The 72,089-nt window shown below is 43.7% G+C and overlaps 1 pseudogene across 1 annotated transcript; it reads left to right on the top strand.

Annotated features, from left to right (window-relative positions):
• The first annotated feature begins 40,921 nt into the window (after nucleotides 1–40,921).
• Nucleotides 40,922–58,869, top strand: LOC308431216 (CXXC motif containing zinc binding protein-like; annotated as a pseudogene). The gene is made up of 2 exons: nucleotides 40,922–41,248; nucleotides 58,385–58,869. The product of its transcript is annotated as a CXXC motif containing zinc binding protein-like (transcript).
• The last annotated feature ends 13,220 nt before the right edge of the window (nucleotides 58,870–72,089 follow it).

Below are 72,089 nucleotides of genomic sequence, written 5' to 3'. Positions count from 1 at the left end.
GGATCTTTCTAGAAGCAGGCAGAATTTTGAGGGATGCCAGCACAAGGTGGTGTGTGTTAATCTAAGTAGTTTTTTTTACTTTTTTTCTTTCTTTTCCTTCTTTCCTTCCTTTCTTCCTTTCTTCCTTCCCTCCTTCCTTCTTTGTTTGTTTCTTAATCAAAAGAAGCCTGACAAAATGCAGAGGCTGGCCTTATCCAGGGTCACCTTAACCCAAGAAGAAAGTTTCAGCAGCCCACATTTCAAGCCAAGGTTCAGACAATTAGAACTCTCATTGACCAGGCCCAAGTCACATTCCCACAGGATCAGCCTTATCCAAACTACACAGAGAGAAAGGAAATGATTTCTGGGAAGAAATCTCTGTATTCAGAAGAAAAAAAAATGTGTTCTGGGAAGCCCAGAAGAGCCGACATCCTCAAGACCCAGTTCCACTCACTGTGGCTGCTCCGTCCTTGGGAAGTTACTTTACTTCACACCTTCTCTGCTTCTGCTTCTTCTCCTAATTAAAAAAATCCAAAGGAAGGCAAGTGAACACATGGGGACTTTTATGTATCCAAGAGACATGAAACACTGAGCAGTACTGCCTTCAATGGGTGCTAAGGTGTGCTAACTGTTCTGTTATAAAGGAGCTTGCCCTTTATAGGGAAGTAGAAAATAGAGACCCATAATTGAGGCACATCAGTTGTAAGTGTGGTTTCCCAATGTCTTCAGTCAAATCAGGAGTGGGGAACTCCCGTGCCTGGCTTACTGAGGAGGCTCGCACAGGTGAAGAAGAAGAGTCAGTCATATCCAAGGACTGGAGCTCACAGCCTCACTCAGCAAGGCAGCTACACACTCTACAGTAAATTGTTCACCTTCAAGGAAGACGGTCCAGATGTTTTCAACAGAGACTGGTAATCTGAAGTTTCATATCAATCTCTCCACACTTCTTAAAAAATACGTTGGGAATTAATTACTAATCAGTTAATTTACTTATTGTGTATATGTGTGTACCCACATGGAGGTGAAAGTACAACTTGCATGGATCAGTTTCCTTCTTCCATCATGTGGGTCTTGGGGATTGAACTCAAGTTGTCAAGCTTGGTGGCAGGTTTCTCTACCTACTAGCTAACTTACCAGCCCATGAATTCTTTCAAACCAAACACAAAACTACCCAGTGAACCAAGAATAGCACATATACTGTCCATTTTCTCCCTGTGAGCACATTCATCAGTTGGAGGCCTTGGATTCTGGACTCCTTCTAAGAATCTGAGTCCACAGGTCTTGTCGGCCCCATTTCTTAGATTTTATTTACTTCTCTATCACCCTTCTTCATACTGAAACAAGAACGCTGTGGTTACTACAGTATGAGGGAGCTTGGATCCCACCCAGCTGTGTGGACTTGGCCAACTTACTTCAATCATTAGGACATTTTTTTCACATTTCTACCAGCACTATTATTTTATGACCTAGAATTTTAAGACCATAGGCACTGGGCATAGACATATTTGCTTGTAATCCTAGTTTTAGGGAGACTGAGGATAGCAAGTTCAGAGTTAGCCTGGTCTATGCAGTTAGACTCTGGCTCAAAACCAAACTTCAAGAGACAAAAGTAAGTCCTTTTCCAGCTGGGTGATCACAGACTGTTTCAAATTATAAATGGCATTGAGGGAAGTATGATGCTTGTATTGGTAGAGATTTTTGTAGAGAGTAGGAAAAATAGAAATGGAAAAATTTTAATATAATTATCATATTTTTAAAAAATTACCATAGTCTTGGCACCATGCTAATTTTCTTATACATATTATTCCCTCCGGTTCTCACAATTCTGAAATATAAAACCTTACCCTGTTTTCTCAGTACAGAAATATTTATAGAAAAGACGAAATTTTTTCTTGAACTCCACCCAATATGTTTGTGACAGAGCCGCAATGCCAACCTAGACATCCTCTCACCACACTGTGGAGGAAACAGTGTGGGGACAAGAGCAAGTAGGGGCAGCCGCCAGCTCCTTTTAGGTGCTAGATTTGCCACTGCATTTTCTATTCCTTGGGTGTTGGGCAATATGAGAGACAAACAAACAAACAAAAATGAACACAAACAAAGGGGCTTGACCTTGGAGAGATAGCCTACTGGAAAAACAAGACATATTTAAAAATCACCATAGCCGATTGTTTCCCAAGAGATATACAAGAGCCATGTGATTGTAACATCTCAGCAAGAGGTAGAGCTATCCCCTTTCCCTGGACTCTAGGTTTGTATCATGACTTGTATTGGTCAACAGATTGTAGTAGAAGTGACATTATGTGACTTTTGGGTCTGACCCTTTAAGAGGTTTGCCATCACTTTGTTTTCTTTTGTGGCAGGGGCTTATGTAGCCAGGCTGCCCTTCCCAATGTTGTATGTATTTTAGTTACATGAGTAACAGTTATACTCACTGTTGCTATCTTCAGACACCAGAAGAGAGCATTAGATCTAATTACAGATGGTTGTGAGCCAATATGTGGTTGCTGGGAATTGAACTCAGGACCTCTGGAGGAGCAGTCAGTGTTCTGAACCAGGACTTTTAGAAGAGTAGTCAGTGTTCTTAATCACAGAGCCATCTCTCCAGCCCACAAGCTGCCCTTGAATAGCCTTGAAATCCTGTTTCTTTCCTGCCTCCACCTCCCAAGTAGGGTATCGTCTCTAGTAATTATTTTTCCTTTCTCTTAGAAGTCAGCGACATCAGCACAGACAAAACAGCCTGTTTGGGAGATTTAGCCAGACTCCAGCTTGTCTCACCATTTCAGATGGGGCATAGACATAAACGGATCATTTTGGGTCCTCTTGCCCTAGACAGTTTGCCCTTATCAACACCATAAGCACAGGAAAGAAACTGTCCCTGCAGATGCCTGCCTGAATTGCAGACTCTTAAGCCTCTGGAAATATAGGCTTTTGCTTTAAATCTTGTGTCAGGTATTATTGCTAAGTCTTGTAAGTAAGCATATAGTCTTTTAAAAGACAAGAGTCAGGAACCTCGGAGGAGAGGATGGTGGCAGACGAGAGAGAGAGAGAGAGAGAGAGAGAGAGAGAGAGAGAGAGAGAGAGAGAGAGAGATGTGGAAACTAGCTCCAACTCTCAAGAGGTCCACCCGGAACCGGAGCGAGGATTGAAAGAAAAAGACAAGTTAGTTAAAGATGCAATATGACTTTGGCCGGACTTGAGGCCTAAGCCTTGTGGCTGAAGCGAAGCCTTTTTTTTTTTTTATTGTCCTCTTTTTAAACCATTTTAATTACATGCAAAAATGGTAACCACTGTTCAGAGGCAGAGATCCAATGAGTTAACAATCTTGGAGGTCAGGTGAAAAGGTCAGAGACAAAAATGGATACTGATGTGCCTACATTCCAAAATCCACCTTGCCCTAAGCTGAATTTCTAAGGATACTGCCTGGAGCATCCAATAAGAATGTATTTCCCTATGCTGCTTGCAGTATGGACCCTACCCCATACTACAGATGTAAATATACTTTCTTAAAGCCTTATTCTTTGAACCTGCCTAGGGCTACAGATGCAGATGTGCTCGATAATAGCCCTTACAGGGCATAGCGCAGAGGCCAGATTCCTGCCTTGGCTAGCCCCAAAATGTCCTGGGATAAAATTAATAATACTTCGCCATCAACTATTCAGGGATGCCAAAATGGCTCTCCACAGGAAACCCAGGGTCAGGCCAAGCTTCAAAGACTTCCCTTCATTACCTATCCTGGAAGGAATCCTGTTTGTTGGAAGCAGGGCCCCACCCTCACAGGGCGTGAAGAAGTCTCACTTGCTCTTATCTTGGTTTCTTTGCTGGTTCCTGCCCCTGTACCTACTTGTTACTCTGGTCCTCATTATATCCTTCACCTCTCTGTGGGCCTGAGTAAACAGGGATAAGGAACACTGAGCTTTGAGCCATTCGGGCATTGAGTGGGTATTCTAGTGATGTCTGACTCATTTATTGACACAGAACCTCTGGGACTGCTAAGCATGAGTATCTTCAGCTAGTAAAATAATGGCAGCATCCTACAGGGTTGCTGGTGCTCATTCACTCAACATAGAAATTACACCTTGTTGGCTTCAATGAATGCTAGGTCCCATGTTAGATCTTCCAACAAGGGGTGATGAGAATCCTTAGATCTATGAGTTAAATAGTGACCATGAGTGCACAATAACTGAGCACAGTTGTATTCTCCAACTCCGCCTTTGCCTGTCGAGTTATTTGAATGAGTAATTTCTGATGCCCCTACTTTTTCCTGTTCATTAAAACAAAATGTTTCCAGGGAAGGTGAGTTCTTAGTTTTTGAAAGACAAAATAGATCAGAAAGCCTATGTTGTAGGAAGTTCAGAATTGGGCAGAATTACTATGCTATGTTGACTGGCAGGAAAATGTAAGCAGTGGTTTTGTACAAAAGGTTATGAATGCTTTACTAAGTATCTTAGGCTCTTGATCCTACTGCCTGCTCTAGGAAGCTGCTGATATTTCACATGGAAGAATGATGTCATAAACTCTGAACTTTCGTGAATTTACCAGAGACAGTGGAAGTGTCTAAATGGGAACCATTTGAGGCAGAAGAAAGACTAGGAGGCGTTTGTCATAATTTGAGTGAAAGAGGGGAAAAACTGGATGAGGATAAGGTAACTCAGACCACAAAAAAAAAAAAAAAAAAAAAAAAAAAAATCTGGAAGACATAGTAGAAGAGTCAAGACTCAATGGCTGGATGCTGGGAATGACAGGAGGAGAGACCCAAGCATCTTGGGCTGAGAAGATATGCCATGGATTGGAGCACAGGGGTAAGATGGGGTCTTTAGGATAAGGGGCTTTTGTGCTAGTCATTGGGTCCATCTCTAAAATGCCACTTTCCGTGCAGTCAGCGGTTCCCAGAGTGCAGAAGAAAGATGATTACAGCAGTAACCTGTTGTGCAGAATGTGCTCCAGCAAGATCTGAATCCAGAGAAACCACAGCACCGAGGGTGCTGAACAGTCAGCCAAATGGGCTCCCTCTTCTCATGGCAGGAAGAGAGAACCCAAAACTGCCTCAAAGCTTAATTGGGGGTGGCTGCTTTCAGGGGGGTGATGAAGGATTGCTGTTGACTTCCCAAAATGACTCAGAGCTCTCTGCATAATCAACTTCCCCTGAGGACTTGGACACATTCTCTGCTGACAACCCACTTCTTCCTCCACCTCCTCTCTCTCCTTCCACAAATCTAGATCAGACCCAGGGATCTAGGGCACTGTTTGATTTTTAAGAATAACATCTTCACTTTCTTTTTTAAAATTTCTGCTCGGCTTTGTCACCTGTCTAATCCCACCCCAGGCCACTCGATCAGCCAACTAAATTTTCATAAGTATTTCCATTATTCATTCAACAACTATTTTAAAGTGTCTACTATGTTCCAGATACACTGGCAGTGTACAACAAGCAAATCAAGTGATTTTTCAATTATGACATGTGTTTTCCTAGGAGCTGACTATCCAGGTCCAAATGATTAATATGTTTGGGGTAGGGCTTAGGAAATAAAATGATGCTCTATCAGCTTCTGAGGACTAAAACTGTTCAGGAAAATAGATAATGTCAGGCTACAATAACATAGGAGGCCAAGAAGCCAAAGCCATACAGTGGTGGGAAGGAAAGCATCTTCAACAAATGGTGCTGGTGGTCTGCATGTAGAAGAATGTAAGTTGATCCATATTTATCACCTTGCACAAAGCTTAAGTCCATGTGGATTAAGAACCTCAACATAAAACCAGATACATGGAATCTAATAGAAGAGAAAGTGGGAAAGAGCCTCAAACGAATTAGCGCAGGGGAAAATTTCCTGAACAGAGCACCATTGGCTCAGGCTCTAAGATCAACAACTGACAAACGGAACCTTATGAAACTAAAAAGCCTCTGTAAGGTAAAGGACACTGTCAGTAGGACAAAATGGCAACCTATAGATTGGGAAAAAGATCTTTACAAACCCTACATTTGACAGAGGGTTACTATCTAAAATATATAAAGAACTCAAGAAGTTAGACTCCAAAAGACCAAGTAACCCAATTTTAAAAATGGGGTACAGAGCTAAGTAGAAAATCCTCAGCAGAGGAATCTCGAATGGCAAAGAAGCACTTAAAGAAATGTTCACCATGCAAACCAAATGATCCTGATATCACACCTTACCCAGGTCAGAATGTCCAGGATGTGTAGAAAGAAGAACAGTCCTCCGTTGCTGGTGGGAGTCTGCAGAGTTGATGGAGGACGGGAATGGCATGTCTGAGAAATACAGCTAAAGCTAGGCAATTCAAGAGATGGTTGCATGCCTAAGTGGAACACAGAGCAAAGCTGAAAGAATTTATTAGGAAAAGACAAGGAAAAGTCTTTACAAGCAAATCCGACTAACTAGATGTGAGACTGTAACAAGGAGGAAGAGAATGAGACCCTGTGTCTTAGGGTTTCTATTTCTGCACAAACATCATGACCAAGAAGCAAGTTGGGAAGAAAAGGGTTTATTCAGCTTACACTTCCACATCGCTGTTCATCACCAGAGGAAGTCAGGACTGGAACCCAAGCAGGTCAGGAAGCAGGAGCTGATGCAGAGGCCATGGAGGGATGTCACTTACTGGCTTGCTTCCCCTGGCTTGCTCAGCTTGCTTTCTTATAGAACCCAGGTCTACCAGCCCAGAGATGGCACCACCCACAGTGGTCTGGGCCCTCCCCCCTTGATCACTAGTTGAGAAAATGTCTTACAACTGGATCTCATGGAGGCATTTCCCCAGCTGAGGCTCCTCTCTCTGTGATTAACTCCAGCCTGTGTCAGGTTGACACAAAACCAGCCAGAAAACCCTGGGTTGGGAAGGACTCCCAAGAGCATACAGAGAATAATACAGAGTCGGATCTCACTTGTGGGACATGGATGTCCCTAACCCTTCTCAGGGTGGCCCTGAAGCACGGCTTGCCTTCTGTGATGGGGGAAGCTTTAGGAGGACAAAATCCTAGTGTGTTCAACAGGGCAGCTGAGGCAATCAGGAGTTAAATCAAACTAATGGGTAGAGGACAAAAGACTTGGGAATTGAGGAGCAAAACCTAATATCTGTAGTATTGGGAGGGGGTCTCAAGTTGATAGAACTGCTACCAGCCATTTCGGGAAACCCATTTTTGATTTCGTTATGAGTCGGCATTATCTTTAAAGCACAGGAAATTGTCTATCATCTAGCGTAAGTTGTGAAAATGACACATGTACTAGCAGGCCAATGTAGTCAGTGCGGTCTGAATCATGTCAAATGTGAATTTCTTGATTCCATGTTCCCAAGCCACTGATACAGGGAGAGCCATACTGGGTATTTTATCTTCACTGTTTCACAAAACAAGCCTTGGTCTGGGACCCACAGTGTTGATCGGAGACTTAATTTAATTATATACAAGGCAGACAACCTCTGTTTCTCTGTCACCATGTGCCACCAAAATGCAGGGTGCTGGCTCAATTCACAGAGTGTATGTGATGAGCAGACATCACAATGAAAAGTGGGTTTGGTTCATTTTGTTCTGTTTTTGGAAAGACAGCACTTTTTTATTTTTTTTAATCACGAAGGGGGAGTACATGAGAGAAGACTGGAAGAAAGGAAATTTATAATATGGTTCTAAGTGGTTTTTATCACATATTTGATTAGCTCTCTGGGGGGAAGATAAAAGCTTAATCGGATCATTTAAAAAGGCGTACACACAGAAAGAAGCCTTGCTTAACTAATAATTACCAAGTGTATCTAAGATGGAGAGTCTCCTCTTTGCCTTGAGTGGGGTGATAAGGACTATTATTATGAGGAAGCTCAGGTTATTACTGCGTCCATAATGACAGTGACTATGATTTGCAAATCACTTCTCATTTTCAGCCATTATGTTCTTGAGTTCAATTCACCAAGAGTGTGCTGTCTCCACACAGCCGTTCTGTTCACATACCAACCTTTACATAAGCGCAGCAAGGGACTCACAGCTGGTGAGCAGTACCACACTCTCATTATCCCTTTGTTTCTTAATCCCCCAAAGCCGAACTTAAATTTCATCCCCAAAGTTCATCATGTATGTTTTAATCACTAAATCCAGCAATTTTTTTTTCCTGCGCCAATCTTTTTTTTCTCTCTGCCTGAAACACTCCACGGCACTATTTTGTTGAAATTTTTTTATGGTTTTTAATTCTGCTTTTTGGATTACTACATGTTCTTCCCCCTTCTTTGATTTTTGCACAACCACCTTTTATATATTCTTCAACAGTTTTATACATGTAAACAATGCATCTTTATGGGTGTCGCTGCAAAGATCATGGCCAGCAGAGTAATGTATGCCCCTTGGGAAGCAAGAAAGCAGTTTGTTGTTCAACATGATGTAGAAGCCTGTGTTGGTTCAAACTTCAAGAGTCTGACACTCAGTAATTTATTTTTATTTAAGCACAGCACAATTTGATGAAAACTTTTCTGGTGATAATTAACTCAATTACATAAACACAACAAAACCATCCATAAATCTCCTTGAGGAACAAAGTAAGCTAATATAGATAAATAAAGCTCAGCTGTGACTACATTCCAATTCTTTTTAAGGTACATGTGTCACCTTCCAAAAAAGATGGGTTTCATAGATTGACTGAGAACTACAAACTTATGATAAGGGTGTGGGGAGAACCCAGAGTGCATCTGGCCTCATAGATAAACACCAAGGTAACCGAGGTCTAATGTGAGTTCACTCTCACAGTTCTGGGTAGATAACAGGTTATGTATTCCTTCTCTTGCAGGAACAACCCAGTATGCTAACATTCCAGGTTCTCTTGTGCCTTATCTATGAGTATAAGGGACCTCTGTGTTTCCCACATGCCTTGATCACATACACCCTATCCCCTCTTACTCCTTGCAGAAGCTCCAACTCCTCCCTTTTACTACCCCAGGTACCCCAATATAAGCAGCTCCCTACTTCATGTCCTCTTATTCTTGTGAGTCCGATAATAACTCACTGAATCCAATTAGTGATTCCTATTAGAATACTGATAGGCCCTGTTGTATTGATCGTGTACAGGTGAGCATAGCTACAGTGATTTTGTGGGTGAGGAGTAGTCATGCCATTTGTGGTAGTTTGAATGAGGAAGGTCTCATAGGCTTATATGTTTGAATGCCTCCTACCCAGTTAGTAGAACTATTTGGGAAGGATTAGAGGTGTGACCTTGGTGGAGGGGTGGCCACTGGGACTGAGCTTGGAGTTTTCAAGAGCCCATGCTATTCTCAGTTAGCACTCTGCATCATGTTTGTGGATCAAGGTCAAAACTTTAGAGCCATGCCTGCCCATATGCTGCCATGCTTCTTGACATGATGGTTGTGGACATGCCCTCTAAAACGGTAAGCCCCAGATCAAGTCTTTTTTCTACGAGTTGCTTTGGTCATGGTGTCCCTTCATAGCAATAGAAAACTAACAAAGATGCCATAGCTGAAAGACAGCATTTCCTAGTCCTATTCCTCACCCTCTGACTCTTCCATGATGTTCCCTGGGTCCTTAGGGTTAAGGGTGGATATAGATGAACCATTTAGACCTTAGTACTCAATAGACACTTATTCTCAGCACTTTGACCAGTGATGATTCTGCATCAACTGCTTGGGACTGCAGAGATCAGTGTCTCTGGTCAAATTGTGGGCAGCAAAAATCTATGGTTGCAAATATTTAGAAGGCCATTTTGACAACATATCATTTAGCAAAACAACAATAGTATGTTACTCCCAAGGGCCAAGTCTTAGGTTTTAAACCAGGATTACAGATCCAGGTCTAAACTCCTTCCCATGGAACAGGCCTAAATCCAATCCAAAAACCGTTGGTTATCCCTATAACTGTCTTGCCACTAGTGCCCAGTGGATACACCTTACTTGGCACATCAGTATTAGCAGCATTCTGAGTCGGCTGCAGTGGTACCATTGATGTCTTTTCTCTTTTAGCAGCCCGCATAGCGACTTCTAGCACTAGGAAAGAGTCTGATTCTCCTTCTAATTCTCTAATGACAACCCACCCCCCTTCTCTGTACATTGCAGAGATTAGTTTCCACTATGATTCTCTGTTCTTTGTCCATTTTTTAATCTCTCTTACCACATGCAATGCTAACTAACATCTCTGTGCAGATGATTCCCTGGAGAAGAGAACATTTACTTTATTTATTTCTGGAAACTTTACACCCAAACACATGTCATGCATACGGCTGGAGCCAGAAGATTTGATGACCTTCCTGGCCCATGTGCACATCTCTAATTTATGTTCTTTCAGATCTCCAGAGCTCACTGCTCATTTCAGCCAGAATCTTTGCAACCTCCGGATCGCTAACATCGATTTAATCATCTTTAATAAGTTCACTTGTCAGAAAGCTACACTCTTGTAATTACCTTCCAGCCGGGAGAGAAATCACTTGTGTCCTTTTCTGACTTCCTTATTTCTCTTATACCCAAAGATTTAAATCCACTCTGGACTCACTAGGCCCTCCAGCTAGTGTCCTACTTCTACAGATTTTGCTCCAATGCCTTTTCCTTCCTTTAAAATCCTTTCTACTGTTTATTGACGAACTTCAACACTCATTGCCACTGGATGGAATCACAATTATTCTTCTGAAAGATATTCTCCCTAGAAAGAGAATTAAATGAAGACAAACACCTCTGCTGTTTCAATAAACTTGCTCATTATGGCCAGTTAAATCTTCCTGAAACGATAACTTTCCATATATTGTCTTAGTTTTTTTTTTCTTCTGTCATTTGATAAAATGCCAGGGCCACACAACTTAAAGAAGAAAGAGTTTATTTGGAGCATCCAGTTTCTGAGGATAGAGTTCATCGTGCTGGGAAGCAGGCAGACAGGCAGACATGGTACTGGAGGAGAAGCTGAGAGTTATATCTTGATCCATAAACAGGAAACAGAAAGAGCTAACTTGAAGGCATTAGTCTTTTGAAACCCCAAAGCCATCCTCCAACAAGGCTGAAGGTCCTCATCCTTCCCAAAGAGTCACACTGACTGGGGACCAGTGTTCAAACAGATGAGTCTGTGGAGGCTGATCTCATTCAAACCACCACATATATCAATCCGAGTTCTCAAGCTTTTAAATATTTCATGTTGCTGAGAATATAGCATAATAACAACAGTGTTACAAAATAAACTCCAAGTATCTTGACTAGTCATCTGAGCTGCAATGTCAGGCTTGTTTAAGTGTGCTTCCATTGTCTGAGTGCTTCATACACACATAACACAGACACAACCACACACTATACATATACATATGCATATACATATATATTATATAATGTGTTGTAATATATTCACCTTCATTACTCTCTGATATCCCTCTTCTTTTCCCTCGGAACCCCCTTTCCCACCTAGCTCCCCAATGTCTATTACATTAGAGAAAATGATACCCTCCTCTTCAACCATTAATAGCCATTAGCTTATTAGGAAGGAATGGGGCCTCATGGGTGCCTCTCTGGCTTCCACAATGCTTATACCTACATAGCATAATTGTTATTATGTATATTGTGATTACGGATGTATTTACTACAAATCCTGATGGACTGCCTTTTATGTCATTTATCTTTGAAGCTCTGTTAACTACATATAATGGCTTTGAAAGCCCAGAGATTCCCAAAGATTAGGATCATAGCTCAGTGTTAGGACAGTTGTCCAGCATGGACAAGTTCCTGGGTTCCATCATTAGAAACACACACACACACACACACACACACACACACACACACACAGAGAGAGAGAGAGAGAGAGAGAGAGAGAGAGAGAGAGAGAGAGAGAGAGAGAGAGAGAAGAGAGAGAGAAAGAGAAACAAAGACCAAGAGGGAGAGAGAGTTCTAATCGATGTTGACGTATATTGAATGAATAAGGAGAAGCTTGGTTTATAGAAGGTAGACTTTATCCACGAGAAATTGTTTTGTTGGGTGTGGGGTGGGTAGGAAGAAAGAGTTTATTTGTCTTATACTTCCACATTACTGTTCATCATGGAAGGCAGTTAGGGCAGGGATTCAAACAGGGCAGGAGCTAGTGCAGAGGCTGTCCAGGAGTGCTGCTTACTGGTTTGTTCTGTGAGGAAAAAAATGACTAACATAAGACGCCCTGAAGTTTCTGTACCATTTTCTCGGATTGTAAAGGATTTTGCACGTTTTATTTCACATAATCCTTAGAAGAGCCCTGCAAAGCTGGTTTGTGATGATCTGTATTGTGTAGAGGATTAGATTGATGTTCGCAAAGAATTCAACAATGAGGAAGCATCAGAATAAAGGTTGAATAATTGAAAACAAATAAGTGTCAGAGTCAGAACACAATATTTTGATGCAACAAACATTCCAGAGACAATGGAGCCTGGAGTGGATTCTCTAGAAACTGTCTCTAGGCCTTTGTATTAGGAGCTCACCGAGTGGGTTGTCTGGAGACCGTCTCCAGGCCTTTGTGTTAAAACCACACTGAGTGGTACAGTTAAGGAATCTAACTCATCTTACAATCAAATAGCTGGGTTGTAGACAAAAACTGTTGAGTAACTGGGATACTTATTTAACTTTCCTAGGGCCTGAAACATTTTTCAAGGTGACCTGCAATGCTCCTTCCTGCTTTAAAACTCTTTAACTTGAGGCAGCTTCTGTAACAGACAGAAGATCACAAGTGTAGTTTTGGAAAAGGAAGGCACACCAGGAAAGGAGGGTGGCAAGTAATTCTCACCCCATGGACAACACTGTTGCCTTTTGTCCAAACCTGGCTCCAGACCTTGGTGGGAAATGGGATGAAGTTCTGTTCCCTTACTTATGGGTGACTCCTCTCTTCCACTACTCCCTTCAGAAAAATGGAAGAAATTGATTTGGTAACACTGATCAAAGCAGATGCGTACTTCCCCACGCTGGGGTTCAAAGAGGAAACCAGAGGAAAGTGGACCTTTAAATCTGCTTTCCAGACTACCCTACATTGCCTTTTAATTTCATTTATAAGGATTTCACCCTTTGCCTTTGCCGGGCTGATTGAATAAAATTAAATTAAATCTGGAGGCTCTGTATTACAGAGCCATCTTAATCCCCCTCCTGTAGAACTCCCCAGGCCATGGCTGTCTGCCCTCCAGTAACTTCCCAGATTGTCTCCTACTATGGCAGAGTCGGAGTTCGTGTGTCTCTGAGTATAAATAGACCGAGGAGGCCTTTCTTAATAGTAGGCTTGCTGGTCTGCCTGCCAGACTGTTTCCTAACTGTGTACATTTGTACAGTAGGGACCAGTGTTTTCAGCTGTCCATTTAAATCAGAAAGTTGCTCAACTCGTGTGACATCATGAGGAGCTTGGAGCATAACAGGTCCCAACAAAACTTTGCTGACCCAGCTGACCTAGTTGAGCCTGCTTCCTGATACAAACTTCCCTCCCACAGGCCCTTGGATAAGCATGGAACTTCTGATCAAATACTGACAGTGAACGTTGTGAGGCTCCTACCTGCTTGTCTTCCATGGGCCTATAATTGCCAACCCGTTCCCATTACCTTCATGTTTGGAATCAGCAGCAGCTAGAGCAGCTCCTGTCAGCAAACCTATGGCTCCAACTGACAGCTGCTGTTTATAGCTTGTCTGGGCTCCCTTCTGCCTTCTGTCTGTAACCATGGGTTGGAAATTCTTTGCAGGCCTGAATTCTTGTTCTTGATCTTGTTCTTACCATTGGCAAGACTGAGTGATGAAATAGAGGCTCACATACTAGCTACCTCCATGTTAAAAACTGATACATTGAGGAAAAAATATGTAAAATGTGTCACAAAACACAACACTACTTTCTGAATGTCAAAATTTGAAAAGATATACAAAGCCATGGTCTTGTATTATCAAAAGTTGGCCAAAATAGCCAATACACAAGAATTTACATACCTAAAAAAACCTACAATATCCAGTCAAATGAACATCTTATAAACCACTATTTGTTCTAACAAAATGCATTTATTTTTCATCTTAGCATGATAAATTAATGTTAGAATGAATATTTTCATGTAATTTGTGTTTTATTGGTAATTATCGAAAGCAAAAGTCAGTAAATTTTGTTCTTAAAAGACAAGATAAAACTACTGTATCCTCTCAAATGGTCCTGAGTACTCCGCTTTGCTTTTGCCCTAAAGCAACTGTATAGAATATATAAATCCATGAGTAAGGTTATGTGCCTGTTTTTGCCCTTCATTATGAAAACAACCAGCCAGCTGTAGGCTGCAGTTTGAATAGCTTGGTAACTCTCATCCAAAGGAATAGAATTAAATGTGGTTGTAATAGAAGAATATATAAAGCTTGAATGTATATTCATAAAATATAAATAGTACATATTTAATGTAAGATTCTTTTATGCAGCTTTTCAAAAAAAAGTTATATTTTTTCCTCCAAAATGCTCATAATGATGTTAGAATCTACACTCCAAACATAAATTTCAATTCTAAACTGAAGTTATTTCAGCATGTTTGGAAATATACAAAAGCTCATTAGCATTTTTAACAAAAAATAGAAATATTTACAACTCAAGTGTTGAGTGATCATCTGGCTGCATAGGTAAAGAACTATCAGGATAGTTCTGGGGATGCAGTCAGTTCCAGCTCGGCTGATAGGGTGTTCTTCTGGCATGAACAACATTCTTGGGTTTGATCCTCACTACTCCGTAGCCTGGGAGTAATGGTACCAGCTGTAACTCCAGCCCTTGTGGGGTGAAAGCAGGGGGATCATGAGTTCAAAGTAATCCTCAGCTACTTAGTAATTTTGAGGATAACTCAGGATACATTAGGTCCTCTCAAAGAAAGAAAAACAAAAACCCACACACACAGACACACACACACAGACACAAACACACACACACACACACACACACACACACACACACACACAGAGACAGACAGACAGAGAAGGGGCCGAGTTGGAGGAGGGGAATGAATCACAATTGATGCAGGGTATGGTGGCTCAAGCCTATAATCTAGCCCCAAGGAAGATTTTTCAGGCTAGCCTAGCCTACATACTGATTACCAGGTATAATTGTTAGCTTCTGTTGTCAACTTGACACATCTGGAAACAGGGTATCTTTGCTGAGAAATTGTTTCCATCATATGGTCTGTGGCATGTCTGTGGGCGGCGTTTTCTTGTTTGTTAATTAATAGAGGCTAACCCGAGCCACTGTCTCTGCCTCTGTTTCTGTTTCAGCATCCTTCAATTGTGTTTTAAGCACGGTACATTTACATCTATACTTAAGTGTAGATAAATATGTGAGAGTGATATAAATTATTTAACACTGTAAAATATTTCCTAGCTCTAGTCCTGAGTTTGTAATTATGGAGCTAACTTATTAGTATCTGTGGGAACATGAAATGAAATACCATGAGAAATAAAATGGGTAATTAGGGCTGGGGAGATGCCTCAGTCGTAAAGTGTCTCCTGCACAAACATGAGTACGTGAGTATCTGAGTTCAGAGTGCAGATTCCCACAGAAGCCGGATGGCATGCACCTATAGACTACACCACCCCCATAGAAGCCAGATGGCCGGCACCTGTAACTCTAGTGCTGGAAAGGAGGAGACAAAAAAGGACCATACGGCTTGCTGGCCTACCACTCTAGCCTCATGGATGAACTTCAGGTTCAGCGAGAGACCCTGTCTCTGAAAATAATGTGGAGGATGATGGAGATCTGTTCTCCGTGCCTTCCATCCCCTCCACGAAGGTGCACGTGCATGCATGCCCATAAGCACATTCAGGAACAAGTGCTGATATCACACACATAAGAAAAGTGAACCATTAACCCTACTGGAAAATATTTCACTAGGCTAAAGTCTATAGCAACTGTTAGCTATCTATTACTCTAACAAAGCACCACAAGTAATCAACTTAAACAGATGAAAAGTTTATCTGAAGTTTCACCCTGGTAGGTTCCAGCGAATGATTGTTTGGCCCTGTTGCTTTGGACTTTGGCTAAGGCAGCATAACTCGTGGCAGAACAAGCTAGTCACTTCACTGTAGCCTGGAAGCAAAGAACAGAAAGAGGAGGTCTTGAGGTGACTGGCTCTATTCCTGTAACAGGGCTTTTGAGGTAGGATGGCTTTTAAGACGTATACTGTAGAATCATTCTACCTGAGGAAGGTTATCATGCCCTAATAGAGGTGCAAAAGTATAATTAGCCAAAGGCTGCTTCTCTTACTTTAGTGGTTTTGCTCCTAAAATCTGCTTACTCTGAAGTATTATCTATCTCCAGTGTTAGGACCAGGGTTCCCAGAAGACACAGAGCTGAGATGGAATTTGCCTTTTGTGTAAAGGATCCCTCTGGCACTGTTCATAGACATGGATGTGGAGAAACAGAGCATCTACACAATGCAGTTTGGAGCACAGACTCCTAAGTGTCAGAAGTGTTTTGTTTTCCCCTCTTCCTGAGACAGGGTTTCTCTGTGTAGCCCTGGCTGTCCTGGAACTTACGCTATAGGCCAGGATGGTCTTGGACTCAGAGATCTGCCTGCTTGTGCCTCCCTAGTGGCTGGGATTAAAGCTGTCAGCCACCACCACCACCCAGCTGATTGAAGTGTTGTTTAAATAAATGATGGTATGTGTTTGTGGTACATAGAGTTCTGACATTGTCAGTTCAAGACCAGGCTAGCCAATTAGTGTTGTCCATCCCATTGGATTAAGGAACAGATCCGAGGTTAGGAAGGAAAAGGAAATGAAGCAGTGGCATCAATTGTCACTGTATTTCTATCATTTTCATCCCCAAGCATTCCAATAATTACCCAATTTTCTATACACGGGATCCATTTGTACAGTGGATTCTTGGGCTCCTCTGCCTTTGAAGAATTCCTAAAAATTAAACGTCACATATTTGCCTACACACTAGCCACCCTTTGCTCTGTCCTCAAAGACATCTCAGATCTTACCAACATGGGGAATGCCTAGCACACCATAGGGGTACTAAGAACTGTCTTCCAAAAATCTTAAAAACTGCAGTTGCCTTCTGCTACTATCTTGAGAAGATGTTAACCTGGCTAGAGGGTAGCAGACATTAGAACAGAGTATATTTAGGGATGGTCTCAACTGTGCCCTAGATCAGCCACCACCCAGCTGACAGCGTGGAAGACTTAAGTCTAGCTCAGGTAAGAATGACTCAGTCAACTGCTCATTGCTGACAGCTAAGGTCAGGCAAGGTCAACCCCACAGGCCCATGATCTACATACAGACATATTTAATGCTGTTTGCTATTGAGGTTTCCAGGCTGTTGCACACTATACAGCAACCCTATGTGACTGACACAGTAAACAGATGAAAAACTGCTTGTGTTTTTGAGACAGGACTATGTAGCCCACTTGACTTGTGATCCTTCTGCCCCCTGAGTGCTGGGATTATAGACTTATGTCTTCATGTTTGGTTTCTAAAAGTGTTTTGGAAGAAATAAGACTTTTTTTTCTTAGTTGATATTATTATGCGCATAGAAAATGTGATGAAATTAAAAAATTGAAACCCTAAAGCACAAAACAAACCCACCATCACTTCTTATAACTAGTGAGGCAAGAAAGGTTGGCAGGGTGCGAATGTATGATCAGTTGTTGGATTTGTATTTATTAATAATCAACTTTGGGAAGTTGAAATAATAAGTTGTTTCATTTATAACCACGCTTGGAAGCATAACCCTGAAGTGTGTGAGGCCCTGCACTTTGAAAACTGTAAAACATTTCTGAGAGAATTTCGTCACCACTTAGAAGCAGAGATGTGCTCTGTCCAAGGATCAGGGGGCCAAGCACTGGAGACATGAAGCTTCCCTTTGATGTAGACATCAGTATAACCCCAATAAAAACCAGAGTAGAAAACAGAAACTCAGAAGGGGATTCTAAATTTTTAAAGAAAAATACAAAGGAACCGGAACAAAGCTTTGAAGGAAAAAGAAACCAACATGGAGGACCAGCATCACATAGCTTCAAGGCTTCTTCACAGCTATGCTAATTAAAACAGCAATTAGATACCCATATGCAAAAAGTATATCAATCTATATTTTATCACACATTCACATTTAAAAAAAAAACCTCAAAGTGAGAAGCAAACCTAAGTATAAAGCATAAAACTATTAATGTCTAAAAAATATGATAGAAAATATTTGTGATCTTGGATTAGTCAAACTTCATATTTATGACATTAAAGGCATAATCCATCATGTGATGCGTTGGTAAATTGAACTTCAGCAAAAGTGGAAACCAGTGGTCTTCCAAAGACAGTTAAAAAATGGGGTTCTGGGGCAGTGGTACCCCTTTAATTCCAGCACTCAGTAGGCAGAGTCAGGAGGATCTCTATGAGTTGGAAGCTAGCCTGATCTATATATTGAATTCTATGATATGTATGGATAGGTAGAGAGACCCTGTCTCAAAATATCCATAATAAGAAAGAAAGAAACAAACAACAAAGTGGAATTCACATTTATAGACTGGGAGAAAATGTTTACAAAGCATAAATCTGGTAAAGGACTTGTACTTAATAAGGATCTATTATCTATCTATTATCTATCATTTATCTATTATCTATCTGTCCATCCACCCACCCACCCATCCATCCATCCATCCATCCATCCATCCATCCATCCATCCATCCATCCATCCATCCATCCATCTATCTATCTATCTATCTATCTATCTATCTATCTATCTATCTATCATCCCATCTAACTACCATCATCAGCCTAGTCTCCACAGGTTGCTATAATGAAGTAGAAGATACTGAATACCTTAAACAATAGACATACATTTATTGTAGTTCTGGAGGCTGGACATCCGCAACCATGATGCTGGCACGTGGCTCTTCCTGTAGGCACAGATAGTGGTCTGAAGTTCCCCACTAGGATTTCCAGGTTTTTGTGTCCTGGAGCAAATAATTGAAGCAGGAACACATGGACAAAGGTAGGAATAGAGACAGTTTACTGAGAAAACATTTCTGAGGAGGAAAATGTCCAGAACCCTGGCAGAGAAGCTCAAAGGTGCTGGGCCAGAAGATGGCAGGTCCTTTATAGGTCATTTACATAGGTCCCACCTCCACCTGTTTCTCCCAGGAGCTGGGATTATAGGTTTGTGCCATCACACCCAGCTTTTTCTTATCTCTTCTCTTGTGAGCCTGTTGGTCTCTGAAGTGACGTTTCCCACCAGGTTTTGCTGCTATTAGCAGGAATGTGTTGGAGCACACACTACCCTTGGCCACAAATTTGACAGGTCCCTTTCCAGGCCTCTAGATCAACACACACAGGCCACTGTCCACAGGGATATGGGCCCCAGTGCAGATAGCAGGTCTCATGGCAGGAAAAAGAAATACTAATAACTCAGTCTTCCCATGGAGCAAGCCTGGGGTTAAGGGCTATTTCTAAACAGAGGCCAGTGTCTGGTGGTTGGCTGAGTTCGGACAGGATGCTACCTCTGATATACCTCTGAGTCTTTTGGACTCTTCATGCTGCTCTTAGAATGGGTTTCTTGCATTGGGTGCTGGCCTGGACCTTATGTGATGTCTTGCAATCTGCCTGGGACTATGCAAAACACCTAGGGTGGCTTTCAGAGTTACTATGCTGTCCTCAAAGCCTGCCTACTTGAAAAGGAGTCTCACCATACCTAGCTCTTGCCAACTCCCTCCCCTTGAAGATGTAATTCTAATCATCACTGCTCTTAATTATTCTTAGAAATGAACACATCTCCTAGAAGTATAATGAAGTCTTTTTCCCTCTCAACTTTGTACCTGACCAGAATTTTTCTACTGATTTGCTGACTCAGCATAGAGAAATGTCTGGGTTTTGACACTTTTCGGAATTACATTTATTTCTTTCCTTCCCTGTCTTTCATTTCTCCCTTCCTCCCCTCCTCCCTTCTTCCTTCCCTGTCATACATAGATGCTTCATGCCATGGGCCCAAGAGCTCCCAGTGTTTTGGTTGTGCAGTGTCTATTGGTTAAGGGATTCCTGACAGACCTTTTTATGGCTCCCTGCCTCACCCTGAACTCTCAGGACTCAGGTTTGAGTATCTTAGCATACACATTTGAGTGCTGAGTTCTTGAGTACCGAGTTTCTAGCACACATATGGCAGAGAACACATTCAAGCCAACAACATCATCCTGGTCTCTTTCCTCCTCGGCTGTGTCAGACCCCCTGTGCCTCCCAATGCTTTTCATTAAAATATATTGGATTCTTTCTTCAGAGAGGCATCTATTGTAAACTATTTTACTTTTCCATAACTGAACTCCAAACAGACTAAGTGATTTATATGAAGAAAAAAAAAAAAAAAACCCAAAGGTTCACTTAGTTCGTGGTTCTGGAAGCTGCAAGTCTAATATGGAAGAGCTGGCAGGTCATGAGAGCCTTCTTCCTGTGTCATAACAAGGTGAAGGGTGTGGCACAACATGGTGACAGAGCAGGAAGGCCAGCTTGGACTCGTCCAGTCTCCTCTTACAAAGCCTCTAATGCCATCGTGGGTTTGCCCTGTTGTAGCCTCATCTAATCATACTTATCCCTCAAAGGTCCAACTGTAAACACAGTCAACAACACGAGAATGTTGAGGGGAACACAGTGAACCCCCAGAAATACCCTTGACCTTTCTCTTCTCCTCCAAACCCTTGCTGTCCTTTCTTGTTCCATTACTTTCACTCTTCTATAACCCTGTTCTCTCTCAGCACCACCCGACGGCAGATTCCTTCTGGAGCCTCCCTCTTCCAGAAAATTCTCAAGGCGTGCTGTCAGCAAGTACAATTGAATGAAAAAAAGAAAATAGTTCCCTTTCTTGATGATGGTTTCTATAATCACAGTCCTTACACAGAACAGGGCAGGCTCCAGTGAGCACAAATACAGTTATTTAGCCCTTCCTAGAAAGCAGGACCACTTTCCCTCTAAAGCACAGGAACAGGCAGTGTTGGGTTAAGAGAAAATTGAGAGGGGAATAGGCTTTGGGGCAGGGAGTGCTGGGGAATGCAAAGAGAGAAGGCATTGTGTTTGCCCTGCTCCCAGACAGACGTCTGCAGCATACTAAACGAAGAAGGGCCAGACACTCAGGCGTTGACACCTGTAACTAAAGGATGCTTTTGCAGCCTGGCCGAGGAGCTCCATTATCATCAGCTTTATCATCACCTTTTATTCCGAAGCAGCTGCTGTTCCAGAGATGCCCCAAGCTTTTAGTTCCTTTCCGGCTACTTTTAGCAGGGATATTTATTATTGCTGCTCCTTCCTATTCGTCTGCTGGAATTATTATCCTCCATGACTCTATGTCTCCAGAGCAAAATGATCCTTTGGGGGAGCATAAAAGATGACAGATCCCCAACAAGGAAAATAGGCCGTGGGTGCAGAGCCGGTCACCAACGCTTTAATGAAATTAGAAGTTTAATCTCTGAATGTAACCATGGACATTTCTATACTTCTGAAATTTTAAAAGTTATTCCCCCACCCCCAGGTTAAAAAGTCTCTTTTGAAGGCATATTAACAGGAAAAGACACACCTCAGAATCCTGTAAGAGACTCCCCTCCCCCCTTTTTTCCCCTCACTGCAGTGAGTGTCTTTATGGGAACTAATGATGGCCAAATGTTCTGTGCCCAGTTAATGAAAGACCCACATGCATCACTGCTGCTTTTGTGCATAGTAAGAAAGAAAATGCTGCACACAAATAGAACGGTCTTGGAAGATGTAGATGTGGATCAGCCGCGATGGGAATGACCAGGAAACCCAGGAAGACCGTGAGCATTAGGGTGTAGCCAGAGGCTCCCCCACACTGCAGTCTGTCTGTTATACACTAGGTGATGGCTGTTCCTATGATCCATCACCACTCTGGCCAGACCTGCATAGAAATCACTGCTTTGTTTTTCTATCAGAACTGCTTGAATAGGCAATTCACAGCCACGGGAGCCAGAGTCAATCTGTTCTCAGGGTAGCTACAGGGGAGGCTTCATACCGGGAGAGTCTGAATGCTTATGTCTGTTTTTGCCAAGATTCACATGTTGAAAGACTAACCCAAAGATATTGTTGTTAGGCAGTAATTAGGCCATGGGTGTGGAGACCTTATGAATAAGATGAGTACCCCATGGAGGAAACCCCAGACAACTGTCTCGCCACTTCCACCCTGCAAGGCTGCATCTAGAAACCTCCATCTGTGAGCCAGCAAACCTCTCCAGACAGAGTCTGCTGGTGCTTCACCTAGTTTAAACTACCACTCATAAATCTCCATCACTCATAAGCCACGTACGCGTCTTATTATGACAACCTGTATGAACCAAGGCAGCCATAACCCCTGAATGAGATGTAAGGTATTATACAGGAAACTGGCCACGGACAAAACCCTAGCAGTCTGCTTTGAGAATACAGCACCAGAAAACTCTTGGCTCATTAAAAATATTTAAATGTGAAATACCTGTCTGAGTTGGAATCACAATCCGGCACAACTATGCTTGGTGTGGCTTTTTTTTTTTTTTTTTTTTTTTTTTTTTTTTTTTTTTTTCCAGAGCTGAGGATCGAACCCAGGGCCTTGTGCTTGCTGGACAAGCACTCTACCTCTGAGCTAAGTAACTACCCCCTTTTTTAAATGAAGTTTCTGAGGAAGAAGTACATGGACTGAGCCAGTTTTCCAGCCCCAACCTGATATCTTTTAATTCTTGTCTTATTTCTTTTTAGGCCAAAGGAAATACGAGCGCAAAGGAACGGCTTTTGTAAACAAGCTGCAAGGGAAATAGCCTTTAAAGCAGCTTCCCTTCTCCATAGCTGCAGCCAAGTAGAGCTGGAGCCACATGCATGGGTTGGGTTGGGGTCCGATCCATTTGTGCTGGGACACGCATCATAGGACAAAACACAGTTGAGCTAAACTACCTGACACCGGGTCTGCTTTTATTACTTTCTTGCTTTGTATTGTTCAAAAGATGAAAGTCAAGAAAGACGCACCCCAGGCTTGAGGTGTACGTAGTTCAGAGGCACAGCCCTGACCACGAAGACCTGACCCTAAGGTTTGAAGCAAATACAGCTCAGCTTATGGGCTATGGCGCCAGAACAGGGTACTTCTCAGAGCCCCGAATCTCAGCACTGGCCATGCTGAAAAGGGAGCCCTGGAGTTCCCAGGAACAGAGAATTTGACTCGGAAACCTCTGGAGGTGGTCTCAGTGTCATCTAAGTGGTGGAGAGGCTTCAGAAATGAGAGCTCAGAGTGTTAAATAGCCACTTCTGGTTTCCTCCCAATTATGTCCCCGGGGAAATGGCCAGCCAAGGGATTCTCTCTGCCTTAAACAATATGGAAGGGACCCCCACAGGCCCCACTCAACCCAATACTCTCAGGTTAGAGACAAGAACATGGGGCCTAAAGGAGAGAATTAGCTTCAAACTTGGTAGCGCTCTCTGGACAGGACTGTGAGCCTGCAGAGCTCTGGGCTTATATTTATCCGCTGCCTTGGGCAGTGTCCTTTCCTTTTGCCTACTTTGTCTCTATTTCTTCAACAATGGGCCATGAAACACAGTGGGGAGAGAGAACAGAAGCCATTCCCATCCTCCTGAGGTGATGTGTCCTTTTCTGACCCGGCCCCTGACAGGGATGGGATTTTGTGGAGGCATACAGTGCTCTGCTAAGAGTCAGAGAAACTGCTCCCAACTGAATTAATGGGCCCGGTTCATGGGACTGACTCCTGTTTCCCTCACTCGAAAGCAGGCTTTGCAAAGCACAAAACACAGGCTAGATGGGAGCTCCCAGGAAGACAGGGAAGGGAAGAGAAGTTCCCTACTTGGCAAGAGGGGTAGAGCAGCTCTACTGTCCCTCCCCCAGCCAATCTGGCCTTTCCTTTCTGCTTGGCTGACAAGGGGCAGCTGGTGATGCTGGCAGAGGGAAAGAGCCAAGTGCCTGGGCAAGGTCCAGTTTCAGAGTGTGGATGGTCCTGGAGCATTCTTCCCTCAGATATGGGCACTGACTCAGAGAGCCTCTATGGTCCATTCTGGAAGGTCCTTCAAGGAGCTTCCTTATTACATTTATTTGGTAGAGGGAAGTGTGTGTATGTGTGCGTGCCTGCACGTTTGTTTGCGTGCACTCGAGTGCCCTGATAACCTGGCAAGCCTTCAGTAGCGCTCCAGGAGCAAGATGCTCTAAGTTTAAATCCCAGCTCTGACCTCATCAACCCTGTCACACTGGACAAATGACTTCACCTCACTGAGCCTCATTTCTTCACGTACAATATGGAGGTGATAACTTCCTAGCATGAGTCATGCCTAAGTAAATCAGACACAAAGCACTTCTAGTGGTGCCCGAGTTCCCCAGTGTTGCATTAAGAGCATGTTCTTGTCACTGCCATTCTCTTAACCTTAATGTGTGTTCCTGCACAGGCTAAACAGAACCACTGAGCAACCCTTTGAGAGAGTCAGTGCAAGGGAAATGTTTTCGGAAATCCCCCAACCCCAATGGCTGGAAAGCCCATGAGTTCTTGGGATTCTCCTGGGGTTCTGACCTTTCAGATGATTGGCTTGGTGTGGTAGTTTTCCAGGGGCATCCCCTACAGAGTGATGTGCCTTCTGATTCTGGAGAGTACCATGACTATATAATTCAAAAAGTGCCTATTTTGCTCCTTATGGGCCGATACAATGAACACAGGATCCAAGACACAACTGTTATTTTTCTAGAGAATCACATCAAGGTGGTTTGTGCCTCAGTTTCTCCATGTGAAAGACAGAAGTGTTCGCTCCATTTCCGAGACTGTTGGCTAATGAGCATGCGTTTGACGTGCTGCATGCAAAATAGCAGGGTCATTGGGAGTATTATTGTCACATAGTACAGATCTGTTCCTATATCTTGTACTCACTGCGTAGCTCTGAGCAGCCTACTTAACCTTTGTTAAGACTCCAAATTCTCTTCCATAATGTGAAGATTAAGTAAGCTCATCTCACAGGATTAATGTAAAGATTACAGAAGATCTTGTGTTATTCCAAGCTTGCTGCCCTGAGTTGTCCTTTTATCTTCACCATGTTTGTGCAACATGAGGGTGGGCAAACACACACACATACACACACACACACACACACACACACACACACACACACACACCTCGCTGCCTCTACCCAATAAACATAATAAAAAAATCAAGTGAAAAGTTCATGTTTTATTCCCTCTGTCCCAGCCCCTTTTAATAAACATGAGGCACTGGACCCACAAACAGATGTTTCTGAGTAAGGGCCCCAGAAAGTCCTCCAGTCACACAAGGTACACAGTTGCATAGTTTTGTCTACTATTCAGTTTCAGTTTTGCAGATGTTACAAGTTTATCGCACAGGCTCCTTTCTACATCTTTCCTGGGGAAATAACAAAGCTTTAGTCTCTCTATTCTTCTGGCTTTTCCCCTTATTAGCTTGGTTTCTTGCCAAATCCCACAGGAAAAGGAAATAGCCTGGTTGGAGTTGTCTGTGGCTGCCTTTAGTGTTCTGGCCTCCTGCAGCCAGCCCTATTCTTATCCACTGGATACCCGAGGCCACATTAAAAGGGCACAGGATGGATAGACTGTCATTAATCACGGAGAAGCCATCTCCTTCCTGAAGTCTCTTCTTTACAACTGTGGCATCTTCACTGGCAATGGAAGGCAAGGAAATGAGGAGAGATCTAGAAGGATGTTTGGGATGAAAGTGCTCATGTGAGTTCACTGTTCACATTCCACATTCCTAGCTACAGGCAGAAAGAAACTGATGCTTTCATCTCTCTATGTATACAAATTATCTTTCCTACTGGGTGTTTAGCTCAGAGCTAGGGTGCTTGCATAGTGTATGTGAGGTCCTGAGGTTAACTCTAATTCTACGAAACAGAAGAACCCTTTCTGTCATTTGGCAAATGCTGTGTTTCTTGTTCATGGGCCAATGGAAGTGCTAGGCAAGCAGACTGGATCTAGCCAGTGGGACCTTAGTGGGAGACAATTGAGAAAATAGTTTTCTCAGTTCCACTTCTCACTTAATCGGGCTTCAATTAACATCTCATCCAAATGACCCCAGTAAGATGACACCTTTTCCAGTGTCCACCGTGTCCCATAGAGTGGGTTTAATGTGTGACTTACCTGCTCTTCCATCATGAAATGACCATACCGAAATGACCCCAGTGAGACTGGCAATTGCTAATTGTGTCCCTGGATTGATTTGGCCTCTCAGTTCATAAACTTTCTGAACTTTAGCTTTTAAAATTTTGGTAAGTGCTACTATAAGTACTGGTAAGGAGAAAGGGAGCTGAGGACATGGTTCAGCTAATAACAGCACTTGCTTGTCCTAGACAGCCTCGTCTGGACAAGAAGGTTTTATTTCAGTGAGAGACCCTATCTCAAGGAAATTAGGCAGAGAGTCATAGAAGAAGATACTTGATATCCTTCCCAGTCTTTGCTTATGTATCCACGGACCGGTGCATCCACACATACATGCGTCACATAATATGCCACACACACTCAGATGTTCAAGTGATACACACATCCGACATATATACATATGCTCCTCAAATTAAAAAAAATGTCTTAAAGGTAATGCATAAAGATTCAGGTGTAGTTGGATAATGAATACTAATCACCTAGAACACTGCCTAGTGTCTTGTAGCTGTTCAATTAAAGGGAGCTCTAAGTGAGTAATAGTCTTCTTGCTCATTTTTTTGAGTGTGTGCAGAAATATGCACCACAGATACTTCTGAGCTTACTCAAACGGTTACTCACTTCCTTCAAGCATTAGGGAGCACAGCAGTCCTTGAGTGTCCAACACAGGCTTTCTACAGCAGCTTTGTGATCACAAAACTCCCACAGTGCATGTGCATCACAGCTTCAACTGTGTGCTATGGCTATTCCTCACACTATCATCAGTCTTCTCAAGACCTCTAGAGACTTAAATCTTATTTATCTGTGTATACACGATGGTTTGCCCTGCAAGAACACGTGTGTACCCTGTGTGTACAGTGCTTGCGGGGGCCAAAAAGATGGTGTGAAGTCTCCTGGAACTGGTTTTCAGTCGTGAACAGTCATCTGGGTGCTGGGACCCAACTTGGGTCCCTTGCAAGAGTAGTGAGTCCTCAGACTGTGGAGCCATTTCTCCAGCCCGGCGACTGCTGGAATTTTGGAGTGTTTGCTCAGTGTTAGGGATTTGAGACAAACCACGTCTCCATCCAGCGTAATCATGTTGGTTTTACAAATGAAAGGGCTGAAGCTTAAGAGGGTAAGCAGCTTGTCCAATATCCTGCAGCTACTGAGAAACGGAGATGAGATGATGCTGAGCGAGACACAGCCACTTCTCCCCGTGCTTCTACCCACAATCCTCTACAGCCCAAAGCCCGGTGAGACAGGTCCTGCACCAAAGCAGGGAAGGCTGAGGTGTGCTTCCCTCATGATTTCTCAAACTGCGCCAGTTGTAGCACCCTTTGTTTGAGTGCCGTCTATTAATACTGCAAACGAAAAGACCACACAGAACAGATGTCGAGAAATATTTCACTCTGTGCAAAGATAAAGAAACTAGGGACAACTGCTACTCCAGCTCTACCAGGCAAGCACGTCTGCTCCAGGCTGGAAACCGAGAAAGCTGACTTCCGTATTCTCTAGACCTCCTAGATCAACAAATCTAGAGAGATGGTTGCATCTGTGGGGCATATGACGAGAGAGTAAAGGAAGGAAAGCACACACCTCAGTGTAGGGAATTCAAGTTTAGATAAAAATAAATGCAAGTGCATTAGACTAGGAGTGTCCTGCCTTCCTAGTTTGTGTGGACAAGGGCCTGGAGACCCAGCTCAGTGCTAAAGTACTCACCTAGTCTGAGCGAGGCTCTCAGTCAGATCCCAGGCACCATAGGACAACAACAACAACAACAACAACAACAATAACCACAACAACACACTAGTCTATTTTTGCTGAACGAGAAACAGAATGTATAAAATATGTAAATCCATTTAAATGAACTAAATTGGTGTAACAAGATTTTAGGGAGATGAGCAAGGCTGTGGGTGATTGGGCTGAGGTGGGGATACCTCTATAGGAGAGAGCTTTTGGACTATTTAGAAAGCAAAGGGAGGGAATTAAAATGTATCCTCCATTTACCAAGTGCCAGATGACCTACAGTTGCCATGTTAACCTTGAGTCCTATGAGCCTTGGCCAAGTTAAGGAACTTGTGCAGGGTGGTACATCTGGCAACCTATAAAAAAGAGGTTAAAAGTAACATGTTATTCATGAGGATTTCATTTTAAATTCCCAGAACTGACACATACATTCTCCAGTGTCTTGATCTCCTCTTGTGTCTTGTATACACAGCCACAGTCATGAACTAATTGAGCCAGGAGTCTGGGGATCCTAGAGATCAACTCTCTTCCATTTGCATCTCAGAGTTCAGTCTCCTGTCCTGTGCCCTGCATCTCTAAGGTCACAGGTGATAATGGCATGACTCTTGGTGTATAGTGTAATTCCAGGGGAGGTTTTCTTATTAGGTGAGTTATCACAGTGTTCATAATGGAATAGTTATCAGACCTTCTCTAAAGAGATCATCCAGGCCAGTGTTTCATAGGATTGGAATCTATGCTCAGGGGGCCCAGATACTGCAGACCCGAGGAGCATTTCTGAGGGATTCCAGGTTACTGCCCAAGAGGGATGTTTGTGAGCAAAAGGTTTCTGCTGGAGAAAGAAAAGCATCGTCCAAGAAAGAGAAACGAATGCTGCAGACCGAGAGGTCTGCTGATGAGCTCATGCTGCCAGGGAGCACGTTAGGGTTGGTTTTGGAAGCCAATGGGGTGCACTCTCTCTTGTGGGTAATGTGACAGTATCTGTGTTAGAGGATGGTCAGGACGACTTGAGGGATGGAGGGAAGGGTAGCAAATTACAGGTGGACAATGGAGGCTTTCTGAATCTTGTTAGCTGGGTATCTGGAAGCTTGGGACAGAAAGTGGCATGTCATTTCACCCTCGCAAGTCACGTCTCTTTTGGTGTCTGTTATCCTTCCCAGGTCCTCTTGGAAGAAAGGGGTGGAGGTAATTAGAAATGCCTTTGGCGTTTATTGGAGACCATATAAGTTTAGACAGCTCCCAGAGGACGGACTTTGCATGGGGACCTCCAGGGTCATATTCGAACTGAGCCCCAGACAAGCTCATCCTTTTTCAATTGTGGGAATATGGGTGCCTCCCACAATGGTAGAATTTTTCTAGCTAGCTGTGTCATTCCTGGAAGTAAATGACCCTCTCTGAACTTCCGGCTTCTTATTGTGTTGAGAGCTTTGAACTTAGCAACTCCTTGGCTTTAATACCTTGATTTTAATACTAGTCTGTCAGGGCACCACACTATCCTGAAGATGCCATGAAATGCTGTCATCCGATTCCCAGAGAGGCTGCCCTTTCCTAACCACAGGGCAGTGGCGCTTCTGGCGTTGGTTTCTGCACTAAGTTGATGCTCTGATTTGAACCGAGCAGTTGGTTTTAAAGGAACCGCCTGGTCGTGTGCGGAGTTCCACTGCAGTGCTAAGTGCCTGGAGCTAGGCAATACCGGGAGAACCCAGACTTCTCCAGGAGAGGGGGGGCAAAGGGGAGGAGAGAGAAGAGAGCGGGAGAAGAGCAAGAGCGGAGAGGGACAGAGGCGGGAGAGCCAGCGGAAACCACCTAGGTGCAGTCGGGGACGACGCGGAGCCAACGCGCGTTGGGAGGGGGCTGTGGATATATATAGAAAGAGGGATCTCGCTGCGGTAACACCTAGCCACCCAGACGGGCGGCGGGAGCCGAGAGCTCGCCGGCAGGGGAGTTCCAGTAGCTCGAGCCCCGCATCCCCGCCCTCATCGCTCCCAAAGCTGTTCCAGGGTGCAGGGGGACCCTGATCCCGCCACCACGCTCACCTGCCGGAGGTACCTCCTACTGGACCGAACGCTCTGGTCGGCTAGTCCAAAGGCTGCACGCCACTGCTCCCCTGCTCCAGATGGGACTGGCTCTCTTGTTTGCAAAGCCAGGCCCACGGGGAGATGTGCTGAGTAGTAGCCAGCAGCTGGTGTGTCCCGGACGCCGTTGACCGCTACGCGCCCAGCCCTAGGGTCCACATGAACAGTTTTCCCTGCAGACCTAGGTAAGAACTTCATGACCTACGGGAGTCCCAGGATGCATGCACCTGGGAGCCAGACGGACAGTGAGGGAGCCCTCTGGAACTGGGGGGAATATTGGGGGTGGGGGTGGGGGGAAATTGTTCAATTCCCAGCTTTCTTAGTCCAGCCTCGAAGTTGCCAGAGGGCATGGTAAAGCTATTAACATGGATTGTGACCGGGCTGTGATGTCCAAACACCCAGAGTTGGTGTCTCCAGGAAACCACTGAGATAGGTCGCTTCCATCAATTTCCGGAGGTGGCCAGCTGGCTTCTTTCTTAGTTCAGTGTTGGAGATGTGCACAGAACAAATGGGGAGAGGAAGACTGGGGTGCGGAGATAGTGTTTGTGTCTCCCTACATTTCTGGCAAAAGTTTTGAACTTGGGGGACACTGGCTTTCCTTGTTCTGGGCTCTCCTTCCACCCGGCTGCCTCGTCCTTCTCACACTCTAGGCTCCAGCACGACCCGAGTTCAAGACTTGGTAGAACGAAAAAGTACTCACCGAAGGGTAGCTACTGAGACTGGGGATGAGGGAATTTCAGCTTTCCTAATTCCTCCATGGGGTGGAGGCTTAACAATGAAAGGGTCCCTTGACTCAGACCCAGGGTTTCATGGAATCCCTCTTCCTTCCAGGAAAAGCACGACTTTGGCTTGTGCAGATGGAGAGGTGAGAAGATGTTGTCAGTGGAATAAAATTGTTAGGGTCCAGAAATTTGAACCCATCAGCCAACCACGAACCCCGAGGAACCTCTTTCTCCACACAGCTCCTCAAGAGGGTCCCTTGTGCCTTCAAGGTAGCATAGGACCAAACAGTTGCTGGTATGCACTCAGATTGTGATTTGGGCTGTATTTGCAATAGACAGCTCAACCCTAGGTCCAGCACTGTACATTTCACATATGCTTGAAAGATTCCCTAGATATTTTTCCTCCCAAAAAAAATAATTTTCTAAAGGCTTGTAAAAAATGAAAAGCAAATGTTTTCATGACAGCAACAGATGCAAACCTCCCACCACTCCAGGCAAAAACAAAGAAATTGGTACAGGGGGCTGAGCTAGCTCTTGTCAACACCAACCTGGACATATTCCTGCATTGGGGGCTTTTTTCAGGCATGGCAGATCTTAGCTGGAGCTCTCTCCATGTAAATTCTGGACATTGACTATTGGGTGCAAATTGAAAATGCTGCATTTCTATCTCCTTCTCCAGGGCCCTCTTTGGCTCTAATCTGATGCAGAAGCTCACTGGAAAGCATCATAATACAAAAACACCTCCTACCCAGTATTTATAAGATTGATGATAAAGCATGGGCCTGTGGATTCTTTCTGAGCAATCTAGTTTTGTTCTCTGGTTGAGGGGAGCACTTTTCCCTCCCACCAGTGTTCCTCACTTGAAGATGATGTCTCTAATGTGTACCTAGTATCCTATCTAGGCCAGCTTCATGGCTTCACAGATCTTGTTGTAAGTTGCCTTTACTATTTTGGAGGAGGTCAGTCTTCTCTTGACTCAATTACTGACCTTCTCTGAAGCTCTTAGTCAACCCAAGGCATGGGTGGATGGTTCGCCAGAATCAAGGTGATTCAGGGTCTCATAAAAGCATATGAAAGTTCTGATTTTGCCTCCATCTATACTCAAAAATTGGTATGAATCTGTAGATTTGGGCTCAGGGAATTCAAGTATTATGAGCAACCAGTCAAAATGTGGCTCCAAACTAGATCCATTGTGGAATTTCAGTTTGACATCGGCACCGCCATGTGCTTGCTAAATGGTGACTGCTTGCTTAGCTGTCTTCAAGGATCACAGATCTTGAATGAAGTCACGTCTTTATAAGGAGATGCTGTCCGTTTCTGCTGCCATCATCCGACCTTTGCTCTTAAGCTGCAGCCATTACAGAATGCCCTCAAAGGTCAGCTTGGTGTATCTAGACTCCTAACTCACACATTGGCAGTCTGTAGACAAAGCAGAAATCATCAGCCTTGCCTCCCCGCCCCCAACACCCCAGGCAGCAGATGGGCTCCAGCTGCTGGTCTCTGTTCTGTTTGCTTCTGCACAGGTGGCATGTAGTTTTCAGCTGTTCATGGCTTTGGGCTGCTGCCTACAATTCCGCTACAAATGGTCATCTGCCACACATGCCGTGATAAAGGAAGACACTTTTGGGGGTTGCCACAGTTAATGCTCTTTTTGTTTTAGTCTCCAAGCATCTTTCCGCTTGATTGGAATATTCTCTCTCTTCCTTTCCTTTATCCCCTTCACACCTGTGAATTGGTTCACCAGGGATTCACCACAATCATGGTCATTCTTGAAATGATAATAAAATTAACAGATCTCCTATTTGATCTTACAGCCCAATATACACAAAGCAGAGATAAGGCATTTGTCTTTTGACTGCTACACTCCACATGCTCTTTATTTTGGTGCATAAGGTTCTGGAATCCAAAGTGTGCCTCAGGAGCCCATTTTTGTAGTAGCCCTTAAGTGAGCCCTGCACGGCCACAACAGGTAGATGTTACTAAAGAGGTGAGAGATAAGAAAGCCACGTTATAGCCAGCAGAGAAGGAGGCACATCTTGGGAAATGAGACCCCGGGGAGGGTTGTTTGAATGTGTCAACAGCTCCGTGCACATATATGAAAACAGCATAGATGGAAAAAACATGACAGGATATTGGTGTATAGATCTGCAGGATAACACCAAGTCCCAACAATCTATGTTCTAGTGAGTTGACTTTGTTAAAGCAAAGAATCTGCTAGTCACCTTTCCTCTCAGACTTTCCTCAAATCCACAGTGAAATTTTGTCTTAGGGCGGTCTCCAGAGACACACATTAGGAGAGAAGAATGGCACCTGTCACTCCTAGGCACCACTACTGAAGACCTTCTTACAGGCATGCTGAAGGAGCCACAAGATGGGTTTACCTCACCTACTATATATGATAGCCGACATTAGCAGCTTGAATCTGTTAGTTTGAAACCTGATCAGAAAGCGGGACCTGCCTGAGACTCCAACAGCAAAAACAAGAAGCATCTCTCCTCTCAGCACCCTTGTGGGGCTTTGATATAGCTCTGGGTTGAGGAGTGGACTCTCCTCTCTGAGCCAGGATAAGAGCAGGATTAATTGGGAGACAGTGGTGTACTTCAGGGCTCAGAACTGGCGAGTGCCAGTTGAACCTTTAGCTTGTTAAAAGCCTTCAGGAAAATCGATTTGTTCCGAACACAAGACCAATGATGTACCACCTGCCTGCTCCCCTCCCACCATGCACCGCTACACTCATTGAATACCGAACATATTTAGCTAGAGGAGAGAGTATGAAAAGACAGCTCCTCCAGCTCATCTGCCATTCAGTCTAATTGATCTCAGAAGTGTCCTCTTTCTAGGCATCTTGAGAGTCTGGGCTAGATGTTGGGGTGGGGTGGGGCTCAATTCTTAGACACATTTGTGAGACCCAGCACATCTGGAGAAGGCTGCTCTAGAAGACCAGAGAGCAACACAGAAGGTGCTGGAGGCATGGGGAGGAGAAGGGGAAGAGAAATGGTGTGTAGAAATGGGGAAAGAAGGGAGTGAGGAGAGGGTGTTGGAGAGGCAAGAACAGAAAAGATGTGAATGGAAAAGCCAAAGAGGTGAAAAGAGCAGGGACAGTGGACGCTGCACCTCCCTGCCAGGTCCGCTCTCTCCACTTTTCCTTCTGGTGGAGGGAGGGAGCCAACGAGCCAGCAGAACAGCCTGGCTTTTGTGATTGGAAGGCTGGCGCTGAAGCTGATGAGCCTCAACCCCTCACAGCGCTTGTTCTATTTTTACATTTTGCAGAATTGAAATTAAACAAATGACCCTGCGAAGGCGTGTTCATGAAGATTTTATCCCTGAACACCCACACAGCCAGTGCTGGGTGGCTGGATATTTAGCATAATAGCCTATCTAATCAGATAAGAAGGCATCTTCCAGAGGGTGATAGGCTCGAAGCTTCAGCTTTGATGAGAAAGACCTGCTTTGATCACTGTGGGCTAAGTTAGAAAGGATTGTTCTCTAGGTTGGCAGGGATCACTTCAGAGTTCAGCATGCCCCCTCCCTGGATGAGATCCCTGCCTTTGTGGGACTCTTGGTCCAGTTTTTCTTGGAGAGCTCATTGGTGGGCTGGAGGGAGAAGGAGTGGCTAGCTCTCTTTGGCCAAGCTGCCCTGAGTGGAAGAAGCCCTGCTCAGAATCCAGGCTCACCCTACTTGCTCTCCAGGAAACTCTTCTGTGCTGTGGCGGTAATGTTTAGGCAGCAAGCGTGAGGAGGCTGCTTGCCATACATTTCATGCTTGCACAAACGACAGCAGACACTACTTTTCTGGTGTGGACATGGGTTTATGCCTTAAGCCACAGAAGATCTGGTGGCAGTTAAACACACACTCCTTTCCTATAGCCTGGGATACAGGTTAACATGTCAATTGACAAGACCAGGTTGGTTGGGCAGATGCACCATTAGAAGACTGTTCAGAAACGTGTCATCGACAACCATGTACTTATGTTTAATAGGGTATTATGTGGGTTCTTTCTCTTTATCCATTGAAACCTTATACAATTCTTCCTCCAGCACCTTTAAAATGCTGTTTTGACAAGTCCAGTGTCTAGCGATAAAGACTGTTATTGAATCCATCCTGACTTCAAAGGGAGCCATGGATAGGATAGTTTGACTCAGAAAAGAATGCGTCTTCCTGCTCTTTCTTGTCACAGTCCCATTGGCTTAGTAGCCTGAGAATATTCTCCGAGATGACTATAAAAAGGTATCACCAATGTGTGACTCATTGAGAAACTCAGAATCCTGACAGGAGCCATATGGATATGTGTTCAAAGACCCTATGAAGGATTTACAGTCCATTAAGGGAAAAGCAGAAACCAACCTTGCCGGCCCTGCGTATACTTTCATCAGGCACCAACATGCTTTTTCCGCTCTTGGCATTCTTTCTCCCTACCTATCTGCTTCTGTGTCTGGCATAGCTTTGAGACCATGGAACCTTTCTCGGTAGATTTTGCTTTAAAATTTCAGCCCATCCCTTTCTTGTCATATACCATTAATTAGCGCCCACCATCAGCAGTTAGGGACACAGTTGCACCTGCTCATAGCTATACCCATGAAAACATCCTTTTAAGTAGAAATGCCTCTGCCAACATGGTTAAAGAGATTTGGAACCCAAGAGGGGAGGTAAATAAACAATGTCAATGTTCTTGAGACTGGCTTTTCCTTCTTCCAGTTTTGGCACGTTCATACTGCCAAGCTGCCTTGACATTTAAATCATAGAAAATACTGGGTAAAAGTTGGCTCTATACCATATAACTGTTTTGATTCTCTTTCTTGTAGGCTAGCCTTAAAGGGAGCTTCTGACCTATGGTTTACCTCTGCTGAAGCTTGAGTTTCCTAAATTTATGTAAGACGAAGATGTTAATAGTAGATTTCGGGGTGACTATGAGTTCCCAAAGAGAGCTGAGGAAAGTTCCTTAGGACTCAAGGGCTTCTATAAATGGGCTCTTTAAGGTCTCACTTTGTCTTGTGGGGGTCCCAGTGCTTCTATTTGAACTTGGTTGGCAACAGGCAATAGAGAATGCCAACGTCTGGTCTTGGCTGGTCTTTTGGATGCAAGAGCTTCCTGCTATTTGTCTAAGAAAAGTACAAGCCCAGGTGAATAAGGCTGTGCTTGTGGCTTTATTTAGCAGTTAGACCAACACAAGCTGAATAATATACTTTGACTTGTCAAAGAGCAGAAAGAACTTGACAGAATCATCAGGGCTGGTCTCCTCGAGTGTGTTCCTAGCTGGGATAAGAATAGAAGGTTTATAAAGTGTGGTTAAAATAATTTTGTTTATTCCCGTTCCTTCTTCCTGAGTATACTTCTCAAGACACCTATATGTCAAAGATGTAAGTACACCATGCCAAGGCGAGCTTTGACTCTTATTTGTGAAGCCTGATATCGCCTAGCAACTCTCAAATTTAATTTAGGTATCGAGCCTCAGGGTGCTTTGAATATCTGTAGTAAAACAATGACAGTATGATCAAACTTGGTCCCTCGGTCCCAGCAGAGGGTTAAAAGGTGGCACTTGGACAGTGTGAAATGAGAGACTGAGGTGTCCAGATCTTTGACCTTTCTAAGGCTTTTTCCTTCCTTTTCAAGCTCTGGCAAGCGATGAGCTAAAGGGTGAGAATGAAGGCTTTTATGGGCACCTGGAAAGTGGCCTTATTTCCTCCTCTTGTCTGCTTGAGTACCTGTCTCTAGGAATCGTGGCTGGGACAGAATGTGTCCTGTCCCCAGCTCCATTCTGTTCTTGCTCATTTCTGTCATATTTTTAAAACCACAACGTCCGTGTCTATACCTCTGGCAAGAATGTATTAGCCAAGAAGCAAGGTGCTAACGAAGATGTAGAACTGAAGAAGGTGCGGATTTTTCTTCAGAGAGCTCGTGGTCTAGTAAGGAAGGCAGTGTCCAAGAGTGGAAGCTACCATAGTAATGACTCCTCGGAAGGGAGTCTATGGGGTTATAGGGACACCGAACCCAGCAGTGAGCAGAATAGCCCACGAGACGTTAGGAAAGCCTTTGCAGAATAATATTTGAGCTGCCTTTTAACAGGTGAGTAGGTGAGCTGCAGGTGGAATGAAGTCATCCTTCAGGCAGAGGGGACAGTGTGTGTGAACACAGGCAATGACAAAGTACTTGATGTATTTGTGAGCTCTGAGTCAGGTGTGCCGTGAAAGGTAATGGGGGTGAGGTAGCCAGTGTGCAGCGGGGCTTCGAAGGCTTGCATTACACTGAGCCTGCAGATGTTTTCAGTGAGAGACTAAAGCAAGACAACATGCACGGCCTTGTGGGTATTAAGCCGAAAGGGGAGGGTCAACGTTAGGATCAGGAGCCCTAGACAGGAAAACTGGGGTGTCCAGGTGAGACTCCCTGGGATAAAAAAAGGTGAAATTGCCATCCAGATATGAGAGGAAGTTTGGAAGAAAGTTGTCAAAGGTTGTTATTGGGTGGGCGATGGAAGCTGAGGGGGCTAGAGGGGAATCATAGCATGTGCAAATGCTCATTGCCTGCTCTGTGCTAGACCAGTGGCCATGAGATCGGACACTCAGGACCAATGTGGAGCTGGTGAGTGAGGTGAACAGGCTAAGGATGAAGAGGGCTTTGGTAGAGATGCGATGGGTTATTTGGAAACTTGCTAAAAGAGTTCCAATCAAGTTGGGCAGAGAGGTCGAAGGAAAAGGAGACCAGGGCTGCTCAGGGCTCAGGAACAGTTCAAGTAGAGGCTCAGAGTCTGGTAGCGTTTGAAAGAGGAAGAGATGTGATGACAGCATCTGAGACTAGAGAATAAAAAAATGTCTCAGCAGAGAGAATCACGGCCAGGTGTAGGGCATACACACTGAATCCAGCACCCGGGAGGCAGAGGTGGGCGGATCTCTGTGAGCATGAGGCTGATCTATGTAGTGAAATGAGGTGGGGAAAGAAAGAGAGGGAGAGGGAGAGAGAGGGAGAGTGAGGGAAGGAGGAAGGGGGAAAGAGGGGAAAGAGGAGTTGTTTGAATGTGCTTATAATAGAGAAAAGCCACATTAAAATGAGGAATGGCAGAAAATACAGGAAAAAAAGATGGCGGCAGGGAGAGCTATGTAAACTCAACAGAACGAGTGAACAGAGTGAACTCAGAAACACTAACTGTATAGAGGGAGAATGGAAGACAGCCAGAATTTATGGCCTGTGGAGACATATAGTAAGCATTTTTAGTAAAAACAAGTTGAAAGGAGGAACTTTTCCAAGAGTGATTCCTACTTTTAGGAGTGTGTGGAGAGCCACCAAGAGAGGACTCCTTTCTCTGTGAAAAGGGGTTGCAGCCTCCCAAGAACAGAGCAGGGAGTGAGTGGGGGTCCCAGAAGACTGGGAGAGCTCTGGAGAGGTAAAGCATCGCTCGATGTGGAGTAAGGATAACCTTGCATGATGTATACTCCTGTGGCAGCCGGAAGCTGTCCGCAAAGTCCCTTCCGGAGTGATTTTGAAGAGTTTATAAACGGTTGCACCCTTTCTTCCACCTCAGGCTTTGGAAGGCCTAGTCAGCAGGGCTCTTTCTTCCCTGGGCTGCACTATTTTAATTTTAATTTCCTGTCAGGCTGCTTTAGAAAGAATACATTCATCCAGAGATCACAGTTCCTGGCTCTCATTTCACAAAATCTCAGGTTCACAAAGTAAATGTTCTAGGACGTTCCCTACACTTCCACTTTAGCCAAATAATATAATAGCTTCTTCTTCTTCTTCTTCTTCTTTTTTTTTTTTTTTTTTTTTTTGCCTGGCATATTATGTGGCATTGATTCACCATCCCGTAGTCACATGCGTCACGAAAGCCTTGACATCCCAGAAGCCAGGCATATGATAGACCCTCGGAGTCAGACCAAACCTCTTCCTGTCATTTGGGAAACAGCACCAGCAGACAGGAGTTCTGCCTGTCAGGCCCATCAAGTACAGTTCTCTGTGTCTGTCCATCCTTACTGGGTCTCAAGCCACCATGGTGTCTTGGTACTTGCACTTTCTGCAGCTTGGTACAGATGCCAGTCTATCCCCCACGGCATAGTGAAAGGAAACGGGTCTCCAGGTTTCTGTGAACAACTGACAGCATTCAAAAAGAGATCTCTAAAATGAGGAGGAGAGGAGGAGATTGCTTGGCTTATCTGTTCGTAGAGCACTAAGCAAGGTTTCAGGAGGCCCCTTCTGTGTCCAGTCTGTCACCCTTTGATACAGGTGGTTGTTAAAGGAGACGACTAAATGTGATTACCCAGGGCATGGATTTCTGCGTCAAACATAATCACACAGAAAACAGTCAGGTAGAGTGTGTCCTTCCTAAGAATCATGACCTGGCTTGATGTACCTTCGGGAGACAAAAATCCTAAAAGTTAAGAACTCAGTGGCTCTTTGCGATGTTCTCTTTGTATACTCCTGGCTAGGGATGAGCCTAGAATCACTCCATGTGACCTTTTGCAGGTGAAGAGAATGGGCCTCGTGGAAGAGCTTAATCCAGTTCATCAGCCTTAGTGACAGACATGGGACAGGCTGCTCTCCCTTCTCTTGACTTAGCTTCTACTGTTCCCAGCTCTGCAGAAGCTCTTCATCCTCTGGTTGCTGGAGACGGTAATTTGAAGTGATTTAGGTGGTAGAGCCACTTAGGTGGCTAGTTGCAGGTCACCACAATATTCCTGTCCTCAGTTTGCCCTGTGTGCCAATTTTTCTATGATAGTTTTTCATCCTGTACCCTTGGAATCTGAATCTTTCTTCTCTTCCACTCATTATCCAGTGGCTGCTTCAGGGGGAGCAATTTGAGCAAATAGATTTTGTTTTTTTTACCATCATACATTTTAAAGGCTTGCACGCACTAATAATAGATTAAAAACGAGTGTTTTGAGGAGTTGGGAAGATGGTGTAATGGGTAGGTGCTTGGATTCCCTAGCACCTCTGTACAAAGCTGGGCACAGCAACAGACATCTGTCACCTCAGTGCCAGCAGGGCAGAACAGGTGGACCACCAGAGCTTACTGTCCAGTCAGTCTAGCCATTTCAGTGAGAGACTCTGCCTCAAAAATAAGCTGGGGAGAAATAGAGAAAGGCACTCTAGTTCATCCTCCTTGGCCTTCACAGGCATTTACATACACATGCATGTGCACCTGCCTGTGTACTCGAGTGCACACACACACACACACACACACACACACACACCCCAAAGATAAGTGAATTGCTTTAAAGTTAGCCTTTTGATTTGGGGGTGGGGGATGGGGAGTGGCAGTCAAGTCCAAGGCCTTACACATGCTAAGCAAGTGCACTATCGCTGAGCTGCATGGCCAGTTCATCTTTGGATTCTTTCTAACAAGCAGAAATTTGTATCAATAATTGGTACTAACCTCTTTTAAAGGTCAGTGGCCTCTTCTAAACGTCATGGTTGTAGAACCATATAGAACTGTTCATAGCATTGGTCTGGTCTTCTAGGCAGACTGTTTGGGAATGTAGATGGTTTTCCATGACATGAAGTCACTTATTTGGCAGGTTTCTGACTTGCTAAGGGCTCAGGGTCTGACCTACTCCATCGTAGGCATCTGAGTGAATGAGGTTTGGCTCTGACTTCCTCTTCCCGAAGAGGCAGACGGTCTCCAAAGTTATTGTAGGGATCTTATTGGTCATGTTGGTGGTGTACATGCTGTCTGTCACAGAAACAGGCACTGAACAAGTGTCTCTAGTTCTGGGATTGGGGGTAGGGTCACCCCACAGGAATACTAGGAAAGCCTGAAGTGCACATAAGAGCAAATCCCCAAGGTGCTTCACTTACACATACAGGTGGGAGGAAATAACCTGGTGACAGACAAGAACATGGTTGAGAACCAGGTAAGATGCTCATAAGAAAAGCATATCCTAGGCTGGAGAGACGGCTTGGTGCTTGAGAGCACTTGCTGCTCTTGCAGAAGACCTGGGTTCATTTTCCCTTCATGCACACAGGGACTCACAACCATCTGTGACTCAAGCTCCAGGGGCTCCAGCACCCTCTTCTGATTCCTGCAGGTAGCAGGCACGCATGTGTTGTACTTCCAAAATGCAGGCAACACAGTCCCACAAATAAAATAAATTCATCTAAATTCAAAGAAAAATAAACTTCCGGAAGACCTTCATATTTTTTCTCCTTAAAACACGACAAAATATTATGAAATACTTGAAGGGCTCAGATGGCCCCCTTTGTTAGTACTTCCTTGGAAGCTTAGTTTAGAGATGGCTTGGTCATTTGGGGAATTTTGGTTTCTGTACTTGCTGATTATTTTGTTCTCTAATATTTCTTTCCTCAGGGGAATCCCATATGGACAAACTGTGAGTTAACAGCCATGTAGATATCCGTGTTAATAGCTTTACTGCGTGGGTCCTCAGACACAGTGATGAGGAGATGGTGACGTGGGTCCTCAGACATAGTGATGAGGAGATGGTGATGTGGGTCCTCAGACACAGTGATGAGGAGATGGTGACGTGGGTCCTCAGACACAGTGATGAGGAGATGGTGACGTGGGTCCTCAGACACAGTGATGAGGAGATGGTGACGTGGGTCCTCAGACACAGTGATGAGGAGATGGTGACGTGGGTCCTCAGACACAGTGATGAGGAGATGGTGACGTGGGTCCTCAGACACAGTGATGAGGAGATGGTGACGTGGGTCCTCAGACACAGTGATGAGGAGATGGTGACGTGGGTCCTCAGACACAGTGATGAGGAGATGGTGACGTGCTGAGAGTGTCGATGTATCCGCTTCCGCCATTTTCCTGGTCTGTTCAAATCCCATGAACTGCTTCCAAAATGTTAAAGATGATGTGTTCCTAGTCTGGATCGTTCCTCTGTTATCTGTCTTAGTGTTTCTGTCTGTCCTTAGATAACTCACTGAATAATGTGGTGCTCTGTCCGTACACTTCTCCTCTCTCATAATTAGACCTGGTCTCGCTCTCCAAGACAGGTAATTTTGCTGCTGAGCCTTGGGGACAGAAAATGGTACTCAAAATAGTCATTATTCTCCCAGGTATAAACCCTTCCTCTCTTAGAATAAGCCTTTGCCTCTGTTCAGGCTTCCAGTGAAATCACAGTCTGGAGTTTCAAGGTGTCTTCTCTCAGACATGAATGCCATTAAGGTCCAGAAATTTCCAACCACAGATTTACTATCTTTGGATTAAAAGCCCGAGAGCAGATTAGTGCATGTCTCTAATGCAGGAAGAGGAAGTTAAAAACAGCTTGACATCCTTGAGATCACTGACCTGTGAGCCTCCCAGCCTCCCAGTTTTATTTTGATAAAAGCCTCCAAATGTGCTTGTTTGTGCTTGGTTAAATTATTGCAAAGCTGTAACACACCGAGACTCTCTGCTTTTATTTCTCGATCATCCCAGTGTAGGGCTAATGGACTAGCACTCTGGCTGAGTGCTGGGGTGAGGAGTTGATGAATGGAGGGGAAGTCACCCTTGGAATGAGCTAAGTTAAAACATCACTTAAAGCTCTGTTGTTGAGTTGCTGTCACTAACATTTGTCTTCCCTAATGTCCCATAGAACAAAGAAATCAAAGGGTTTCAGTGAAACATTCATTGGACCTTGGCATTGACACAGATCTAGTCTGTGTCTGTAGAACCACATTCATCGTTATCACTGTTATCGATAATAGTGTTTTATGGGAAAGCTTAGCCTGGTCTAAGGGCCTAGGTAGCATAATAATCATAGAATGTTCATGGTCTCACTTAATTGCCATCGCTGAAATGAGTCAGTATCATAATTTCTCAACTTCTCAGGATTTTAGAAGCTAAAAGACTTCTTCAGGATTACAGTTGGTAACACGTACAATTGAGGTTCAAATTTGGGCATCATTTTAGGGTCTGAGTTTCCAATAGGGTTATGTCACATGAAGCAAAGCAATCAGAAATTACCAGACAGCTCTTTTTTCTAAGGTATGATACTAGACTTATGGGGTGAAGGTAAAAAGTAGCATAAGTCACCTGTTTTCAAACAACTTAAAAATTGTTATGTAAGAAGCCATTTTAAAAGTAACTAAAAGGAGCTAGAAAGATGGCTCAGTAGAGGTCCTTTCCACCCACACAGATGCTATGGATTCCATTCTCAGAACACATCAGAAGGAGAAGACCAACTCCTGCAAATTGTCATCTGATTTACACAAGTAAGCTGATACATACATGCCTTCACCCTCACAAGTATGTGTGTGCATGTGCACACATAAATACACACACACATACAATCAATCAATCAACCAACCAATCAATCAATAAATAAAAATAAAAAACATGACTAAGAAGCCAGATGTCATGGTACATGCCTGTAGTTAAAACACTTTTGAAGTGGAGACATAATATGTATGTAGTAAGACTCTTTCTCAGAACACAAAACAAAACAACAACCCAGTAATTAATAAAAAAAGATGCTCAATGTGTGAAATTTATTACATTCTTAAAGAGGAAGTCATGGGAAAGGTGAGATTGACAATGGGCTTTGAAGAATGAGCAAGATTTACACAGATGTAAAACAAATTAGGAAAGCATTTCATGCCGAGGAAGTGCTGAGAAGAACATGCCTGAAGGTGAGAAAGCAGGAGGCATTTGGTGCTGAACGGTTCAGAGAAGGTGGAGTGGGGTAGAAAATGAGCTGTCCGGGAAGGAAGCATCTGTGTTATGGCCTCTTCCGCCAGCAGATATCTGCCCAGTGCCTCTTTGTGGAGGGGTTCCCCAGAGAAAGAGAAAGATGATGGTGAGCCCCATCAATGATCAAGTTCATAGTGTGGAACTTAACTTTGTAGACTAGACTCTCCCACAGTCAGTAAACTGACACTTCTAAAACAGATTGAACACCTTCTCTGAAAACTCTCCAAATGAGTTAATTATAATGTTCTCTATCCACAAGTTTTTCTGGACTTCGCACTGCAACAGATCATTTTCCTGACTAGCCAGCCACGCACCCAGAAAGAGAATGCCCATGTTTGGGTGATGTTAGTGGAAGGGAAGAAAATCTATTAAAACATCAAAGAAGGACACAGTGAGGAGGTGGGCTTCTGTCATGTCATAAGAACTGAAGATAGACTTTACAAGTAGTGCAGAGTCAAGGATGCCGAAGAGGCAGAAGTTGGTAGATGTGACAAGGAGAAGTCAAAGCAACTACAAATCAAGAGGAGACATGGGGACTCGGATGTTCTATCAGAGATCCTGAAGAACACATTTCTATTCTAGTGTCTGTGTGTATAGGTGGGGTGTGTCATTGGTCATACTGGGGAATAGTCAGTAACAGATCACAATGGGTCTTGTACAGCCTGCTCATTGAACCAGCGCAGTAGGCAAAAAGCGCAAGTGATAATCAGCAGTAGAATGAATTAGGAAAAATGAATGAGGATGTTTTATTTCTTAAAATGGGCAAAACTGTTATCTATGCAACAATGGAGGATTCTCTCAAGAAACTGAAGCAAGTAGAAGCAAAATATTCATGGGCTGGGGATAGAATTCAGTTGGTACAGTGCTTGCTTATTATGCATGGATTCAGTTCCAGCACTGCATAAAACTGGGTATGGCGTGCATTTTTGTAATCCTAGCACTTCAGAGGAAAGGGTAGGAGTCTCAGTAGTTCAGCCATCCACAACTAAACAGAGTTCTAGGCCATCCTGACCTAGAGAGATGAGACCACAGGAGGCCTTTGTTAAAAATAAAGAACGACGTTGGGCAGTGGTGGTGCATGCCTTTAATCCCAGCACTCAGGAAGCAGAGGCAGGAGGATCTCTGAGCTTGAGGCCAACCTGGTCACAGAGAGAGTTCTAGGACATCCAGGGCTATACTGAGAGACCTTGTCTCAAAACAAAACAAGCAAGCGAGGAAACAAACAAACAAATAAGTAAAAATTAAAAAAAAAATGAATGAAAAGAAAGAGGAAACTGCCTGTCCACTAGCATTCTATACTCTGACATTCCGATGATAACTGGATGCATACACCCTCTCAGTACTGATGCTCCATCAACACAGTGCACACTCATCATGACTCCACTCCACCTGATGACTCATCATCAAGGTCCCTTGCCTTCACACCACATGTTCAGATCCTCCTTCTGCCCGTCAGTCACTGGGTAGGATTGCAAAGATGAGTAAAGATCCTGGCCCCATGGTCAGAGAAACTCACCTTTGAGGGCCTAGTCATTCCCAACAGACATATTCCAACTTGATCAGTAGAAAGGTAGAACTATTTCTAGGTGCTATAGCAATAGAGAAAGGAGACCCGAAGCCCCATCTCAAGGAAGGGAAAGGTTGCTCAGAAGAGATAATCCTCAGTGGTTATATTTGCAGCACATGCAAAAGCAGGCAAGGAAAGTTGGGAAGAGAATCTTAAGCAAGAAAACAATACAGGCAAACCACAGGAACCAAAGGAGTCTGCTTTTTAGAGAAAGCATTGTTGTTCTGGACTTTCCATTATATGAAGAAAAAAAGAGAGAGAGAGAGAGAGACATTAAGGATGAGGCTGGTGGGTGCAGGAGAGGAGAGCATCAGAAACCAAGATCCTTCAAAATGTGCACAAGGACATGAGGCGCTACTGAGGAATTTAAATGGCAACATGTCATATGTATGCACAGATGTATGCTGCTTATAAATAAATGATCCCAAGAGACTGAGAATCAATTGGCAGTGTCTTTGATTCACTGAACAATCTATGAATTTTAGCTCAAGTGAATGAAGGCTGACATTTTTCACACAGTATTTCCAGAAAAAGGAGGTTCCTACCCCAGTTTGGGAACACAGATTTGGGATTATTATTATTATTATTATTATTATTATTATTATTATTATTATTATTATCTGCTTCTGATCCTTGTGGTATTACTTAGTGGTTTTCTGAAGGCTATTGCTACCCAGGACTCATTTGAGGTGAGAAAAAAGGGTCTGGTGTTATCTTTTCTGAAGGAAGCCCATACTTTCCCAGAGTGATATGCTATGCTTTTCACATCTCATTATCCAGACTTCGAAAGAACCACCTAATTTGCAAAGCTGGCTCTAACAAAAGACTCTTCCCGGTTTTCATGATAAAGGAGAATAAGGAAGAGGGGTATGTGAATTGAATGTATAGATAGCCAACCAATGGTAGACGCCACAATGATTGCTCTGTATCAGAGGCTTAGGGATTGGACAGTTTAATAATAAATACTATCCTGTACTAGACAGTGGAGGTGGGACTTGACACAAAGAAAAACAGTGAACATGTCTTAATTGGAGGCAAGGCTATTGGAGGAAGGGTAGCGGCGCTTGGGTACCACTAACACACAGTATAATTGGAAATTGTAAGGAGGTTTCTTTTTGTTTTTGTTTTTTGTTTTGTTTCGTTTCTGTTTTTCCTTCTGCAGAACCTGTAGACTTTTGAGGCATTCAAGTTAATGGTTAAAAACAGACATTATCCAGTTTCCTGCCTAGGGACTAAGTTCCCTTTTACCTGTTACATGCATTGTGAAGCTTTGGTGATAATTAATTCCAGAGTTAAATTATGCTAAGCACTGGCAGAGAATAAACAAGGAGGGAAAGAGCCATGCTAATCTATATATAACGTATGGTTTATAGAATGCAATTAAAAATAGTGTAAGAAAGATAGAAACGTGTGTACATGTCAGATATCAAGAACCCAGCCACTATGGGCCACAATTCCTGTATGAGTTGGATTTTATTTGCCTATCTATCTATCTATCTATCTATCTATCTATCTATCTATCTATCTATCCATCCATCCATCCATCCATCCATCCATCCATCCATCCATCCACCCACCCACCCATCTATCTATCTATCTAATTTATTTTGCAGTGCTGTGGATCAAACCCAGGATCTACCACCAAGTTACACCTCTACTTCATGAGGGGGATTTTAGTGGTTCAAAGTTAGATCTCACCACCGTTCCTCCCTCTGTACTACTTTTGCAGAGCTGTCTGGCTGTCTGACTCATGTAGACCTGTTGGGGAAACACATGTTTGTTTCAGCAACCCCCTCTGTATCCTTTACAGGTAGACAGAGCTTTGCTAGAGTCATGCCTTTGTCCTCTCTCCTCTGGCCAACCTGTCAGAAGAAATAACATTACCTCTGGGGAATTGACCTTACTTATTTCCAAAGATGGAAAAAAATAAAATCCAAGACAATTGAGCAAAGTTCTAGAAATGTTTCAGGAATGTGAACAATTCCTGAGATCTTAGCTCTCTGCTAAGTGTAAACTTTCAGATTTTAACATGGAAATGGTACTTCCCCCTCCGCCCCCCCCCTTGAGCATCTTGCCAGATGACATATACAACTTTGCATCTCTTTTATGTACAGAGATAGAGCTCATAAAATGTGCTGAGTTGGTCTAGGAAATGCTTCAGTCTGTAAAATGCTTGCTGAGCTATGAGGAGTTGAACTCATATCCCCAGCTCTGAAAAAAAAAAAAAAAAAAGCTGGGTGTGATTGTGGATGCTTGTGATCTCAGAACAGGGAGGCAGAAACCAGAGAAAATCCCAAACTTGTAGGCCAGCTAGTATTGTGAAACTGGTGAGCTTCAGATTTAGTGAGAGATCCCTTTTCAAAAATGATGTAGGAGGTGATAGAGAAAGACCGCTAACTTCCAACTCTCTCTCTCTCTCTCTCTCTCTCTCTCTCTCTCTCTCTCTCTCTCACACACACACACACACACACACACACACACACACACACACACTTAAACCCCCAAACACATGCATGCATATGCACAGTATGTTGAATAAATAAATATTAATACATAGCTATTGTATCAGGATCAAAATGCACTACCATTTTCTTACTGTTAATATAAATTGCTTCTGATATCCTCTAAACATGGAGGCATTGGAAGGTTTGAGTTGTGATTCTGGTTTCCCTATTTTTCTTTTGTCTGCCCTGGTCAAGTAACAGGAACTTGCCTGGTACAAACGACTTGAAACTTAGATATAGACCTTAGAACTAACTCTTCCACGGGGCTGAACTCTGTTCTTTCTGTAATCCAAGCAGCTACTATGTCTGAGAATTACCACAGGATTCTGAATGCTCAGTAACTACTCCCTGACTAAAGTAACATGTATGGAAATAGCTTTATAATTCAGTTTTATGAGTCTTAGACACTAAGATGTTCACAGACTTCCACCTACATTAACTTGCTTTATCTTTCTCCCTCCTACTCATTTCTACCCTCTTGCTTCATTCTAAGGAAGTATCTCAAAAGAACAGGAGTGTCTACTTTGACAAGCCACACCTCCCTTCGTACATTCCAGTGACCAATTTCTGAAAACCCCTAACAGACTAATAGTCTAAAAATATAGAAATGCTGAATTTTCTTTAGGCCGTCTTATTCCTCTGCCTTGTTTGTACACTTCACCCTAGGATGGTAACTTCTGCAGAAAACCAAATGTGAGTGTCTGGAAAGATCAGCAGTCAAGTTAATTCTGGGTTTTACCTCGCTAATATGAACTAAACTGAATGATAGGCTTCCAGTTTGCTGAAATATTCTGGGTCTTGTTGGATGCTCTGGGCAGAGAAAGCACTAGAACAAAGAGTTGTATGCTGGGTCCAGGGGGAAAGGGATATCCTTTGGAAGGGTAAGGTCAAATAGTTTCTAGAGTATAATGGCAGGGAGTTCATCAAAAAGAAGACAAGGGTACCACATCATACAAGAAACTAGGTGTAAGGCACATCTGAAGCAGCAGTTGGGGAGATTAGGAAGTGGGGAAGAGGTGGTGCATCATTAGTAACCCACCTCAAAACCTTCACTGCCACCATTTCTATAGAATATTGAATATTACAAATGAGAAAAGGGCAGCATGCTCTGCTTCCACAAAGACTATTAACAGTCCATAATATTGTGTGCACGTACATCTGTGTAGGATACATGTGTGTAGAGGTTGAACATCCTCTCACCCCTGCCTAGCATTTAGTGCTCTGTTAGGTGGAGAGGTTGGGCTGGTCTGAGGCATCCTCTCCAGCCCTGAAGCTCCCAGCAATGTCTAATCATTACAATTTGTTTATCTGCTTCTGGTTTCTATCAAGCATCCCCAAGGACCAGTCTTTGCCCGGGACATGCTCCCTGACCTCTGCTCTCAAGAACCATCGGAAACTGGTCTACAGCATAGATTTAGATGTTTCAGTGGCTCTGTTATTCTCTGTGTAGAACTTGAGTGGATTGGGTGGCTATGCATGGCCGCACACTTCTCGCTGCAGGCAAATAAGGAGCGTGTAAGGCAACGATTCTGGCACCTTTTGTGGAACTCCACCCTGTTTTACTTTGAGGACAGGAAATTACTCTCCTCCACATCAAAAATAAATGCATTTCTTTTCCTATAAGGCACAACACCAAAGCCCCTGTGTTGTAGTAATCAGAGCACTGTGTTAGCCATTAGGATTCCTGTTGATGGAACTATTTACTCTAGGCCAGGAACATGGTTGAAGATACGGTCTTTCCTATTGACTTCTGGAGATGCTCTAGCCTGAGGACCTTGGCTAACTTGCCAGTGTCACACAACATTTGTAAGACAGACCCAGAATCATCAGATTCTAAACCTGTGTTTGTCAGGCATGAATTTGGAACCTCAGCATCCCCATCTCCTCAGCTGAGCATTTGGTTACCCCAGCCCTTCATCTATCTCTCTGTCAGATGGAGGAGGCTGGTCTTGGTCATCCTCATGAGCTCTCAGATTTTCTGCTTGGCCCAATCCTTAGTCTTAAATGGGTCATTCATGAGGACAATCTCAATTGCACTAGACGTTATATGGGGGATGTTAAGGGAAATTATTTATTTAATTACTGTCCTTGAAGTACATTCTTGAAGAGACCAAAGTTGTGTATCCTGATGCAATTTTACTAGTAAATGAGGGAAAATGCATGCAGAAAGTATATGTGAACATTTGGGGGGAGATAACTCATGTGAGCCCACTTCAGTCAACTTACTGAACGTCAGCATGTATTGCAGAACAATCGAGCAATAGAGACATGATAACAAAATATAGGGAACATGGTGTGTCACCCTGCTTTAGCCTTCTTTTCTGTAACCACTCCACCACCAGCATTTAAAGGCTTCTCGAACTTCCTGGTTTCAGGAGGGGGGATTTGAGGGAAGGGTGTCTTGTGTTGTCCTCAAGAAGAACAGAGGAAGCATGGGCAAAGTAGAGAAGGAAGGAGAGGTCCAGAGCAGTGTTATGGGGGATGGACTGAGGCAAAAGTACCAGGGGATAGCTTAGGAACTCCTTCCAGGGGGCTGGAGAGATGGTCCAGTGGTTAAGAGCACTGACTGCTCTTCCAGAGGTCCTGAGTTCAAATCCCAGCAACCACATGATGACTCACAACCATCTATCATGAGATCTAGTGTGTCTGAAGAGAGCAACAGTGTGCTCATATACATAAAAATATATAAATAAATCTTAAATAAAAGAACACACATCTACTGCTTCACAATGTGTGAAAGGCTAGAAGGAGAAGAAGAAAACAGACACATGTTCTTAGTATCTCTGATTTGGAAGGGATCCAGGGAGACAGGTGGTCCAGCTTCATCTAACTGTCTAAGTCCCATCTGTAGCCTTTCCCTAACCTTACAAGTCAGGCCATTGGATTGCAGAACAGCTTGGGCTGTGGACACAGACACTTTACTTGCTGAGCTGGTGTTACTTATGTTTTCATAGCCTCTTGTGTCTCTCTGGCTTTGGTTCTACCCCTGTGGGCTGTGTAGCTGACTTAACCCCTCTTCCCTTTCAATTCTTTCACCTATTTAAAAGTGACCACCACACTTCTCATCTGGAGTCACAACCATACATTGAAGAACCTGTCCATTTGTTGGGGCAGCACCTATTCTTGGGTGTGGCCATGTTTATGGAGGTCAGAGGTCAACATTGAGTATCTTCCTCCATTGCTATTCTCCACCTGTGTTTTGTTTTGGTTGTTGGTTTGTTTGAGATGAGGTCTCTCACAGAACTTTTTGCTTACTGGTTGAGTTAAATTAGCTGGCTAGCAGGGCTCAGAGATCCCCCTGTCTCTGACACTCTGGTGGTGGAAATTGCAAGTGGACCTTGCCACAGTTGAATGCCAGGGATCTAAACTCTGAGCTTCATGACCGATTGAGTTGGCAGTCTATCTCGACTGTCCTCTTGTTTACCTGGTGTCCCTTTAAAATAGAACGCTCAAGACCTGATCGCCGTCCCAGTGTGACTGTACAGCAGAGCCCCCCCCCTTTTTTTAGACTCTTAGAACTTGTTGTAACTATTCTGTGAATCACATACTGAGCTACATGTGAGGTTCTGTCAATCAAATTGCTATGGATTTTCCTTATATGAAAATCCCTTTGCTGATATTCATGCTTATAATGATACACGGAAACTGCTAGATGCAGTGCTGCAAACATCAGAACATCCTATAGAGCCAGTATCAGTGTGCTGCAGTTTTGTGTGTTCAATTCCAGCTACAGCTCTCCTAAACTGTATTTCACAAGCCACATAGTTTGCTCATTTTGAAGTGATTTTTATTTCTTAGCATGTTGACAGAGCTGGGCAGTCACTGGACTATTTTATACCCCAAAATAAGTCCTGCGAGTACTGACGGTTTCTCCACATTCCTCCATCCTGCCAACCTTGGACAGTCATCCATCTGCATCATGTCTTGATAGATTTACTTGGTCCCCACTATCTTTATGAATGAAACCATAGGACAGTGTTTTTAAAGGTCACCCATATTCAAGCATATGAATGAACACGTTATTCCTCTCAACACTGAATGATACCCACTGTGTACATGGATCACATTTGAGTTATGATGGACAGTTAGGCTCTTTCTATCTTTTGTCCATTATTCATAATGCCAGCATAAATACATGTGTGTGTGTGTGTGTATGTGTGTGTGTGTATGTGTGTGTATGTGTGTTGGGGAGTCTGTTAGACTGTCTTCCAAACTATCCTATTTATATAGAGAGATTCCAGATTCTCTCCATCCTCATCAACACTGTTTTTATATTAGTTTCTTTCCTCTTTGCTTAAAAGCAACTTAAGGAAAGAAAGGTTTATTCTGGTTTATGCTTTAAAAAGGGATAGAGCCTATGGTTGTGGGAGGGCAGCGGGAGCCTAAGGCAGCTGGTCACATTTCTTCCTCTGCCAGGAAGCAGAGAGAGTTAGAGGCTAGCGCTGAGCCAGCTTTCTCCTTTTCTCTTTTTTATTCTGTCTGTGGCCCCAGTCTATGGCATCAGGATGAGCCTTCCTCAGATAAAGCTCTCTGGAAGCACCCTTGCAGAGATGCCCAGGGATATGTCTCCAAGGTAACAAAATCTGATCAAATTGACAATGAAGATTAACCACCACAGCTGCTGCCTGCTTTTGTATTATAGTCATCCTAGACAGTGCATCTCACTGTGTTTTAGGTCCCTGTTTCCCAGTAGCTACTGATGTCCATCTTTCTATGTACTTATTAGCCACGCCCCTTCTCTAGAGAAGCCCAGACCTTCTGTTTCGCTGTTTTCATCTATTTATTGGGCATCTCTAGGAGTTGCACTTCTTGATGTCATTATTTGATTTTGTTGTTAGTGTTGTCTTCAACAAGATTTGGAAGAGAGTTTAGTAGGTTTCTTTCTTTCGGTTAACCCAAAGAGCTGTAGTCTCATAAGACGAGGTGTCTTAGGCATCTCCGAGGATTTCATCACCCACTTATGGCCTAATTTTTGAAATGCTTGGTCTTGGAAATGGATCATAGGCTTGTCAGTTGTCTGCGCTTGGTTTAACACAATTAGAATTCTAGTTTGAGCCCAACCACCAGCTCTGTTTTTTTGCTCACTCTTCGTGCATCTTTCCCTGCTCTTTGGAGGAGGCCATTCTTGGTAGTCTCTTGCTGTCCTAGCTGCTTATGGGTGCTGTTTCTTTAGGGTGCCTCTCACCTCCCTACCTACCCAACTTCTCTTCTGGCTCAGTGCCTAAAGCTCAGCGTAGTTTCCACGTGGTCTTTTAAGGTATCACAGACATGATGGGCTCTTGTTCTCTTCCTGTGAACCCTGTCTCTCTTGCCTGCCTTCCTTAAGGCAAATTCACACATACTTCAGGATGCTTCTTATTTTTAATTTTTTTCCCTTCCTATAGATAGAACTTCTGAGGTTTCCATGGGAACCCCTGGTCCAAGAGGTAGGGGATTCTTGAGCAGAGGTGAGATGAGCAAGTGTTGCTCATTCTGTGGGACTCTAAGTGTGTCTCGTTTACTCTTCTTCCCACTCTCTCTTCTGCCCTTTCCAAGGTGGTTTTTAGATCAGTTTCTGGAGGCCCAGAGTCTCTTGGAACTGAACAGATGGTGATGACAATGGCCCCAAGAGCCAAAGCCTTACAAGGATGCTGCTGTTGCTGAGTAGATGCCTGGCAGCCTCATGAAACCTCAAATCTGGTGTGTTTCATAGGAAAACGGCAGTTCTCAGGGCCCAGCCATGTTTTCCCTTTTGTTATGAGGTATTATGTTCTGGTTAGAAGAGTTGCACCATCAAGTACCTTCATGGCCTTTATCTTCCGAGACCAAGATGGGAAGCCCTGGAAGTCACCACAGGTGCCTTTGCTTATTGGTGGAACTGGATTTAAGCCGGTGTTTAGGTGACTCCAGATGCCTTTCTCCTATGCTGGGCTACTGCGCAAGACTAGACACGAAGCCTTAAGAGACATCAGACCTTGAACTGTGATCAGAATTGAGTCCCTGTAAAAGTTACTTTTCTCATTGCCGTGACCAAATACCTGACAAGAGGCAACATAAAGAAAGAAAAAAAGAAGGAGAGGGGAGGGAAGGAAGGAAAGAAGGAAGGGAGGGAGGTTGGGAGAGAGAGCAGGGAGGAAGGAAGGCAGGCAGAAAGGAAGAGCTTACTGGGGCTGACAGTTTGAGAGGCACAGCTCATCACTGTTGGGGAAAGAATGTGCCAAGGGCAGGAGGCAGCAGCTCACACTGTCGGTGGCGAGGAATCAAAAAGAGATGAATGTTGGCGTTCAGTTCACTTTCTCTCCTTTGTTCTGTCTAGGACCTCAGCCCTGGCACAGTACCTCCCACATGCCTCCTTCTGGTAAACATTTCTGTAAACACTCACAGACACAGCTGGCATGTTTCCACATGTGTCCATGTCTAGTTGAAATGATATTGGGGGTTACCAATTAAAGTCCAATGTTACCCACAGACCTTCAAAGCCTTGGGTAAATCTAGAGATGGGTTTGTGAGTGAGGCTTGAGATAGTGGGTCCCCTCAACAGTCCTTATCTAGAAAAGAAAAGCAGCACTCCATCTGAACCAGACGCTCCGAGCTAAACTTTGACTAGATCTAAGGTCCAGGGAGCAGTAGGGGCAGCGCTGACTCTGGAGTAGATTTGATCTGGCTCTACATAATCATGTTCCTGAGATTTCAGGCCATTCTTTGTAATGCTCTGGACCAACCCAAAGAGGTGGAGGTAAAACTGAGATTCTTGAATGCCAGCTCTTTGTATGGTTGGCAGGATCCATGCATATATATTTTTAAAAAATCGCAGTGATTTAGAACTGGAATGTCATTTGTAGTTTAGAGGTTCTGACATGTGGGCTGAAGGGGTTCCATGGGACTGGGGTGTCTCAGCAAAGACTCTAAGAGATGAGATATGTATGGTGTGCTACCTGTGCAGCCGACATTCTAAAAGAGCCCCGTCTTAGGATTATGCTGTGTGTGTGTTCAAATAAACAACAAATAGTAACTCTACCAAAAAAAAAAAAAAAAAAAAAAAAAAAGCAAAGAGACTTTTTGTTATGGTTTTGTGTATTTGCTGTACTAAAAATGAAGTGAATGAGGCCCAGATAAAAGGAAAAACATTAAGTTGGATGGTGGTGGTTCATGCCCTTATTCCCAGCACTCAGGAGGCAGAGGCAGAACTCTATGAGTTTGAGGCCAGCCTAGGCTATAAAGTGATTTCCAGGGCTACACAGAGAAGCCCTGTCTTGAAAAACAAATAAACAAACAAACAATGGGGGGGGGAATGTGGTCTGAAGATATAGTCTGGGACTGGAGGCTTTTGAGGAGTTAAAATGTTGGTACCAGCTCCTGTTGCCCTATGCCCACTGTCCCTAGGGAAGAGGAGGCTTCTTCTGCCCATTATGCTGAACCACTAGGTCAGAACATGAGGAAAAAAAACTACATGTGAAAAGTAAAGCTGAGGCGTTTTCACCTTCCAAACACCAACATGGCTTTGATGGAAAGGCAAAGTGTTTGGGGAGCTGGAAATCGGGAAGGGAGGGAGCAGGCAGAGTCCTTCTCTTCACTGTCCTTTTGAAAGGCAAATTAATATTTTAAATTAGGTTCCTATCTCAGTGTTTGAATCATAGCAGAAAGATTAGCTAGCCTCCCTTTCAAGACCAGAACTGGGAAGAGCTTTGAATTGGTACCTAATTGTAACTTCAGATCTGCTACCTTTCTATCTACTTCTGGGCCTAGGCTAGCTAAACTCGGAATTTGTTTCTTTAGGGGGTTTGAGAAAAGCTAAAAACACTAAGTTTCATGATGAGACAGCATTGGTTCATAATTTATTTTGGTTATGAGCTTTAAACTGGCATCGGCTTCCAAACATCAGCTTTGAACTCTTTTATGTCAGCGTTTGTGTCCCCGAAGTCCTTGCAGCTGGCCATCTGCTGTATGGACGCACATAGAAAGGAGAATGAAGGTCGAGAATGTGATGTATGTCATTAAAAAGCACCAGGGAACATGTGACCAGGGGGGCTTGTCGGAGAGGGCACACTTAGAATAACAGAGAACAGTTACTGGGGTTCTTTTCAAAGGTGTAGCTAAAGCAAAGGTATGATCAGGGAATACAGGAAGCCCTCACACTGGGAACAGTGGGGTGGCTGCTGTAGAGATCTGCCTGACTCAGGCTGTTGCCTTTGGTACTAAGATACAAATCAAAGCACAGAGGGAGAGACTGTATCCCTGTCTCCAACCAGCACTTCCCTTGGCAAGACCTAGACAGAAACCAATGGGTAAGAGAGCTGGCACTGTGGCTTTTTAGAGCCAGCCTCCTGGATCTCAGAGCAAGATGGAGGCTTGGCCACGGCGTGTGGATAAGGAACGGCAGGCACACTCTGAATGGGCTCAGTTGATTTAAGAGCTATTTCCTATCTCCATCTCTTTCTCTCTAGCTCACTCCATTTCTGAAGTGTGACAGCTGGATGAAGTGGAGGTTGCATGTCCTCTCAAGCTGAATAGTATTAACTCGAACCCCCAGCCCTGCTGCTATTAAACATGGGTCCTGTGCAAGTCACCCACCTCCAAAGTTCCAGCTTCTTCATCCATGAGATGTAGGTGATGCTGAACTCTCTTCATGGTTGAGAATTAAAGACAACCTTTCTTTGTACATTGGTGAGAGCATTGGTCTCCCTGGGTTCAAGGTTATTTTATTTAAAAGGGTTCAATAGATGTTACTTTTTTTAAAAAAATAAATCTTTTACCTAAGGTCAGTATGAGGCTACCTTGCTTCCTGGCTTAATTCTTCCTCTTCCGATTCCTCAATGGCTTGCTCTCTGGTGGTTTTTTCCTTCCTGTGGTTTTCTTCTCCCAGATTACTTAAAAAGAAACATTCATACTCCTATCTATTCCTGGATTCCTCCCTGCCTTTCTATCCTTCCTTTCTTTCTCCCTCCCTCCCTTCCTTCTTACCTTCCTTTTTTCTTTCTTCTCTCTCCCCTCCGTTCTTTCCTCCCTTTTTTTCTTTCAAGACAGGGTCTCCCTGTTGAGCTCTGGCTGGCTTGGAACTCGATATGTAGCCCATGGTGACCTCTGACTTTGAACTCTCAGAAATACCCCTGCCTCTGCCTATTGGGTACTGAGATTAAATGCATATGCCACCAGCCCCAGCTATAACTTTTCATGGTGAAGCTGGCTCATGTCACATAATAAGATAATCTCCATGTCTGTATTCAGTTTGCACAAAAATTTTTCTGTGGTGAAGTCCAGATCAACTTCTCTATTCCCAAAGGTCTCCCAGGCCACAGTGAGTCATGTATAAGGATGAACATTCCCATTCTGCTAGGGGGTGTTGCTGGCTATAGAAAACCTCTTCCTCTATTGCTAGGCTCTTTAATGGAGAAACCATGACCTGATCATCCTCATAGGTTTAAATTCATCTTTTAGGCATGTTTTGTGGGCTTGAGTTGAGTCTTTAACTAGAGAGACCTTTGCTGGGACTCTGGGATGAGTAACATCCGGAGATGAGACCAGAGTCCTGGCCCTCATCTCTGGGTATGTTTGTGTTCATACAATTGTATTCATCCCTTGCCTCTCTTTCTATCATTCAGCATTATGATTTGTAGACAGTGATAGATGTGATCTAGAATTAAAAGTTTGACCTAACTATACAATATTAAGCTCTTTCACACTCATATTTTTCTACAAATTAGGATCCTAACACCAACTTTAAAAGACTATCAAGAAGATTACATTTAATTTTACACACCTACTTTTCCTTTCTCTGACTGCCTTCTTTCTGCCCCCCTTTTTTAAAATTACTAATGTCACAGATCTGGGAGCTGAATTGTAGTGATGACTTCTACTTTTCTTCAAAAGAGGATCTCGGGTAGAATAAGGGACTAATTCCCCTGGGGTTTCCTTTTCTCAGTCTTTAAAAAGAAACATACTCTTATCCATTCCTGGATTTTTACTTTAATCGTGGCTCGCAAACTATTACTGTCTCTTAAGAGAACATTTTTGGTCCCTGGGGACTGGCTTTGGTTGCTCAGCAGATCCTAGACCTTCCAGACTTGCCCTTAAGGGGAGGGAAGTGACATCATCCTTGGTCTGGAGTCTGCTTGCGGGAAGAAGGAAGGAATGCTTGCTGTTTCTTGAGTGCCCCTTGGACTGAGACTAGGATGCACTCTCGTGGGGCTTTGAGTTATGGTTACTCTCCGGATGAGTAGAAGGGGTCAGAGAAAGTCTCAAAGTCACTAAGGCTGGTGTGCAAGGCTGTTTGAGACTGAGATATTGGCATTTTGACGATTATCTGGATCCATAAGTACAAGTTCTGGGTCTGAAGTGTCCCTGGGTTTTGGGACCATCCTCCTTAGAGTCACAGCTTGCAGGAGATAGCCATGCACTCTAGAAAGGCGAAGTGTCCGCTGACATGAGGCCCCAGTGTTTACCACCACTGACAGACTGTATTTAGAAGCAATGTTAGAAGTGAAAAGAACCTCCCCAAAGCCATCAAAACTGAATCCTTTGGATGGCAGATGAAAGGGGGCACTGTGGGGAGCAAGACCATGCCAGGAGAGTGGATCCCAAGGCTTCTCACAGGGCAGTAGCCATTTCCCGCCTCCGCTCTGTGCTCCCCTTTCCACAGAGCAAGAGATGTAATGCATGCCTCTACCCTTTGTGGAGTAGGCTTTGGTGTCCCCAGATGTCCCAGAGTCGTGTTTTCTGATTGTCACCATACATAAGACAAAGTATTAACTCCACCTATGACCTTTATATTTTTAGAAACATTTTTTTTTCTTTAAACAACTTGGTCCCCTCTACCATGTGCAGACATAGCTGAAAGTGACCCTCACAAGAGTCTAATCATCCTGGGACCCCTAAGCTTGGCATTCTAGCCTGTAAAAGTGTTAGAAAGTTTTCAGTTTTTCAGAAGCTATCCAGCAGGAGAAGGCATCTACCTCCAAGTCTGATGACCTAGGTTCAATCCTTATGACTCACATGTGGAAAGAGAGAGCTACTTACCATGGGCTGTCTCTATAAGCATGCTGAAGCATGTGTATACATGTGTGCACATATACACACACATAAAAATGTTAACAATTTTAAGTTAAAATGAATGCTATCCATTTTGCTGTTTGTTGTAATAGCAGCTTGAGTGGACTAAAGCTTTCACCAAATTATAAAAGTTAACATCAACAATAAGTCATAGTAGTGTAGCATGGACCGAGAAGCTCAAAGCCACGCTGGAGAACATCACGAACCTTTGTCCAGTGAATGAGGACTTCCGGTGGCACCTAAAGATGAAATGTGGCAACTGTGGTGAGATTTCAGAGAAGTGGCCATATATCCGGCTGATGGAGTGTGTGGCTTTGAAAGGAGGCTGAGGCAGTGTCTCAATGGTCCAGAGTCCACAGCAAAACTCTATTGAATTTTTGAGCAGCACCATCATGTCTTCCAGTGCTGAAGACCTGAAAACAATGAGGTCAAGACAACAGTAGAGTTTGAGTGCTGGGGCCTTGATCCAGTTGACTTCCAGCACCAGTTTGGGTTTGCTGCTGAAGGTGGGGAGTCAGGGACAGTCTTCAGTGACATTAATCTGCAAGGAAAGGACTGGACAGAGTACGATGAAAAGGCCCAGGAGTCTGTAGGGATCTTCGAGGTCACCCATTAGTCTGTGAAGTGCTGTACGGTTTGCCTGCAAACCTGCCTGTAAGAACTGAGACAAAGTGCCCCGAGCAGCAGCTCCCATGGAGGCTTCTCATCTCTGCTCTGCTAGCATCACTACCAAGCCCGGTCTGCATGTCAGGCTTTGCCATAGTTCTGAGCCCCATCAATAAAGCCCCTGTTGGGGCCACAAAAATGTCATGTGACTTTGGGGAGGTGGCTCCATGGTAGAGCACACGATCAGCATGTGTGAGGCCCTATGTTTAATCCTAAGTCATGGCAAAAACAATAAACAACAAACAAACAATTCAAGCCCCAATCAGAAAAGTAATATGGTTTTTGGTATGTTAGGTTGAGAGCACACTTTGCCTGTGTGACTTCCCTCCAGGAAATCTTAATCCCAGTCTAATCATGAAACTATAGTAAGGATGTAATAGATAAAAGAACAAATAAATGAATAAATAAATACAAAAATAAAAACAAAATGATGATGACGATGATAATAATAATAAACAAAAATACAAGCAAAACTGAATTTTACATGTGCTTTAGCTGACAGTATTGCAAGAATACCAGCTCAATAATGGTAAATGTTCTGTTTGTTTGTTTGCTTGAGACGGAGTCTCATGTAGCCCAGGCTGGCCTTGAACTCAATATGTCACCAAGGATAACCTTTGGTTCCTGATCCTCTACCTCCCGAGTACTAGTTTTACAGTTAACAATAATAAGGCACAGTGGGCATGACACACGCAAGAGGACTGTGCAGTTTACTCTGTAACCTTTCCATTCATCAGAGACTATTCTAAACCATGATTATCTAAAAAATAGTTGCCATGAGCTCAAGTCGGCCCCTCAAAACAAAACAAAACAAACAAACAAAAAATAACAGAGACCTGCTGGTATGCAAATACTCCTATGATCACCTATTCTAGTGATTTCTGATGTTTATGTCTTTAAATGACATACTGTTAAAATATTAACCAGGAGACTAATCACACTGAGTAAGTGTAGACTCTCTGGCCAATAAGAGGTGGTGCTCCTGGGTCTTCCCTGCACCTCTTGTCTGCTTCTGTGCTCCTCTGAGTAATTTCTGTTCCCAGAAGGCATCATCCTATTCTTCCAACCATCATGGTATCTCAGTCTGGCCTGGTGTATCTCTGGAAGTGAGTATCTCCTTTCCTAAAGACAGCTTTGGATGTTTTTATGAATTCTGGCAGCTACCATGATTTTAGCATTCTCTGTGTGTGGCATTGGGTCCAGGCAGCTTACAATGCTTAGTTAATAACCAAAGGCCCATACAGTTGTTTTTACGATAAAGCTTTTGTTTTTTCCTCTGCCCTGTCTCCATTCCTCACTTCCTAGACAGGCTGAATATTCTTTGTTTCTGTAATAAAGAACATCCTTTTTCCTTTCCTAGGCTGCTCAGCGAGCGCTGCTGAAAGCTGCCTTAGTAGCATGGAGATTAGGACCTCACTGAAAGTGTGTGTGTGTGTGTGTGTGTGTGTGTGTGTGTGTGTGTGTGTGTGTGTGTTTAATTCTTCTCTCATACAATACATCCTGACCACAATTTCCCCTCACCTCATTTCTCTCAGTCCCCTTGATATTTCCCCTCTCCACTAGATCTATTCATCCTCCATATCCTATCAAACATGAACAGGCTTTCTAGGGCTATTAACTGAACACAGCATAACAAGATACAATAATAATAGGTGCAAACCTTCATGTTAAGGCTAGACAAGGTAACCCTGTAGGAGAAAGGAGTACCAAGAGCAGGCCAGAGTTAGAAATACCTCTTCTGCACACACACACACACACACACACACACACACACACACACACACTCCTACTGTTAGGAGTCCCCCAAAAACACCAATCAAAAGATGTGTTTTCCACCTAAGCTTGTCCTTTCTTGTTGTATATCAAACGTCTTTTAAAAAAATCTATCTATCTATCTGTCTGTCTGTCCGTCCATCCATCCATCTCTTTAGAGACAGAGTTTCACTATGTATCCTGGCTGGCTTAGAACTCATAGCTTAGATCCATCTGCTCCTGCTTCCCACGTGCAGACATTAAAGGCACGCACCACCATGCCCTGATGACATCAAATACCCCTTATTTGGGTTGGCCGTATAGTTCAGTGGTAGAGTACTTCCCTAGGGTGGGGAAAGCCTGGGGTTCAGGCACCGGCCCTGTAAATAAACCACCTTACAATGGTAAAAACATCCTCTCATATACACGATTCTCCTCTTCCCTCCAACTCAGTCCTGCTGCTTGCAGGAATTTATCTCAGCTGAGAATTCTTCAGCAGTGTTTAAAAAATAAACTGGAGGTTCTGCAGGTAGAAATGGTGACTCACTTGTGTAATTCTGGCTGAGATAGGAGGATTGCCTTAAACAAGTTTGAAGGGTCCTTCTTAGAAGGAAGAACAAAATGTTCATGGGAGGAAATAAAGGGACAAATAGAGAAGCAGGGATTGGAGAAAACATCATCCAGAGACTGCCTCACCTGGGGATCCACCCCATATGCAGCCACTAAACCCACACACTATTGCTGATGACAAGTAGTGCTTACTGGAAAGAAACTGATATGGATGCCTCCTCAGAGGCTCTGCCAGAGCCATACTGATATGGAGGATGCTTGAAGCTAAACATCAGACTGAACATGGGGACCCCAATGAAGGAGCTTGAGAAAGGGCTGAGGGAGCTGAAAGGGTCTGCAACCCCATGGGAAGAACAAAATTAACAACTAACCAAACCTACCACAGCTCCCAGAGACTAAAACACCGACCAGTGAGTTTGCATGGAGAGACCCATGGCTCCAGGTACTTATGCAGCAGAGGATAGCATTTTCTCACATCAACTCGGAGGGAAGGCCTTTGGTCAAGTGAAGGCTTGTTTACCCAGTGTAGGGGAATGCCAAGGTACTGAGGTGGGAAAGGGTAGTTGGGAGAGGGAGCACCTTCATGGAGGTAATGGAGGGAGAGGGGGGATTGGATTGTGGGAGAGGGATACCATCTGAAATGTAATGCAGAAAATAACCAATAAAAAAAGTTGAAAAAAAAAGTTTGAAGGCTGCCTGGGCCCAGGTTAGCCTGAGCTGACTCAGAAGAGTCCTGGAGAGGAGGAGGCCTTTGGCTTCTTAGCATCACACCTGAGAGCTTAGCCACAGCGCTTTCTTCCTCTGTCCTTGCCGGGAGTGTTTGAAGTCTTAAGCTCTCCAGTTTTCTCAGTCCTGATTTAATCTATTGTCAGTCGTATATCTGACTCTCTCCCCGAGATTACTTTTTTTTCTTATTACTTAACTTTCAAACTTAATTTTCAAACAAAGGGATAAAAAAGTGTCCTCTTAATGACTATAGAAGACACAGAACACAGCAGTGAATGAGGGAACCGAACTGACCTCTGTTGTTTCGTCTAAGCCCTGTGGTTCCAAAGCCTCATGGATGACACTCCCCAGCCGTTCCTCAAAACTCACAGGCCTGGCCCTGCTCTATGAGGAGGTGTTTCAGAACCTGAGCTTACACCAGAAAAGATGAAAGTTACAAAAAGACTTCTTTAACCAACACACAGGATGCGAGCCACAGAAAGCACGGATTACTCTCACCAACATCACCGAGTTCTTTTTAATATCTCGCTCACTTAATTTCCCCCATCAGATGTTTTTATTTGAGTGTTTTCTCAATTTAACATGTACCACCGTACCACATGGTGCAGTGTGGACATACCAGCAAAAGCGGGTAGAGTCACTGCTGTATGTGTGTGGGGGAGGGTGCAGTCAGGGTACACACAAACTGTCCTAGAGTCCGTGATAAGTGCTGAGCAGGGAAGGGAATCAGGACAGACTGAAGCTCCCTGGGGTAGAAGAGCTGAAGCTGAGAGCTGAGTAAATTTGGACTGCTCATGGGTCAGGGCCTGTCACTGCGCAGGAGCAGCATAGACAACAACCCCTGAGAAACCTCTTTATGCTGGGCATGCTGGTGCACGTATGTAATCCCAGCGTTCCAGAGGTAGAGGCTGAAGGATTCATTTAAGGTTGCCATCCTCAGTCAGAAGGAACTCTGAGGAAAGCCTGGGCTACCAGAAGATAAGAAAAGGCGGTGGTGGAGACTGAAAGAACCCACGCGCCAGGTGACGTATCTTTGGTAGTGCTTTCTGGGCTTAACGTCTGGGTTTTCTCCTCTTTCCCTGCTCCTCCTGACACCCATGGCACATCCTCATCTACTTGTCTTTGTTGACTGGTGTTTGGTGAGATTCCAGCCTAAGCCGCCCTCTCTTCCCTCTGAGCATCTTCTCCCTGGCAGGGTACAGATAAAGGTTGTTTGATTCCATTTTCGGTTCTGTAGTGACTCTGGCAGCTCCCCTCAAACTCAAACCGTAGCCACACATTTATCTACAATCTGACCAAGCAGAGGTGGCGTGGCATTCTGTGCCCCCTGATGCAGGTTCTATTGTTCTATAAGTGTAGCCTGAATCTGTGTGGAGGTCACTGTGATCATCCTCAGGCTTAGCAGGATTTAGATGGTTATGTAGTGAATTTACAAATCCAGTTAAGGAAGGTGACTGTTGACCAAGAGTTAATATCTCTCCTGTTCTTAAAGATCCGTAAGTAAAGTTACAGAGTTACAAGCTGTCAGGAAGTCTCTGCTACATTTCGTTTTGATTAATTGCTCGTTGTCCGATGATTTCAAGGTTTGTAGGCGTCCTCATCAGCCACTGCAGTGGTTTTCCTTCAGGGCTTCTCGCTGTCATGGATTTTTGACAAAAAAAGGTCCTTTCTAGCTGAGAAAATTGCTGAAGAGAATGAGGCCAAGACATGCACAGCCCTCCAGATAATTTGATAATTTCTCAACCCTGCTCTGTGACTAATAAGTACAGCCTTAGTCTAATGGAACTGTTTACTCTGGATGGAAGGACACCGAAGATCTTAGTCAGGCAGGAGGGGATCACAGAAGAAAAGATACAGGTACATCAGGTTTTTTCTCCATCACAGTTAGGGGAGGAGCTGTGAGGATAGCTAACCTGTCAGTTACTCCAAGCTGACCTATGAAATGTATTCCCGTCCTCTTCTTTTTATTTCTATGACTCATTATTTGTAGACATACTAAAAAAAGACACAAAGACACCCGCATCAAATCTGAGAACTCTGAAACATTTGTAAACAGAGGACTGGGGTATGGGGAGATGGCTCGGTGATTAAAGTACTTGGGTGAGCACGGGACTCAAGTTTGCATTTCCAAACACACACGTAAAAGCGGGATGTGGGGGTGTGTACCTATAACACCAGTGCTGTGAGATAGGTCCAAGTGCATCTGGGAGCTCTCTGGATAGCCAGTCTCACTGGAATAGAAAATTCCAGGGTCAGAGAGAAACCCTGTCTCAAAAAATAATGTGGAGATCAATAGAGGACACATGCCAACACCAAACTCTGGCCTTTACATGTGCCTGTGGGTCCCACAGAAATTCAGGCAAGAGGTGGGCAGAAATTCCAAGTCTTCCATGAAACTTTGCTTCAGTGGCAGCTGTCATCTGGGGCACTGACTGAGGATAAAGTAGTCAGTTGCAAGCTTACATGGCTGATACATAGGACTGGCCCTGACAAGTCACTTTCTGCACCAAATGTGCTTTTCCATAAGGCTGTCCGAGGCCCTAAAAACATGGCAGCTGTCTTGTTCAGAAGTGTGTGTGCATCTGGGAGTCTCTCTAGTAGTCTAATATATTTGGCAAACATCACAGCCAAGACTATTTTTATCTTTGCCTAGGTTAGACCTATACAACCTCAGAATACTTGGTATCTTCATCGAGCTCCTTCCCTTTCCAGTACAAATTCTATACAACTATCCAAAGCATCTTGGGACAGCACAGCTCTGATGAGTTCATCCTTATTATGTTTGCCCTCTGATGCTTTATAGAGAGTCTATGTTTCTTGTTGTTAAGATGGCCATAAATTTATAATACAATCAAAAACAAGGTCAAGAATGAAATGGGCTGCTTTTTAACAATCACACACAAATCAGAGATGTAAATTTATACTGTCTCAAGGATAGCAGGAATTATGATCTTCTTTCTTGCTATCAGTTAAGAAGTAGCACATTTTTCTATCTTTTGGTATTTTAAATGCTGACAAGCACTTTCTCTTTTTAAAGTACTTTGTCTTACTAGCAGGTTTGATAGTCCTTCTGCTTAATACAATGTCACCATGTTGTGTTTCCTAAACAAGGCCAAACTTTCATCTGTTCTTGGCATTGTATAGTCTGTTTTTTTTTTTTTTTTACAGATATAGTATCTTCTCTCCATAGCTTGTGCTCTTCAGAGCTGCATCACCAAAAAAACTCCCTCCTCAGCATAAGTTGGCAACTCACAAAAGCTCCCGACTTACAGATAGAGCTTCCAAAAAACCCTCCTCTTCTCCAGCAATTGTTTACTGCTTATACAACCCAGTGGAGGAGCCTTGTATATTTCTGAGTTTCCTGAGTCCTGTAGGTTTCATGAGCTTTCCAATCCTCATGAGTTTTCTTAGTTTCTCTAGTCTCAGGAGTATATATTTTTTTGACCTTTCAAGGAGTAATTCAATTCAGTGGGAATAATTACACACAACAGAAATGTATTTCTTTATGGTTCTGGAAGCTAAGAAATCAAGATCAAGGTACCTACAGGTTTTATGCCCAGCAGGTCTCTATTTTGTTTTGTTTTGTTTTGGGTCTGTGTTAGTTTATGTAGCAGCATATCAGTGATTTATAATAAAACGCCTCAGAGCTATAATTTTTATAAAAAAATGATTCAGCATAAGACAAGTCAGGGCCTTGGCATATTTTCTTGTTTAAATCTGAGGATTTTAAAACTAGACTGTAGCCCTTGGAGATTTATATCAGTAGTGCCAGATGAATGTATCAATTTAAATGTCATCCTGGTCCACTATCCATTTAGCAAAGAACTTGAGTTGCTGAGGACCAAACCCAGAGCCTCACAGATACTGGGAAAATGTGTAACCACTGAGCCACAGCACCATAGCAAAGAAATGGTATTTGTGTGTGGTCTTTGTGGTAACCAAAAGATTCCTGTCTGTCTAATGCAGCACTTCTCCCCTTCGGGTCCTGAATAACCCTTTCACGGGGATAGCAAATCAGATATCCTGCACATCAGATATTTATTTACATTAACATTTGTAACAGTAGCAAAATTACATTCATAAGAAGAAGAATTGTATGGTTGTAGCTCACCACAACGGGAGGAGCTATATAATAGGGTGTTGGCATTAGGAAGGTTGAGAACCACTGAAGAAACAGGTAGATTGGAAACTAAGCATGTGAGTGTAGAGTGGAATGAGCCCAGACTGCTAAGCAGGGATTCTTCCCAAGAACAACCTTTTTGGCTGCTTGGAACATTGTAACTAAAAGGGAGATGGTGTGATGGCACTTGTCACCAAACCTGATGACCTGTGTTTGATTCTAGGGACCCACACAGCAGGAGGAGATATCAACTCCCACAAGCTGTTCTATGACTTCTACACCCATGCTGTGACACACATACATGAACAAGCATACACACACATACATGCATGCACACACATACACACATATGCATGCACATAAATGAATAAGTGTAAAAAAATTAAGTGAATTTAGCTGCAACTTTGACCTAAGAAATTACATACACACACATGCATACATACATGCAATGCACACACACACATACACATATACACACACACATATCTATCTATCTATCTATTTATCTATCTATCTACCTAAATCCATCTCATTATTACTATGGCCATTAAGTTTCAACATGAATTTTAGAGGGAAAAACATTCAGATCATACAACCCTCTTTAGAAGTTTATAATCTTTTGAAAATAGGGCCATATCATACCCACTTAGTGAGAATCATGGTGAAAGTCCATGAACCACCAAACAGTGTAGGTCCTTAGGAAAGTTTAGCTTAATGAAATCAAGCGGAATCTGGGAGGTTTGCTGGAAATGTCATATTGGTTTCCATATAAGGAAAGGTTCCTCTTGGCAAAAACACAAAAGTAAATATTAAAGGAATGCATAGAGGAAAATAATGGGAATAAGTAAATAATAGTAACAACTATTCTCAGAGTAATAATTCTAACCAGCTTGTATGGAACCAACCTGCTCTGAGACCAGAGTAGCATGTGTCTCAATGAACAGTCACCACAACACAGGAGCCATGGAAAATGACACAGGAAAAACTGGATTTCCCATCGTCACAGCGAGGAGGTGGCAGAGTAAGGGACTCACAGCCCTGTGTAGCCTGACTCTGCCCTCCAAATAATCCTAGCATTTCTGCTCCCGGTTTCATCTCATCCATTACCTGTCTTTCCACTAATCCTATAATTACGATGGCTGGAATTTTCCTAATTTAGAGTTTCAGCTTTGAAGAAGAAAGGTACCTTTTTCTACTCTAGTTCTTTTATTGAATGTATTTAAGGCATGCAGTGTGTGTGTGTGAGTGCATGAGTGTGTGCATGTGTGTGTGTGCGAGAGTGGTGTGTGTGTTTTCAAGGAACCAGTCCTATAGCCTCACACCCGCTAAGCAAATGCTCCACACAAAGTTACATTCCCAGTTTTCCTCACACAGATTTTTTAAAGCCTCCCTATTGTTAAATAAAATGTAGATACAGGAAATGGCACATAAGAAACAGAGTTGCCAGCCCTGTGGAAGCCCCAGGAACCTGTTCTAGTCACAGCTTCCAACCTTCACAAAAGGGTCTCTCTCTTTACCAAGTAATGATTTCCTTACTTTTCTTTGTCAACCACTGTGGCTGTAAGCATTTTTTGTGTTGTCTTCTCCTTTAAATAGAAAATGGACACATCTCACCGGTCTCCTGTTTGTACTCTGGCTTATCTCGTAGACTTCTCTTTAAAATTACACAAACAGAGCACATTCTGTGCCACGTCTCAGTGTGGAATTTGCAGGTCACGTTCTCGTGTTCTCTGTCCTGTTTGTCTCCTACAAATTGGTCGCTGGGAGCAGAAGGATCTTTACAGCAGGCCTTTGGGAGGGTGCTGTGCTCTCTCCCCAGGAAGCACACCCTGTCTGCTTGTCTCTCTGTTTTTCCATGTGAGTGGTCTTTGGAACTCAGCGTCTTGACTGTCAGCTCACTGAATGTCACGAAAAGGTGACAGTCCATAAATTACTTTGCTAGAATACCTTTCAAAGGAGATGCTTCTTTTCAACTACTGTGGACCAAGTATGTTCTCGGTACAAGAAAGCAACCATGTTTTTTAAAAAAAAATTAGTTGATTAAAAAAGAAGAAGAACCCGTGTTTTATTTTTGATAGCTTTGCTCTGGAGCCCATGCTGACCTCAAACTCAGTTGCCTTCTCAGCTTCTTGAGCACTGAAAATCTAGTCTAACATCTCATCCCAAAGTGCAGTAATTTAGAGCCAAAGAAGTTAAGTAGCAGAGCCCAAAACACACTGGCATTGAGAGTAGAGATTAATTCACTAAGCCATGATCACAGGGGGGCTACATTAGCACTAGAGATAGCCGGGTGCTCTCCTGTCTTCCCCATGTACTTGACTCCTTCAGGAACAGAACCTGAGGTTCAGAACCAGAAATTTCATGAGAAAAAGAGCAGCAAATCTCCAAAGCATTGTTCATCCTTCCCAGTCCCAGCTCTTTGTCTTCACTTCTCTGCTTTGTAGCCTGGCTGGACTCATTGGTAAGGTATGGAAAGCCTGTATCATCTGCACTGCTCTTGCTTGGTTGGGAGGAAGGGGGATGGACCTCCGTTGCTGTGATGATAGACTCTGGCTATCACAATGCACCCTCATGCCAGGTTCTTCCCTGTTCTCAGCAGGACAGTAGGAACTCAACTCATAGTTGAAAGCGCCAACCGCCAACTACCAACCGCCAACACTCATCCAGATGAGCCCTAGCCAAGAACCCCCCTTCCACTGCATTAATGCGGGAGGGGTAGAGTTTAACAGAAACCAGGATAAGCAATAATAGTGGAAATCTCAAACTGGTAAGAAAAGAGGAAAAATGTATTATAGCTTTCTAATCTTCTAAATGCTCTCTCTCTCTCTCTCACACACACACACACACATATACACACACATGCATGCACACACACTGGCACACATGCACACACTCACTGCATGTGTGTGTGTGTGTGTGTGTGTGTGTGTGTATGAGAGAGGGAGGGAGGGAGAGAGGAGAAACAGTGCCACCTCTAGACCCTCATCTGTTTGTACCCTTTACTCTCATGACATGGTGTCCAACCCACCTCCTTCTCTTCTGGTCCCTTCTCTGCTCTTCTTGTAGCGGTGCCTGCCCCTCCACCCCACAAGAGTTTTTGATCCGAGGGAGAAAGGCCAGAATGACATAAGAACATGTGATTTTGCACAGGGATGCAAAACCCAACCAACATGACTGGGAGCCCCAAGGACAAGGACTCTGGTCTGTGTTTGAAGCACACTGTTGTGGTTATCGTGGAGGGGTAAGGATGGCTGCATGGATAGAACTCTTGGGAGGGAAATGAAACTTGATAGCAGCGGATATTGCTTACATCAGTATCTTTGTGTTAAGAGATCTCAAGAGGCTGATCATCCAAGTCCTTCTTCATTGCCAGAAGAGTCTGGAAGACTCTTTTGTACAGGTACAGGTACAGAATTATGCCCAAGAAACTACAGTTTAGTTTTTATTTTCAATTTATGATTGCAAAATCTATTTACCACATTGTGACCAGATATCATAGAAAACACAAAATAATAGAACACAAAATAGGCCTAGTTGGATGACATGGGAAAGTAAGTTTTTCACTAAGTTCTTTGGGCATTGTGTGTGTGGGTATTAGCATCAGGATGTATACTGGTTGTGTTGTGTTTTAGATGGAGGTTCACAGTCGAAAACTGAACAGTGTTGCACAGTAGAAAGTCTTAAGGGAATAGATGATGGGATGGTCCAGCAAGCAAAGGCCTACCATCAAGTCTGAACACATGAGTTCAATCTGACCTACAGGGACAAACATACACATGCAGAAATAAATGTGGTAAAAAATAAAGTTGTAGGAATAAAGACTTGGACTTCCTGGGTCTGCTGTGTAACTGTGAGCTTAGTCTCCCTGACTGAGCCTTACTTTCCTGTCTGTGGAGTGAATGAGTAGAACCAGCTGAGACCAGAAAGGTGAGCTCATTAATACTCTCCTTCTAGGCCCTTGGTTCCATGTTTAAGGTAAAGTAAGAACTCGACATCCTTCAGAGGGTTTTCAATGGGGGTGATGACCTCTTTCCAAAGTAAAGACCATATATCATCATGTTTGTAGAAATACACTAATATCTCCCATAAAAAGTATAGTTTCCTTAAGCCTCAACTCATTCATTCAATAAGTAGATACCAATATGGCAGACACTGGTCCTGATGCTAGGGAGTCAACTATGGGATAAAACCTGTGATGTCTCCATCTTGAAGCTTCCTGTTGTAATGCTCCTCCTTCTCCCAACATATCAAGAAACATCCTACACGCACAAGAGGAGAGTTACAGTTGTTGTTGTTGTTTTAATGATTGGTTTGCGTCCTCATCTTTTCCACTCCAAGCAGTGGAGATAAGTCCATGGAACACCAATAATGTGGCACTTCAAGGGGTCATCTGTGCTCAGAAAGTGACCTGACCTGAAAAATCTCAAGCCACTTGACACATAAGCATTGCCAGACTAACAGTTTCTCCCTCTGTCTCCTGGAGCTATTGGAAGTACAGATCTGTCAAGCAGCCCACGTTCACTTTAAAAGTGTCTTTTTATAACTTCTTGACATACTAATCTACTGCCAGAAAGGGGGATGACAAGCACCCTCTGGGGACAATAGGAACAGGGTGACATCCTCCTGCAGGGCCAGGAGTGTTGTCTGGAAAAGGGTATGGCCTGTGAAATCTGAGTTTGGCTCTGAGGTGCTCAAACTGAACTCTGGAGCAACCATGGTGCGGAGACATCTGGGGTCATCCTGGCCAGCAGAGGGCAGTAAGAACCCGGTTTCTACCCCCACCAGGTATCAGGCCCTTTCTGTCACAGCTGGGCAGTTGTCAACATGACAGACTGGCTTACAATCTCTTGCACACATGTTGGGATAGACCAGAGCCCTTGGGAAAATACATCCTCCTTCTCAGCTTTTGATATTAGACATGCAGATGCATTGTCATATTTAACTGAAGAGACACTGGTACATCAAGGTTTGGACTGGACTCTGGGAACAGAGCCTTCCAGAAAGCAGAACCTTCGCCTTCTGGAGACTCCAAGTCTGGATTCTTCCATAGGCAACAGGCAAATGGCTTGTTGTCCCTTAAGGTGATTCCTCATGGTTCTGAATTATGAGGCATTTTATGAGGTGCAAACTCTAGGAGTTAGGGTTATCTTGACCAGTTCAGGTGAGGCATTGTAGAGCTGTGTGGATGGTGCTTTGATGTCAAGGCTGTAAAAAATATCAAACATGAGTCTTTTCTATCAAATAATATTAAAACTTGTGTAGGACCAAGAATTAAAACCTTTTGCTTCCTCTACCTTGTAAGACTTGAAAATGTTTTAATCCGCCCCACCTAGTGAAAGCTTTGTTTACTCAAAAGCCCACTGCGCTGTTCTGGGAATTTGACGTCTGGAAGCTTGTTCTCCTTGGAGCAGTGAGTCATTTTTCCCTTCCAATTCTTCTCATATTAGCCAATCTAATAAGATTGTGAATTCATGCTCCAGCCAATGGGACAAAGACACACTCCTCAACTGCCCTAGAAAAACCAAGTAGATGTCCTGATTTTGGGCATTCGTGTTAGCAATTGGGCAGCTCCATGGTAAGCCCAAGGGGCCTGGTGACACTGGGACATATCACTAACTATAGAGGCGACACATTTCTGCTGTTGCCTCATGTCACATGTCCTCCCCCGTGCATGTGCTATATCCCCTGATAGAAGCCCCCACCCTGTTCCTCCTCCTTCTCTCCCCTTTTCCTCCTCCCATAGGCAGCCTCTGTTCCTCTTGCCTCTTCTCCCCCCACCTCCAATAAACCTCTCACGTGAGACCTGTCACATGGTATGACTTCATGGATTTCGCCGCATAGATCCAACAGTTTGTGCTTGCTCTTCAAGCGCGCACCCTCTTAATCAGGAGTAAAACTTGCCTTGTTAAGATTCTTCAGTTGGAATGGCAGTCTCTTTGTGACTTCAAATGTAGTTTGACTACAGATAAGCTTTGGGAAAGTGGCAGGGACTGAAGCTGTAG

Source organism: Micromys minutus (genome assembly GCF_963924665.1).
Source record: "Micromys minutus genome assembly, chromosome: 16".
NCBI lineage: Eukaryota > Metazoa > Chordata > Mammalia > Rodentia > Muridae > Micromys > Micromys minutus.
Note: the sequence above shows the minus strand (reverse complement) of the source record. Positions and strands in the feature narration are given on the sequence as shown.